Source organism: Aegilops tauschii, chromosome 6 (genome assembly GCF_002575655.3).
Source record: "Aegilops tauschii subsp. strangulata cultivar AL8/78 chromosome 6, Aet v6.0, whole genome shotgun sequence".
In the NCBI taxonomy this organism is placed as follows: domain Eukaryota; kingdom Viridiplantae; phylum Streptophyta; class Magnoliopsida; order Poales; family Poaceae; genus Aegilops; species Aegilops tauschii.
In genome coordinates this window covers 81,633,500-81,705,588 of record NC_053040.3, presented here as the reverse complement: position 1 = coordinate 81,705,588, position 72,089 = coordinate 81,633,500, and the positions used below count along the sequence as shown (strand labels likewise).

At 46.3% G+C, this 72,089-nt stretch overlaps 1 protein-coding gene across 6 annotated transcripts; it reads left to right on the top strand.

Annotated features, from left to right (window-relative positions):
* The first annotated feature begins 55,714 nt into the window (after positions 1 to 55,714).
* On the top strand, positions 55,715 to 62,380 carry LOC109766338 (heterodimeric geranylgeranyl pyrophosphate synthase large subunit 1, chloroplastic). Of its 6 annotated transcripts, none has more exons than XM_045229695.2 (8): positions 55,715 to 56,015; positions 57,885 to 57,985; positions 58,332 to 58,406; positions 58,563 to 58,618; positions 58,809 to 58,868; positions 59,123 to 60,206; positions 60,298 to 60,528; positions 61,890 to 62,380. In XM_045229695.2, the coding sequence occupies exons 5-6, from the start codon at positions 58,857 to 58,859 to the stop codon at positions 60,176 to 60,178; spliced, it is 1,068 nt and encodes a 355-aa protein (XP_045085630.1). In that variant the 5' UTR covers positions 55,715 to 56,015; positions 57,885 to 57,985; positions 58,332 to 58,406; positions 58,563 to 58,618; positions 58,809 to 58,856; the 3' UTR covers positions 60,179 to 60,206; positions 60,298 to 60,528; positions 61,890 to 62,380. The 6 variants fall into 6 exon arrangements, with proteins under 6 accessions (XP_045085630.1, XP_020180693.1, XP_073357164.1 ...); XM_020325101.4 differs by having other exon boundaries at positions 55,908 to 57,280; XM_020325104.4 differs by lacking the exon at positions 58,563 to 58,618 and having other exon boundaries at positions 55,907 to 56,015.
* Positions 62,381 to 72,089: the final 9,709 nt, after the last annotated feature.

The window sequence follows — 72,089 nt, the reverse complement described above, 5'->3', positions numbered from 1 at the left end:
GACATATACGTCAAACCTTTCCTATGCTAGCAACCAATATTGCTACTTAAAATTAATACCTCACTATGGTTCAGCTCCTCTGTAGTATTGGCTCGCCTCGTCGTTTTCGTTATGCACAGGTTTTGTTTGCCGAGGTGGCATCAGCTCCATGGTGGCCTCCTCCGAGCTACTGTGCTCATCGACGCCCAAGAAAAAACCAAAAAAGAATCTGGCTATTTATACATGACGACAACAACAAATAATTATGAGGGTATACAAGACCACAACAGTAATTACCGTAGCATGCCTCTTTCTTGGTAATTAGTTGTTGAGAAGCCAAGTCAATTATGCTGCTCCCATTGCCAGCTTAGAGATAAAACAGCAAATTGCTCAAATATACAATACACTGTCAATGAATGCAATACACATTGCACAACACATACACATGCCTTTGTTAAAGAATTATGCCTCAAATGCCATGTTGTAAACAGTAGCATAATTTAACTCCAAAACTAAAAATAGACCCTACCAAAATCATGCATAACCAGAATTACGATGGCATAACAACAACCATTGCAGAGATGGTGCTGACTAATCAGGGCATAACCAGGAACCATATAATTAACCATAAGCCATGTAAATAACAATAGTAAGAACTTTATACCGATAAACTGAAACCATGATTACAGGCAGTGAGGAAATCAAACAAACTTCACCTTATAATTATCCATGGCATAGGCATATACAGGAAAGTCAAAACCCTGCCTAGGCAGTGAGAGAACACAAATCGGGGATAAGACCAAAAAAGTATGTTGCGCCAAGACTCACAAATTTCATGGAACCATACTAACCAAGAGAGCCTTGTCGAGCCGTTTTGCTGCTGCTTGGCACTCCTTCGGTTTCTCTTCCGCTTGCTGTTCAAATGGTAGAGTTGAGAAGTAATGAGGAACGTTGAAAACAAAATGAAGTGTGACAGCAAGAACACGTGCAAGGTCTATATTTAAACCGAACTGAGAATTTTAGGAGCTCAAATTTTAACAATAACTTTGATTCCAAGACTCAGTTACAAAAATGTGGTTTTAAGGATAACTTTGATTCAAAGATACATGTTCCATGTACAAATATGAAATGGATGAGTTGGACACTACAGTTCATATCACAGCTACAGTGACAAGTCAACTTCAGAAGCACTATATTCTAAAGATAATATTTTAGACGGCAAGCGGTAGAAGAAGACTTCTCCAAGGAGCATATTCAACATCTTCAAAACGAAGATGTTTCAGATGGGCGTGAAGTGTGTTAACCAAAACAAATCACTGAATTTCTCCTAAAACTAAGCATCATCAATCAAACAATCTTCCAATCTACAACCCCAGAGCATAGAAACAAAAGCAACACATGAACAGCATTTCAATTTAACGGTACATTCATAGAAATTCTGAATGCCCCACAAGAACATATTTAGCATGAGCATGTAAATAGTGACAAGACTTGTGTTTTGCTGTACCTGATTGTCCTTGAGGTATAGGGTTATCTTAGTACCCCTTCCAAGGGGCTCTCCAGTAGTATCATGTCTCACAGTGAAGGAGCCACCATCCTAGGACTCCCACACATACTACTCATTAACAAGGTAAGCGGAGTAGAAACTGACACCAAACTAACCAATCATGGACACGTCGATGCCAGCAGCTACAGCCTCCATGAAATCCTTCTCGCCCAACCTTGCAATGGTACCAAGGTTGTTCACGAGGACTTGGTCAGGGTCTCAAACCTAATCTTATCCAACACCTGCACATCATAGCACCCAAATACCCAATTTAGTGAGATTCTCACAAATAACCAGTCAATAATGTGTTGGTGATTATGCAAGAACTTGGTTTTGAGACTAATAATGCATTACAGTAGAATCAGCCTATATTTTCATTTATTTTACATTACATATGCAAGAACCTAAACAACCACATGCATAGCACACTGCCTCTACCTAGCTAATGGGGCATTTATTTAGCAGAAAAGCAGGTCGTTTAACTAGCTAGCTAACAAATAGCAATCACTGGAATATTAGCATAGTAGCAGGTGAGTGAGGAGAGGGAGAGGGACATGCTACCTGCTAGGAGCAATGCGTCGTGGCGGCCAGGCTGGACTCGTCGAGCTCGGGACCCTTGATCGCTCGCCTTGGAAGAAGAGGAGCAGAGGGCTTGGTGGCTATGTGCGCCCATCCTCCTCAGTCCAGGGGTTGCGAAGTGCCCTCCTGCCGACGTCGCCGTCTCGTCCGCGCCATGGGCGATCTGAACCATATTACATATACCTTTAGTCTGAGAGCAGAGGCGGCTTTAAACATTAGCATGCCATGGGCAGGTGTAAACAACCATAGAGCAGAATTATGGCCATGAGAGCAGTAATAAGCCAAATCACTTGAAACAAACAAACTTAAAGGACCAATGGTAATAACAGAATCTATACATTGCTTGAACCAAAAAATGCCGCTGCATATTCATTCATTGAAGAAACTTGAATCATGTGCATACATAGAAATTGAACCAAAACTGGTGATGTGTTTTCATCACATAGTTGTCCAATGCAAACCAAGAGATACCGAAACAGTGGAAGAGCAATAATTAATAATGGACTAGATTAGTTAGTAGGCTAATTGAATTGAGTGCAACAACTAATTACCAAGAAAGAGGCATGCTACGGTAATTATTGTTGTTGTCGTCATGGAGGGGCCGTCTATCTCACCTTGCCGCGGAAGTGGTGGGGGTTCCGAAAGACGGCGGAGTGGTAGGCGATGTAGACCACAGGCTGCACCACCGTGGCCGTGTCCTGGCCGTCGGGGAGCAGTCTTCGCCCTGGCCCTGCCTGTGAGGCCGGGTCACGGCGCCTCGATAGAGCAGCGAGTAGGAGATCAGTTCAGGGCACGCCTAGAATATTGAAATTTAGAAAATTTGCATGCCTTTACCAAATTAGAGGACATTTTCACCTTGTACGTTAACTGTCACAAACGTCTATAGATCAATGCTGTTGCTACTTTGTGTTCCTTATATTTTGCAAAAAAAGGAACTCTTTTATCTTGTGCCATAAAACTCTTCCTTTTAACACTTCTATATGCTGGGTTGACGGCATCTCATCAATATAGCTAGGTCTCTAATTTTAGTTCTGAAGTAAACGGACCTAGTGGGTAAACAAGTGGACATACAGTAGGCTTATCCTTGCCAAAATGGACAAATAGAGTGTTTTGCAAAAAAAATAAAATTTGAAGCTCTAACAGTCGGGCTGTTGGTAATGAAAATGTCAAACCTTCATACAAATAGGCAGCAATGCACGTGCATACTGGCACTACTTGTGTCATACTGGCATTCTAAGATGACGACCATATGCCTTTTAGACTAAAAATCATAACGACAGTTTGACTTCTAATTAAAAATCCACTTTGTTTATAAAAAACTATGTACGTTATGCGTTTGTTTTACAATTCTAAGGCAGAGCAAAGACCAGACCTCATTCAGTGTTTCACTCTTCCCTGTTCTTCTGAATTATAGTTGTAGTTACAAGGATCATGACGCAAGCAAGCACTTTGACAAAATTTAACATGAAGGTTCTTTTACGAATCTAAGCAAATTGGATTGGACAACGCCGCACACTCACTACACTCACTCTCAGTTGCGTGATCTCAAGAGTTAATATTCTAGAGAAATCTTGGTTGTAGTAGATGACTGATTAGAAAACAACTATCCATAAATTAGTGCATGTTGTTTTGGTATGATTATGTATGTACATCCGCAGGTGCAAATGCAAACAACAAATGTGCATGCAAAAGTAATAATTCAGACGAACACACATATGCACAGAAATAAAAGATACCACCTCACCTTGAGAAAACCCATGAGTGAACGGACATTGTCGTGCGACAACATTACTGATCCTCACATACTTCATCCCTCATCGCCACCATTGTATAAAAGAAAAGCCTGGACACAACATCAACGCCTCGACCTACTTCATCCAGAACCCCTGAAGCACACCCCTGGTCTCTCCATACAAGAATAATCTGTATATACAAAATATAGCATACAAGCACACAAAATTGAAATCAAATATTGGTGCGGATCCACATGTAAATCATATGAAAATACACAGAAAATGCAGTGTATAAATGCATACACAAAAAAGAAAAGTACAGGAGGAAAGGGGTCGGATCTGCGTACCGGAGCTGCTGGCGTTGTAGATCGAGGCACCGCGCTGCGGATCCACCGTCGAACTCGCCGGAGACCAGCACCGCCGCGGATCCGACCGGAGGGCGACGGGATCCAGCACCCGCGTCTGGGTGATGAAGCTCCATGCGTGCGTCGACAGCAGTCGCACACGTCTCGCCGGAGCATGGTGCGGTGGTCGCGGCTAGATGGCGCTGTGGTTGCGGGCTCGGCGACGCGCGCCGCGATGCGGCGGGGGGAGGTCAGAGGGCGAGAGGTGAAGCCGGAGACTGGTGCGGTGGTTGCGGGCTCGGCGACGCGCGCCGCGATGCGGCGGGGGGAGGTGGGAGGGCGAGAGGTGGCGCCGGAGACTGGTGCGGTGGTCGCGGCAAGATGGCGTGGTGGTTGCGGGCTCGGCGACGCGCGCCGCGATGCGGTGGGTGTGGGGGGTGAGAGGGCGAGAGCTGGCGAGTGAGTGGACATGAGAGATGAGTGGAGGGGAGAGGGACTGATGCGGCGGGCGGAGTCGCACGGCCGCCAGCTACCCCGCGGCGATGCGGCGGCGGAGGGGAAAGTGGGAAGATGAAGTGAGTGGAGGAAGAGGAGCGAGTGGGTGGATAAGGTAGGCGGCGGGGGAGGCGGGCCGACGCGCGGGGGAGGTGGGCCGACGCCTAGCCCGTGATGCATTTGGTCTGGGCCTGGACGTGCTGTTTATGGCCCGTGTATTGTTATTATAGTTTTTTGTTTGAAATAGTTTACAAATGTTTTTTTGTTGGACATTTGTTCATAGCCTACAAAAATATTTTAAATAATTATCAAATGACTAATTACTTATATATGAACATTGAGATTTGTTGTTTATCTCGAGTTTCATGGGGTAGGACATTTATTTAAACAACATTTATTTAAATAGGTATCTTTTTTGCATAGGAAAAAATTGTGTTAGATTCACTTTTATTTTTATATATATTATATATACTAATATGATGCAGTATGAAATACCATTTATATTTCATCTTAAATATTTCATCATGGTATATTTGTTATTAGTGGACGTCTGAATTTTTTTTGTAATTATTTTTATACCTCACAAAATATCATATATATTTACAGTATACATACCTCAAAAATTAAACAAATTTGAATATATATATATATATATATATATATACTAAATATGGTGCATAAAAATAAATATTTATATTCTTATGACATATACTAAGGGTATCACAAAACAAATCATATAAAAAATAAATATACTTGGTTAATGTTGGTTTGTTTGTTTTAGTTTTTGTATGACAATTTTCCATAGCCTATACAAATAATTTAAAATAACTTAAGCAATTTCAGACGCTTAATTACTTATATATGAACATTATATTTTGTTGTTTTCCCCAAGTTGTTGTGTTAGTAAAATGATCTAAGCGTCATTTTTTCCTAATATAACCAAATACTATTTTTATTAGCACAGAAAACAGTTGTGTTAGTTTCACATTCAGTTTTATCATATATTATATATAATTTTATGATGCAGTAAAAAGTATTAATTATATTTCAGCATAGATATAAATTGATGGGTTCCGACATACTCACTGATGAAACGATGACAGACCACAGTGAAACACCACGAGAAGAGGTGCATATAGCTAACCTTCCTCTGTATGTATCTTATAGATGATAATACGGAAGGGATTTCTTTATTTTTCTTGTTTTTTTAGAATACAGGAGACATGGATATGGACTTTGGAGATGCACGGAAAAAATCCATTGAGGGTTCAGATGCGATGTCGCTGAAAGGGGACGAAGATTCACAACATAAAAATGTCAAAGAGGTTACATCTCATAACAAACCAAAAAAGGATGCTAATTTACATATTATCCCACAAGGTATTTTTTTATATTATTATCAATCTTATTTTTGTAATATTGTCTTTTGTATTGAACTAATTTTGCTCATTTTGATTGTTAAGTTGGCTCATATTTTTATGAATTCGACAAACTATGTTTGTACCGCTAGGGATATTACAGTCATCGAATCAATCAAGTCTGCCCCGAAGAATACCCAGTTCGTAGACATTGGAGATGCCTTGTTATCAACCGACGATATGTTCTTACATGACGGTGTAAGACCAATTGCACAAACTTTGTAATTAATAATACGAACAATATATAATATCATAAAATATAAATATAATCTAAATGCCCATTACAGGTGATAAATGCTTACATATATTGTATGCTTGCTCACGACCATCTACAAGACATGGCGGGTGAAAAGGTACACATTATTAGCACGTTTGTATCGGGCCAGATAAAAGAAGACGGGGAAAGAGACATAGACCCATCAAAATATCGTCGCATCGTGCGTCATGTTAATTGTTATCTACAACAAGATATGGTTAGTTTTTGTCTCGTAATCCATGCATATAATTATGGATTGTTTTTATTTAGTTCATATGTTTAATGATTTATTAATAACTATATCTAATTGTGACTGTGACTTGTATCTTATTTACACCAGTTATTCATTCTGATTAACATGCCGGGCTACCATTGGTATCTAGCAGTTGCCAACGCCAAAAAACGAGAAATCCAAGTATTGGACTCACTTGGTGAGAATGTCAAACGCAATGACCTTGCTACTACGGTAAATATCTATTTCTTTTCTCATCTTAGCATTTATTTTGTTTGACTTCATCCTTAACATTTCTCATATATAAAATAGTTGCTAGGGCTCGAGAAATGGCTGAAACTTGTAGAGCATAGTCCGGAGTTTATCAAAGGTCATAAGTGGCCTGATCTCAATGTTACAAAATGGACGGTTGTAGAGCAAATTCAGGAGGCAATACAAACCGATGGGTAAGCACTTGTTACAATGGTTTGTTTTTAGATTCATTTGTGTGATATTCTGAAGCATTATTTTATAATATTATAGCGTATCATGTGGATTGTTTATGCTAAATTATATGGAATACTGGACACCACATGGACTGTCAGACCAGTTTACGCAGGTATTTCAGTTTTATACATTATCTCATAATGTTTTATCAAAATATCTTATAAATTGTTTTCATATTTTTTTTAGGAGGATATGAAACATTTTCGACAAAAAATAGCAATTATTTTGCTCGATTCAGAGCTTAATAAGTTAAAAGGATGTCCCATGTACCATCAACCTCTCAACGAAGAAATTTTAGCTAATTCTGATCTTGAGATCCTGGATAATCCATCTGACGTGGTCGAAGAGAAACGTCCCGCCCCAATCACTATCATTCCCACGGACCAACGTGAAATACTTGCCGGCCTCTGCAAGTACATCATGTCGATCAATGATGCTGGATGTTTGGAGTAAGTATCATGTATCAATATTTAATGTGCGGATGTATATTATTGTTCTTCTTACCATCCAAATTACAGGAAGGTATGGGTCCGGAGCTCCACACCCGATCCAATGAGCTTAAGTCTTAAGAAACTTCAGTGCATACTTAACATGGAGCAGCCCATGGACAATGATTGCTTCAACACCGCCGTGCTTATGCTGGCATGTGACGAGGGAGTATTGTTCACAGACCCTCCTATACACTACATGGATCTACGATTTTGTGTAAGTTACCGTAACTCTTCATTCTAGGTGCCATTAGTATCAACATGTTGAAACAATATTTTTTTTCTTTTACTTAGTCCATGCTGCTAGAGTCAACACGAGGTCAGAAATTTTGTGAGAAGGAAACTATCCAGACGTTGGCAACATTATTTGATAGCTAGCCTGGGATGGAGACCGACATCTCATCTTGCAATAAGGTAAATAAAATATATTGACCATTGTTATCATGGTTTGTTTTTGTTTCTAATAGCTCCACTTGTAGATTTATCTTCCCTATGCATCCATCGGCCGATACATCCTGTACATCATCGACAAAGAGGCACGTCGTCTATATATTATGGATCCTATTCAATCATCACAATCGTCAAAGGATAAAAACTTGAGGCATTCACTGAAATTAAAAAGTTTTTCAAGGGATTTCAAAGAAGCACTCGAAATAAAGCTGCCTGGGTGGAATTTTGATATATCTAAATGGCATCGTTTATTTCCGGCCGGTGTTCCAACGAGTATAGACGGGTAATGAATTCATAACAAGAATATTTACTTTTGTTATCATTATATTATTTATAATATTAATTGAAAGTTTTCCAAGAATGTGTCTGGCTATTTTGTTTTTCATTTTATGCTCTGGTGGAACGGTAAAGAATTGGTCAAGCCGGTTTGCGCGGTGAGTATTGTGGGTTACATGTTTTAAGACCTTCTCCGTGAATTTTTCATACTAACTACATTTATTTTTTCTGCAGGATGGGTATGAATTGAGGAAACATTTTTTATTATACTTGCTAACACATCGCGGGAATGAAGCTAGAGGAAACTTTCCTGATATTGTGAAAGAATTTCTTAAGCGCATCATCTAGATATTAGTATTTTTGTAATAGATGTTAAGTTGTAACATCACTCAGCTTGTTACATTGCAATAATGGACTTCAGTTTGTGTTATATTGTTTGTATGTGTGGATTTTAACATGTAACTCTGGTAAACTATTTCAAGAGCCCGTGGCAACGCACGGGCACTCTACTAGTTCTTATTAGATTGCAGTGTTTGAATGTAATTTGGCTGATTTTTTTCTTTTCAAAATGGCTTAAATTTGGCTATACATATAAACAACGGTGAGAACACACAACTTGACAATGTAGTTTAATCATTTATGGCTGATGTCATCTGTTTGTTGAAAAGTCCATAATACCCTTGAGATATGGGCGTGTCTGATTGTTTAATCGTATGTTTTTCTTGTACTAATCTACTGCATATTAGTTCCAGAATATGAACACCATAATCCCTTGCGACCCTTGTATTTGCAGATCGTTCCTCCATTCCATATTAGTTGTCGCTGAAATTGATGTATCTAAATATATTTTAGTGTTAGATATATCCATTTGAGCTACAACTAATATGAGACGTACGGAGTATAATCCAACATACAATAAACACAGATATGTCGACGGCCATCTGTTTAGATGGTTCGAGTGATCACCCAAGCAAAGCGTGATTGTCATTCTTTAGGGACATGATGTGCATCTGTGCGACCATGCAAGTATTCCTTTCCCGGACTCGTTTTCGTGGATGGAAGATGTTGCTTTCAGCACATTAAACACAACAAAATGTCGTTCCCATCAATGACGATTCGTCATCTTTTCTTCAACGTTGCATACGAGCATAAGCAATACTTCATCTGTTCCATAATGTAGTGCGTGTAGAACTTTTTTAAAGGCCCAACTTTGTAAATTTTGATCAAGTTTGCGAAACAAAGTACTAGTAGGATGGCTAGTATGAGCAGTACGTTTTATAGGATCCAACTACCGATCCCTGCTTGTGAATTTCCCTGTTTCCTCTCGTGTTTTGTCTCCTCCACGTGAGACGGAGTCCACATCGACCGACTGTGATACGTGAAGCTTCCTTGCTAGCTAGCCAGCTAGGTTGCGAATCGGGGCACGAAATGACGGCACAAGTCGCAGTTACCAGTAGCATTGATCTTTGAACCGACGTTGACGGGGCAACTACCGCTGACCTGTTCTGGCTAGCTTCTTTGCACTAGCTCGAGAATAGGTCGGTTTGCCACTAAAAGTGGGACATGATCGTACCGGAGCCGTTTCCTTTCATGTATGGCCGGGTGTCGTGATGTGCATCGTCAAGGGAATGATGATGGATGGATTGATGGGTGAGCCAGAGTAGCTAGCCAGTGATGTGTGACGATGAAGCCGATGATCAACCCCTCACCTAATCGAGGGAGCGCAACCATGGTCTCATCGCCGTCAGCTGTCCCGTGCCTGGATGAACGACCTCGAGAGTTCGTTGTCAGCAGAAGCCCCCGTGCTCGGGCTTGAAGAAGGCTCAACCTCAAGCTCCAGATCGATCTGCCATTCTGGAGACTCAATGGCGAAGCTTGGCATTCCGAATGCATGCATCTGCTATTCCAGAAAATAATAATGAGATTCAGTTAGATCGTCCTCGCATTGAAAAGCAAAATGCTTGTCGGATGAACATGGACACCTGGCGGTTTAATTTGCAAGCTGTACGTACGGAGACTTTTTAGGAGATACACGTGCTGGTCCGAAGATGATCCCTCTGAGGAACATGTGAAAAGGCATTGAAGTACTACTTAATATGTAAATTAAGATGGTAACTGAACATGGCATGCTTGCATCCAGCCAGGATGGGAAGGAGGCCGTGTGCTGTGTTATGAAGCACCGATACGGCGATATGAGTACGGCGATACGGGAAACGGCAATTTCTAGAAACAACAATACGGCGATACGGCAAGTATATATAAATAATAATATATAAAATGACAAGTAATAAAGACAAAACATGATGGAATGTGTGAGATGAGATCACAATACTGCCCCATTGGTTGCCTGATTTCCTACATGCCTCTTTTCAAGTCCTAAATGATCATCTAGGTCCTCAACTCATCATGGTGTATGCAAAACAGAAAATACATTATATGATATTACACTTTGTCAATTTGAGATAAATAGACATGAAAAGTGAAAAACGTTAAACAAATTGGCTTGAGCTTGCCAAAGGAATATACACTTCCTTGTTCCAAACTAGCAAGCAGTAGGAAACAAGCAATACTAAAGCAAGCAGTAGTATGCACCTATGCTAAACAGTAACATCAGCAAGCAGTAGGAACTAGGAAGTAGCAGTATAGCAGTAATCTGCGAGAACTAACCAGCCAGCCAAGCATCGTCCACCCCGTTCGTAACAAGAACAGGGACCCCAGAGTCATTGACGAAGAAAAAAACATGAATGGATCACGACTGGCGACGGTGCCGGAGAAGATTCGAGTCAACCGAGGGCCGAGGCAGCAGCGAGGCAATTCCAGGCGGCGCCGGCGAGCCACTACAGGCGGCGAGCGACTCCAGTCTGTGGTGGCGGCCGGCGGGGAGGACTGTCCAGTGGCGGCGGTACACTCGTGCAAGCTCCTGTCGTACTCTACTGGGCTGATGCTAGGGTTAGCCATGGGCCTTCTACTTCTACTGGGCTGCCGTGTCCCTCCCGTATCGTAGAGGATGCACAGGACGTATCCACGTTTTCTCTTTTCTTTTTAAATCAGAAAATAAGATACTTCGCCGATACCCGTATCGCAGCCGTATCGTGCGTATCGCCGTATCGGCGACGTTCGGTATGCCGATACACAGGTTTCTGGCGTATCGGTGCTTCGTAGGTGCTGTGGGAGTTGAACTGGTTTGCACATTGGGGGTGTTGGACTTTGTGATGCACAAGACAAGGAGGACCAGGGAACCACCAGCTCATGCATGCATGCATGCATGCACTCCCATGCATTACGGACTAGTTTAATCTTGTCCTCTCCCCAGCCCTTTTTTTCGAATCTCTATCTAGTCCTTACTACGAGGAATATCATAACGGAGGTATAAAATTGGGTTATCTATTTTGGAACGGATGAAGTAGTAATTACATGTTGCATTCCATTACCGAATTACATGATAGACGCACGTTACCAACCAAGGACACAGACATGCCCAGACAAGGGCCTCTTTGGAGAGCAAACATTTGGAAACGTCAAAATAGATTAGAACATGTGATTTTTGAACGCAAGATTCTTTTCAGAGATTACTTTGTATTGCACGTGCCGGGGGAGAGAGAGAGAGAGAGTATTTGACTTCACAAAATGAAAAGTCGAAGGTATTTCATAGGAGGTAGATATTTTAGCATTCAGATCGTCCAAAATTCCCATGAAGGTCCCTTTGGTTTGGAGGATTCTTAAAACATGTGGATGGAACAAACAAAAGAGTTGCACAAAAAAGATATAAAAAATTATAGACTGATTTGTTCGGTTCACATGATGAATAAAAAATACAATCAATGGGTTAATCAAGCATAAATAAAAATAGTTATAATATGTTTTCTTGCCACTACATAAACAAAAAAGAGGATGTGTGAGCCCCTTGAGACCTCTTATTCTATGTTGAAATCGTCTAATCGCTGCTATAACGCTCACATGGGCTAGTCCATGAATCTCTCGCTAGCTTAGCTTGGCTCCCTGTTTTGCTCGTTCGCTTAGCTTGTTTTTGTTCGCTCAATTGCTAGCTAAAAAATGGATATCATATTTTTATTTGAAAAAGTTTTGTTAAATCAAAAGAAGTTCACTCACATTTTAAAATGTTTCGACTTAAAAAATCATGAATATAAAAATATTATATTCACAAATTTGGAAAAAGGTTCACATATTTAAAATTGTTGGTGAACCTTAAAAATATTGATGAATTATGAAAATAAAAAAATAAAAAGGTAAACAGGTAAAGAAAAACTACTAAACCGGTAAAATAAAATAAAAAACTTGGAAATACCTTACTAAATCTAGGAAAATCAGCAAGCCCATTACAACTATATAGGCGTGCATTATTGCCACCTTGTTAGTAATAATTAAACAAAAAAGGTTGAAAAACATCGAAATAAATCATGTAATACCTTCTTAAAATCGGGAAAACCAGTCAGCCTACTATGGCTATTTGGTGTGCATTATTCTCAATAAGCGACACACATCCCTTTACACACGGGGTGCGTAGCTTACCCCACGGCCACTGACGCATGAGACTTCAATTCTAGAAAGCTTAGTATTTGAAAAATACTCCCTTCGTTCTTAAATATAAGTTTTTTTTAGAGATTTAAATTTAAATATGACTACATACGAATGTATATAGACATAATTTAGAGTGTAGATTCAATCATTTTTGCTTTGTATGTAGTTTATATTGGAATCTCTTAAAAGACTTATATTTAGGAACGAAGCGAGTAGATTACATTGGTTTTCTTTTTCAATAAAAGTAAGATGATAAAGAATTCCTCCATTTTCATTTGCTCCATTTGCCAAGAGAAAAATTATCTTCCTATATTTCTCATCTGCTTTTTCCTATGAACCAAAAAGGGCCCCAAAAAAATCCTACAATTGAGAAGGGCCCTAAATTGTAGATTTCATGTAGTTTCTGCCAAACCGTACTCGCTTGTACGTAAATATATAATTAAATGTGAACACCAAATTTAAACCCGGTAATTAGAGTCGTTCCCGTGAGGCCACGAACTCACCATCTCACCCGATGGCGATCCCCATAAGCTGAAAAAGATCACAAGCATATCATATGTCATGTAATTACTTAACATGATTTGTTAAATTCCGCAAATCGGTCAATCAATCGTCTCGTTGTAAGCAGATGGTGGGGATGAGAGGTCCCAATCCCATGCTCATAGTTTAGCTAGATATTCATTCGATAGCCGATGGTCTAGACTATGGAAGAATTCTACTTCAGATGTTATTTCTCTTCTTCTTGTGACCATTCTATGAGAAATAAAGTCCTCTATCCGTAAAAAAACGAAGACAACCTCCGATATATCCCCATCAAAATTAGTTTATGGTTAAGGAACTAATGGCGTTGGCATGGAGCACACGTCCATGAGCACATGCCCCTTGGATCCTGGGCAACTTGTCGCGTATCCCAGTTTGTTGTTTAGCCAGGGACGAGACTCGCGTGCCGGCGACGTGCAAACTACTCTGTTTCCATGCCCTTTTTGAGGGTCCAGCACAACGGCTTTGTCTTGCTAGAGTTAAGCACAAGCATAGGATAAAGAAATGTGTTATCCAAATAGAAAACACGTTTGATGGCTCAGGACCCATGTGTCAGTGACCTGCCGCTGAGCCAGGCATTGGGTTCCTCCACCCTGTGCGCATACTTCACTGGAGGGGTAAAAGAAAAGTGAACATATTATATGGGACTATGGGAGTTTTGCACTGGAGGAGGTTTTTTTTTTTTGCACTGGTCTAATCAACTAGTCCTAGCAGAGGTTTAGGCCCACAGCGGGAGATTAGGTTTTGGTAATCTCGTGATTTCTGCCAGTCAGCTAGCAGCCTGCCACCGGTACATGTATTGCTTGTTTGGTTTGGTAAGCAGCCCAGCACCGGCGGCCGGGTCGCACACGCTTTTTCCTTTTCGCCTTGGCGACGGCGTACTTCCGTGTATCTTCCTGTTAGGACAAACACTAATGTCCATGTGCAGCAAATAAATGGGTAATAATTGGGGGCTCGGGTGGTTTAACACCATAACGATATATGGGCCACGCGAAAGAGAGCATCTCGTCACCTTGTTTGGCGCTTTGCTCCCAATCATTTTCAGGCTCAAAGCAGATTCGAATCGAATTAGCTTAGCTCCCGGTTAATTTATTTTTCAGTTCTAACAGATATTGGAAAAACATCTTCGTCGACTGGAATCCTTGGAAATTTTTGTAAGATTGGAGAGGACGTGACATTTTTGGCTGCCTTCACAGTAATTTCAGCAGGATGGTTGGCATGAACGGCATGACTTCGTAATCATATGTACTGTACTTTCTATCTCTTATTATTCAGAGTTAACCAACGTGTCTTGGTTAGGAAGATTTAAACGGTCGCGGGCACGCACGGCCGTTGCTTCCGAGTCACACTCACTTCTGCCCGTACATACGTACATAATTTTTTGCAGCGGTTGGACACACACGTACGGAGATACGTACACAGGCGGTTCCAAACCTCTGCCACTATTTCGGCGAGACGGCCGCGCCAAACAGCGACCTGCCATGCGAACCACAGTGCAGCGGATGTTGTAGTACGTACATGGAGCATGCGACTGAACGAACTGCTTCGCTGTTGGTCAAGCCGCGTCTGTGCGGTACTCTACATACTGTTGGAAATATGAGCAATTTACCGAGTGATTTTATTGATAAAATACTAGATAAAGCATGACTAATATAGCAGAGATAAAACAAGTCATGCAATTCGACAGGGAGAAGGTAAATAGCATCTGTATATATGAACTAGAACCGAATACATCTAGAACAGATACTAGAGCAAGAAGTTGTGACAGAACCTCTAACAGAAAGAGTATGAGAACGTACGGAACAGGAGCAGATGCACTGGTCTTGGGGTTGGTGTCCTCGCCAGCCATGTCGTCGAGGAGGTTGTCGACGTCGGGGAAGAAGTTGTCGTCGTGGAAGTAGTCGTCGGAGTCCGGGGCGTCCGTGACGAAGAAGTCAGTAGTCGCGCTGAGCGCTCCCCAAAAATCTTATCACCCTTCTCCCGTACAGGACTCAAAAGGTGCGGTTTCGGAGCCCTACTGTCCCGACATGCGGTGCACGCCGCAAGTCGGGATGAGGAAGATCATAGCAGCAGCGCAGTGCTCCGGAACTTTGTGGCGACAGGAAGAGGATCTTCTGGTGTGTCTCTCTGGAGAGGAGTGACCTCTCTTATATAGGCACAGGAGAAGGAGGCGAACAGGCTGCGACGGGAGGTGAAGCAACAGAGGGAGACGAAGCGAACAGACTTCAGCCGAAGAGGCGAGCCGTTCGGATTCAGTGTCCACAACAGAAAAACGTTTCAGCTCCCGCGTGACCTTTCGTATACCCGTCGTGCGTGGCAAAAATTTAGACATCGGCTCCTTCTTGTTCTCATGCTCATACAAGTGGGCAAAGAACCTCCCTTGTAAGGAGGTCCAACTCCCACTAAACTAGCAGTGTGGGACTAAACTTTAATAGTATCCCTTGCCTTGCACAAATGGGCTAAGTGGGCCTCTAGGATTTATTTAGGAATTTCTGAAATAATTATTGGGTTGGCCCATAAATAGATAAAATTTCAGCAATCCCCCACCAGATCCTAGAGGCACATAGAATTTGCCTTTAGTTCCAAAACACTGTTTTATATACCGGTACTGCAGTGAAGACTGTTAAGTTGAACTTCCACCTGTAACTCTGTGCTACACTAAGCAACTTGAACAGTGGACTAGGCCTTGAACTGCAAGTTTTCTGCGAATCTAGCTTCACATAAAGCCTTGGCCGATGCGTGGCTACCGTGGGTCTTCCCCGTGGGTGGAGCTTATGCGTCATACTCCGAGACCTTTCATGAGTTTACTAGAGAGAGCCCTACTCTCATAGATTGCGACGTTTGACAATCAGACTCATATAGGTGTGTTCTTCAAAAGATGTTCTGCAGGACGAGATCTCTGCTTCAATGAGCCACTTAGAACACATGAAGATATACATCAACCTGCCATGCAGATTAGGAGAGTATTGCATCTTCATGGAGTGGTATTATTGATAGTAAGGATACTCTCCTCTCAGTTGACCAACTGCTTGTCTTCCACATCTAATTCACGGGATCTCCGATCACAATGAATAGGTTAACACTGTGAACAACTCATATTGTGGGTCTCATACCCATCTCCCTCGATGCATTATCTATCCCATTACGTAATAGACCCTTAGTAAAAGGATCTGCCAGATTCTTAGACGTTTGGATATAATCCAATGCAATAACTCCGGAGTTTTTCATTTTCCTGACAGACTTTAACCTTCTCTGAACGTGTCTTGATGACTTCATGTTATCCTTTGAGCTACTCACTTTCGTGATCACAGTTTGATTGTCATAGTTCATAAGGATACCCGGTACAGGTTTCTCAACAACCGGCAAGTCGTTCAAGAGCCAACGAAGCCAATCTGCTTCGACCATAGCTGTATCTAGTGATGTGAGTTCTGCCTCCATTGTTGACCTCGTTAAGATGGTCTGCTTGCAAGACTTACAAGAGACAGCGCCACCTCCATGAGTGAATACATATCCGCTCATGGCCTTTATCTCATCAGCATCTAAGATCCAGTTTGAGTCACTATACCCTTCAAGCACCTTTGGGTGCCCAGTGTAGTGAATTCCATAATTCGCAGTGCCTTTCAAATAACACAAAACTCTCTCTAGAGCTTTCCAATGCACATCTCCTGGTTTTGCGACAAACCGACTCAGTTTGCTAACAGCAAAAGAGATGTCAGGTCTTGTACCACTGGCTAAGTACATAAGCGAGCCAATAATCTGAGAATAGTTCAATTGATCTCTAACAATTCTTCGATTCTTTCGAAGCAGCACGCTAGCATCATATGGTGTTGGAGAGGGCTTGCAGTCACTATAGCCAAAGCGACTCAAGATCTTTTCCACATAGTGAGATTGAAGCAATGTAATCCCACCATCATCATCTCTCAACAACTTGATGTTCAGAATGACATCAGCCACTCCTAAATCCTTCATCTCAAAACAGCGAGATAGGAAATCCTTGACCTCCTTAATAACATTCAGATTTGTTCCGAAAATCAGTATGTCATCAACATACAAGCAAAGGATAACTCCCTCGCCCCCACCATGGCGATAGTACACACATATGTCAGCTCGTTTACAACAAAGCCTGTAGCTGTTAAAATTCTTTCAAACTTCTCATGCCACTGTTTGGGTGCTTGCTTGAGTCCATACAAAGACTTCAGCAACTTGCACACTTTCCTTCCTGGCCATCTAGTACAAACCCATCTGGTTGTTCCATATAAAATTTCTCGTCCAACTCTCCATTTAGGAAAGCAGTCTTAACATCCATTTGATGAACGAGAAGACCATGTGAGGCAGCTAGTGAAAGTAGAACTCGAATAGTGGTTAGTCGAGCCACAGGTGAGTAAGTATCAAAGAAGTCTTCACCTTCCTTTTGGGTATAACCCTTAGCCACGAGCCGAGCCTTGTACTTTTCAATAGTACCATCAGGCCTAAGCTTCTTCTTGAATACCCATTTGCATCCTATAGGTTTGCGCCCATAAGGATGATCAGTTATCTTCCAAGTTCATTCGCCAAGATGGATTTCATCTCGCTACGAACCGCTTCCTTCCAGTAGTCAGCATCTTCAGATGCATAGACCTCTGAAATAGAACTGGGAGTATCATCTATGAGATACACAAGAAAATCATCACCAAAGGACTTTGCAGTCCTCTGTCTCTTGCTCCTAGTATGAACTTCATTGTTCTCCTCCACAAGACTTTCAAAGTGTTCCATCGAAATGGCAGGTTTGGTAATTGTAACTGGTTCCTGATTCGATGAACTAGGCATCTCCTGATTAGATGAGGTAGCCATATCCTTCATGGGAAAGATATCTTGAAAGGAAGTCGCATCATTCGACTTCATGATCGTACCGACATGCATGTCAGGTACCTCAGATTTTACAACCAAGAATCTATAACCAATGCTATGAAAAGCATATCCCAGGAAACCACAATCCACGGTCTTTGTTCCAAGCTTGCGCTTCTTTGGAATTGGTACATTGACTTTCGCCAAACAACCCGAGGTTCGTAGATAAGAGAGTTTTAATCTTTTCTTCTCCCATTCCTTGAATGGAGTTATCTCTTTATTCTTTGTGGAACTCGGTTTAGGACATGACATGCAGTCAATATCGCCTCTCCCCATCATGCCTTGGAAAGACCCGATGTGTCTAACATGGCGTTAACCAAATCTGTTATAGTACAGTTCTTTCTTTCGACCACCCCATTTGACTGGGGTGAATAGGGAGGCGTCCTCTCATGGATTATACCATGTTCTGCACAAAAAGCATCAACTTCATTGGAAAAATATTCTCCACCACAGTCGGACCTAAGCCTCTTGATTTTTTGATCAAGTTGGTTTTCCACTTCAGCTTTATAGATCTTGAAAAAGTTCAAAGCCTCATCCTTAGATTTCAGAAGATACACACGGCAGTATCTAGTGGAGTCGTCAATTAACGTCATAAAATATTTCTTTCCACCTTTTGTCAAAACACCATTCATTTCACATAGATCTGAATGTATGAGTTCAAGTGGTGCAAGATTTCTCGTTTCCGCAGTCACATGAGACTTACGAGGTTGCTTAGCTTGCACACACACTTGACACTTGGATCCCTTGACAGTGGTGAAACTAGGGATTAAGTTCAACTTCGCTAGTCGCGACATGCAACCAAAGTTAACATGACAAAGACGTGAATGCACACATTTGATTCACTATTGTTGCAAATATGATTAACAACTTTATTGCAAACGTCTAATAAGGATAAACGAAAAAGGCCTCCTGACTCATAGCCTTTACCAACAAAGGTTCCATACTTGGATATTACAAATTTATTCGACTCAAAGACAAGCTTGTAGCCATCTCTACACAGAAGAGATCCGCTAACAAGATTTTTATTGACGGAGGGGACATAATGCACGTTCTTCAGCCGCATGATCTTCCCTGAAGTAAACTTCAGATCGACCGTGCCGACACCACGAACAGAAGCACTTGAACCATTGCCCATCAGCACGTTGAAGTCCCTGCGGTCTGATAAGACGAAAACATGGAAATATCACCGCATACATGCACATTAGCACCCGTGTCAATCAACCAATCAGGAGAATGACATACTGAAAGAATAGTGGAAAATATACCATACCCAGCATCCTTCATGTCAGTGTCTCCAATGATAACATTAGTGGTCTTGCCTCCTTGTGACACCCCAAAATTTTGGCCTTGTTTTATTTATTAAAATATTGCGAGGAAATAAAACTTTTTCAAATTGTCAAGTTTTACCTTTTGTGATTTTGGATTTTTGCCTCTAGTGGGAGAAAACTTCAAAGGTATTGTTGGATTTGTTTACTCTCTTTTATAAAACGATTATTTATCAGTGGATTCAAATGTTGCAAGATTTATTTATTCAAAAAGCTTTCTTTCTTTAAAATGATTTCCTTTTGCATTTGGGGCCTATTTGCACTACAACCATTTGATAAATGCTCCTAAAAATTCCACCAAAATTTGGGGATGTCATGTGATGTTTCCACATCACTTTTATGCAAAGATACCTTCTGGCCATTGGAGACTTTGAGCTCTACACCAATTTTTCCAATCTGGTCCAGTAGGCACTTTTGCACTGCAACCCATTTAAATATTTCTTCAAAAATTCTTCCAAGTATTTGGAGATGACAGTGGATGCATACAATTCATCTTCAAGCAAAAACCCAATGATGTTCTTTGGAAGATTTGAGTGGATCAACCTCTTTTGCATTCTGGTCCAATTTGGTGATTTGTACTGCAACCATATTTTTCCTTGCTCTAATGACCCTGAGCTTTTTCCTACTTGTAGCCCTCCCTACCAAACTCTTAAGTCCAGGAGATTGGGCTCATTGGGGATTTTGAAGTGCATGTTCTAAACCCCTTTTCTTTCTGCCCAAAACTGGAGTTTTGCAAAATTTGCACTATCAACTTTCTGTTTTTGCCAAACTGATCTCACCACCATCTCCTGTATCTAAAGAGACACTGATCTGGAGACTTTGGCCACTCCAAGAGTTGCCTAAGTGCACTTGACATTCTGTCGAACACCTGGGGTGCACAGTCAGTTTTGGCAAGCTCTCTGGTTTGCATTGTGGACTTGAACCCCTGGCCTATCAACCTTGTCCACAGAGTGCCTAGCCACCCCTACCCTCAATCTGTGCTTTGCCAGCTCCACCCTCGCGCTCTAGACCACGCTGGCATTCCGTCGAGCACCTTCCGTGCGTGCTCTGGGCGCGCCCAGAGCGCACGTTTTGCACGCGCGCGCACTACGCCGACACGCCGCACTGCCGCACGCGACGCGACCCGACCCTGGCTCCCTCTGCATCGCTGAGCCGCGCACTAGTCGCCCCCTGCTCCACGATCACTCTGGCACCCTGCTGCGCCGCTGGCCGCGCCCTTGGCGGCACGCCGGCGTCGGCAGTGGATTCCGCCGCGGACGGCGCCGCCCAAACCACCAGCGCACGCCAGCTGCCCCTGTGAATAGCTCGTGCTTATCCCCTCGCTCGTCGGCACGCTTTCGTCGCCGCTGAGATGCCCTGCACCTACAGCAACGGCTGTCGCCGGCGATCCTATCCTCTGCCACCGCGGAGCCGCCTCGTCACGCTATATAAAGGGTCCCCGAGCCCCTCCGAGCACTCACGCGACTTCAGGCACTCCTCGTAGAGCTTCCCGCGTAGTGAATCGACCTGTGGTGGCCGTCTCCCTCAACTCCGGCCAGCTCGGCCGCCGCCAAGCCCCAGCGCGATTCGTCGCCGCCGGCCACCCTTTTGCCAATCCAGCGCCACCAAGATCTTCCCCGTAGTCTTGCGGAGCTGCCCAGCTGCCCAAACTCGATCGAAGGCCACCGGAGCAACAATGTCACTTCACCACCGTAGCTTTTCCCCGCCGCGGAGCTCGCCGCCGGCGATTCCTTCCACCTCCGACGACCCTTCAACCACCCAAAGGACCGCCTCGGTCTAGCCGTTCCATTCCCGCCCGCAGATGCCCTCGAGGGGCCGCCGTCCGTCGCCGGCGATCGCCGGAGCCCCGCTCCCGTCGGGCAGAAGAGAAGAGAAGGAGGGAAGGAACGGTCAAACCTGACCAGTGGGCCCTCTGGACCCACTGTCAGCGACCCGCGCGGCGCCCTATCTCTGTTTAAGTGGAGGCGCAAACCCCCGAGTGCGTTTCCTCTGCTGCGAAAGCGTATTTCTGCTGAAGCGTTTTCCTTTTTTCTGGTTTTATTTAAAAACAGAGTTGACCAAACTTTGACTGGCTATAACTTTTAAAATAAAACTCCAAATGAGTTGATTCTTTTTCCTACCTCTCTCAAATTTCATCTAGTTTATTTTAAGATTTATTTCAAAAATATTTGAGACAAGTTTTGGTACTATGTTTGAAATATTTGTATTTGTGTATTTTGCAAAATAGGATTTTTGGAGGAAAAGGAAAGCTTCCAATAAGTGCATCCTTTGCATACTCTTGAAGGCAAGCATTTCTGAACTCTGGCATAATATTTGTTGTGGTGTTTGGATACGATCACAGCACCTTTTGTCTTGGAGTATAAGTGACAGTTTATGTATCGATGTAGTCTCGTGCATGAGTGCACTTTGGAGTTGTTTGTGGCCAGCAATGGATACCCTGAGGATTTGGATCGCCCTCGTGAGCTTCTCTTGCACACCGGTAGGAAGCGGGAAAGTCGTGGTCTTGGGTAGACACGAGCTTGTCCCTAATCCCTCGTTGTGACGAGTATGCCCGGCATAGCATGGTGAGGCTCGAGGAGTGGTGATTTACTTCACTAGTGGTAATATTGTTGGTGGATACTTGGATCACCTGAGTCGGTTGTAGACCGAGTCTTGTTCAGTAGCTTCCTTTTGTCGGTACCACCACTTGTCCCTGCAGGGGACAGGGTATGGTTCAGTAGGTTGTCAACCCCTTTCCAAAGCACACACCGTACAGAGAGGCCGTGATGAAGGTCCCGTGGCCACGGATTAAAGCCTGTCATTCGGTCCGGGGGCATGGGTGTTTTCGGTTGTAGCCGAAGGGGATAGCTTCCCCAGTTTGCGCGCGGTATAAATTTTGTGATCCCATGCTACGTCGAGGTTGTAGCCTCCCCACTTAGAGTTTTGCTTGGCAGGTGTCGTGGGTGATTCCAGGCACTGGTGAGTTAAGCTGGTGTGTGCAGGTCAGGCGTGTTTTCAATCAAAAGACCGTAGACGAAATTAGTCCCGAGGGACCGAGTAATCCCGTTACTCGTGGAAAATGGTACTCCCTCTGCAGAGGATACATCCTGTTGGATAGTCATGTTCTTGAGTATAGGACCACAGTCTGGGTTAAATCTTGATAACGGTATTCGGATGGAGAACGATTTAACTAGAACTCTGTAACGGTATTCGGATGGAGAACGATTTAACTAGAACTCTGTAATGGTATTCGGATGGAGATACGACTTGACTGAATTATCGGTTTTCGGATGGAGAAACGACTGTACTAAATATTGTTTATGATTATGGCACCTTTGGATTATGATCTTTATTATTATGGACTAACCATTTATTTTATGTATATTATTGAGTATCCCTGGGACGGTTCTACCTCCTGGATATTCACTGTGATTATTCTTTTATAAGCCCTTTATGTGGTGTCGCTCAGACGCCCGACTGCGGCATTATTATTTCTGCATTTTCCGCTCGAGGAGTCTTTCACACACTCGTTTGGCACCTGTATTACTATTCCGCATTTTCCGCTCGAGGAGTCTTTCAGACACTCGTTTGGTACCAGTATTACTATTCTGCAGTTTCCGCTCGAGGCGTCATTCAGACCCTCGCTTGGCATCCAGTATTTTACTTTGAATCATTTTAACCACACGTGCGCGTTATGGTTTTTGGTATCTTTTCGTGACAGACGTGTGATCACATGATATTCTGGAGCATGTTTGACATTTATTATACCCGTGTTCTTAATGTTTGCGAGTACATTCAAACGTACTCACTGGCTTGTCCCTGGCTATTGTCTTGGCCAGATTGCCTTGCGTGGAGGTATGCATCGCGGTGACACCCTCGGAACCTACGCTGTTGACGTTTGCAGCCTCGCGAAGATAGGAGTTATCCTGGTCAGCTGTTCTTGTGGGAAATGGAGCCCCATAGACGCATATGTTTCCAACCGCTTCCGGCCTCAACCATTAGAAACCAAGTGTTGTACTCCCAGGCCTAAATGGTCTTGTACTACATATTTTTGTTCCTTGCTTGGAATTCTTGTATCAAGTTGGTACCTCATCAGCTAACAGTAATCCTGGGGCTGGTGAGCACACAGGCCGTTTTTCTGGGAATTTATATCCCAAAAATCCGGCCGTGACACGCCTTTCCCAGGATGACGCTTGTCATAGTGATTAGGGCAACTAGGAGCCCAATGATCAGGATCCCCACACATATGACAAACACCTTTCTTCTTGTCATTCTTCTTCTTGAAGTTCGTGTGTTGCACAACCTTGTTCTTCCCATCAAACTTTGCTTTACCATCAAATTTGCCCTTGTTCTTGAACTTGTGGGACTGGAAGTTCTTCTTCTGTACCAGATTGGCACTAGATCCTCCCTCAATACCTCGAGCACGTGTGTCCTTTGCTCTCGCCTTTTCTTCCACATCAAGAGTGCCAATGAGATCCGGGACGGAAAACTCCTGTCTCTTATGCTTCAGTAAGGTAGCAAAGTTCCTCCGCGAAGGAGGAAGCTTAGTGATGATACCTCCGGCAACAAAGTTGTCCGGTAGCATACAACTGAAGTGCTCAAGTTCCCTAGCAAATGACTGTATCTCATGAGCTTGCTCAACCACGGAGCGCTCTTCAGTCTTCCTGTAATCATAGAATTGCTCCATGATGTACAGCTCGGTGCCAGCATCCGAGACCCCAAACTTGGCCTTGAGTGCATCCCACATATCTTTTCCATTATCAATTGATGCATAAGCGTCAACTATGTTCTCACAAAGAACACTCAGAGAAGAGCCTTAAACAAAGTCTCCATTTTCTGAAAAGCTTGTGCCTGTTGAGCATCAAGCTCTCCTTCAGGTTTGCCAAGAGTGGCGTCATAGCAACTCATGGTTTGAAACCATAAGACTGCTCTCATGCGCCACCTCTTATAGTGGATACCCTCAAACATAGGAGGTCTCATGGAAGCAGCAAAACCACTCGGGGTAAATTGCCTATAATAAGGTTTTTGAATTGTTGGAAATATGAGCAATTTACCGAATGATTTTATTGACAAAAATACTAGATAAAGCATGACTAATATAGCAGAGATAAAACAAGTCATGCAATTCGACAGAGAGAAGGTAAATAGCATCTGTATATATGAACTAGAACCGAATACATCTAGAACAGATACTAGCAACCCACGGCGCGGCGCGGCGCGGTGCGTCGTGACGAGGCGTGGCGTGGCGAGGCAGGCGGCGGAGGAGGATCGCGCATGGATGTCCCTCTTGTTCTCATGCTCATACAAGTGGGGAAAGAACCTCCCTTATAAGGAGGTCCAACTCTCACTAAACTAGCAGTGTGGGACTAAACTTTAGTAGTATCCCTTGCCTTGCACAAATGGGCTAAGTGGGCCTCTAGGATTTATTTAGGAATTTCTGAAATAGTTATTGGGTTGGCCCATAAATAGATAAAATTCCAGCACATACATAGTGCCTATCTCGAAAGAAAAAAGGGTGTGTATTATAACGTCTGTTTCCTTTGTTTTTCTACGGTAAGATCGATTCAACGCCACGTGCCCCTGCAACTTCGTTGGATATATGCATGTTGCCCCATATGCACACGTGTACATCGGTTGGTAAGACGTGCCCATCGAGCCAACTGACTTATGTGCCTAACGAAATGTTTGAGGCGGCTTCAATCACATACGGGTCGGCAACTGTATAAGTATGTATGGGCGTGTTTGGTTGCTGTGCAATACAGTGCCCGCATTGCATACACTTCTTCACCCAACCTGGCTATACAAATGCAGCCTCAAATGCACCATCTGCATGTTGTTTGGTTGCCTGCATGAGCAGAACCATACTGCCTGGTGTTTGGTTGCCTGCATGTTAGTGGACAAACCCAAGGCATGGTGTTTGGTTATATGCAACGCCTGGTGTGTGGTAACCTCTTTGGCTAGTTGGTGAGGTTACCACCACACTTCAGCAGCACACATCATAAGCACAACAGAGTATAAACAGAGCATCAACTAGCATAATTCAGATATAAGCAGTACCACACTTCATAACAGTTCAACGCATAAACCATAAACATGTTCAAAGCAGACTCGATAGTGTTGGAAATATGCCCTAGAGGCAATAATAAAATGGTTATTATTATATTTCCTTGTTCATGATAATTGTCTATTGTTCATGCTATAATTGTGTTATCCGAAAATCGTAATACATGTGTGAATACATAGACCACAACATGTCCCTAGTGAGCCTCTAGTTGACTAGCTCGTTGATCAACAGATAGTCATGGTTTCCTGACTATGGACATTGGATGTCATTGATAACGGGATCACATCATTAGGAGAATGATGTGATGGACAAGACCCAATCCTAAGCATAGCACAAGATCGTGTAGTTCGTTTGCTAGAGCTTTTCCAAATGTCAAGTATCATTTTCTTAGACCATGAGATTGTGCAACTCCCGGATACCATAGGAGTGCTTTGGGTGTGCCAAATGTCACAACGTAACTGGGTGGCTATAAAGGTGCACTACGGGTATCTCCAAAAGTATCTGTTGGGTTGGCACGAATCGAGACTGGGATTTGTCACTCCGTATGACGGAGAGGTATCTCTGGGCCCACTCGGTAATGCATCATCATAATGAGCTCAATGTGACCAAGTGTTTGGTCACGGGATCATGCATTACGGTACGAGTAAAGTGACTTGCCGGTAACGAGATTGAACAAGGTATTGGGATACCGACGATCGAATCTCGGGCAAGTAACGTACCGATTAACAAAGGGAATTGTATACGGGATTGATTGAATCCTCGACATCGTGGTTCATCCGATGAGATCATCGTGGAACATGTGGCAGCCAACATGGGTATCCAGATCCCGCTGTTGGTTATTGACCGGAGAGTCGTCTCGGTCATGTCTGCATGTCTCCCGAACCCGTAGGGTCTACACACTTAAGGTTCGGTGACGCTAGGGTTGTAGAGATATTAGTATGCGGAAATCCGAAAGTTGTTCGGAGTCCCGGATGAGATCCCGGACGTCACGAGGAGTTCCAGAATGGTCCGGAGGTGAAGAATTGTATATAGGAAGTCCAGTTTCGGCCACCGGGAAAGTTTCGGGGGTCACCGCTATTGTACCGGGACCACCGGAAGGGTCCCGGGGGGTCCACCGGGTGGGGCCACCTATCCCGGAGGGCCCCATGGGCTGAAGTGGGAGGGAACCAGCCCCTGGTGGGCAGGTGCGCCCCCCTTGGGCCTCCCCCTGTGCCTAGGGTTGGAAACCCTAGGGGTGGGGGCGCCCCACTTGGCTTGGGGGGCAAGCCCCTGGCGCCTCCCTCTCCCTCCCGTGATACCTCTCCCTCTCGCTGAGCTTGGCGAAGCCCTGCCGAGATCCCCGCTACCTCCACCACCACGCCGTCGTGCTGCTGGATCTCCATCAACCTCTCCCTCCCCTTGCTGGATCAAGAAGGAGGAGACGCCTTCCCAACCGTACGTGTGTTGAACGCGGAGGTGCCGTCCGTTCGGCGCTCGGTCATCGGTGATTTGGATCACGACGAGTACGACTCCATCAACCCCGTTCACTTGAACGCTTCCGCTCGCGATCTACAAGGGTATGTATATGCACTCTCCTCTCTCTCGTTGCTAGATGACTCCATAGATTGATCTTGGTGATGCGTAGAATTTTTTTAATTTCTGCTACGATCCCCAACAGTGGTATCAGAGCTAGGTCTATGCGTAGTTTCTATGCACGAGTAGAACACAAACTTGTTGTGGGCGTAGATGTTGTCAATTTTCTTGCCACTACTAGTCTTATCTTGTTTCGGCGGCATCGTGGGATGAAGCGGCCCGGACCGACCTTACATGTACGCTTACGTGAGACAGGTTCCACCGACTGACATGCACTAATTGCATAAGGTGGCTAGCGGGTGTCTGTCCCTCCCACTTTAGTCGGATCGGATTCGATGAAAAGGGTCCTTATGAAGGGTAAATAGAAATTGGCATATCACGTTGTGGTTTTACGTAGGTAAGAAACGTTCTTGCTAGAAACCTATAGAAGCCACGTGAAAACATGCAACAACAATTAGAGGGCGTCTAACTTGTTTTTGCAGCATATGCCTTGTGATGTGATATGGCCAAAAGGATGTGATGTATGAGATTGATCATGTTCTTGTAATAGGAATCACGACTTGCATGTCGATGAGTATGACAACCGGCAGGAGCCATAGGAGTTGTCTTTATTTTTGTATGACCTGCGTGTCATTGAATAACGCCATGTAAATTACTTTACTTTATTGCTAAACACGTTAGCCATAGAAGTAGAAGTAATCGTTGGCGTGACAACTTCATGAAGACACGATGATGGAGATCATGATGATGGAGATCATGGTGTCATGCCGGTGACGAAGATGATCATGGCGCCCCGAAGATGGAGATCAAAGGAGCAATATGATACTGGCCATATCATGTCACTATTTGATTGCATGTGATGTTTATCATATTTTGCTTCTTATTTGCTTAGTACGACGGTAGTAAGTAAGATGATCCCTTATAATAATTTCAAGAAAGTGTTCCCCCTAACTGTGCGCCATTGCGAAAGTCCGTTGTTTCGAAGCACCACGTGATGATCAGGTGTGATAGATTCTAACGTTCACATACAACGGGTGTAAGACAGATTTACACATGCAAAACACTTAGGTTGACTTGACGAGCCTAGCATGTACAGACATGGCCTCGGAACACAAGAGACCGAAAGGTCGAACATGGGTCGTATAGAAGATACGATCAACATGAAGATGTTCACCGATGTTGACTAGTCCGTCTCACGTGATGATCAGACACGGCCTAGTTGACTCGGATCATGTTTCACATAGATGACTAGAGGGATGTCTATCTGAGTGGGAGTTCATTGAATAATTTGATTAGATGAACTTAATTATCATGAACTTAGTCTAAAATCTTTACAATATGTCTTGTAGATCAAATGGCCCACGCTAATGTTGCCCTCAACTTCAACGCGTTCCTAGAGAAAACCAAGCTGAAAGATGATGGCAGCAACTATACGGACTGGGTCCGGAACCTGAGGATCATCCTCATAGCTGCCAAGAAAGATTATGTCCTAGAAGCACCGCTAGGTGACGCACCCATCCCAGAGAACCAAGACGTTATGAACGCTTGGCAGCAGCGCGCTGATGATTACTCCCTCGTTCAGTGCGGCATGCTTTACAGCTTAGAACCGGGGCTCCAAAAGCGTTTTGAACAACACGGAGCATATGAGATGTTCGAAGAGCTGAAAATGGTTTTCCAAGCTCATGCCCGGGTCGAGAGATATGAAGTCTCCGACAAGTTCTTCAGTTGTAAGATGGAGGAAAATAGTTCTGTCAGTGAGCACATACTCAAAATGTCTGGGTTACACAACTGCTTGACTCAGCTGGGAGTTAATCTCCCGGATGACGCGGTCATTGACAGAATCCTTCAGTCGCTTCCACCGAGCTACAAGAGCTTTGTGATGAACTTCAATATACAGGGGATGGAAAAGACCATTCCTGAGGTATATTCAAAAAGACCATTCCTGAAATCAGCGGAGGTGGAGATGAAAAAGGAACATCAAGTGTTGATGGTGAATAAAACCACTAAGTTCAAGAAAGGCAAGGGTAAGAAGAACTTCAAGAAGGACGGCAAGGGAGTTGCCGCGCCCGGTAAGCCAGTTGCCGGGAAGAAGCCAAAGAATGGACCCAAGCCTGAGACTGAGTGCTTTTATTGTAAGGGAAGTGGTCACTGGAAGCGGAACTGCCCCAAGTACTTAGCGGACAAGAAGGCCGGCAACACCAAAGGTATATGTGATATACACGTTATTGATGTGTACCTTACCAGCACTCGTAGTAGCTCCTGGGTATTTGATACCGGTGCGGTTGCTCATATTTGTAACTCAAAGCAGGAGCTGCGGAATAAACGGAGACTAGCAAAGGACGAGGTGACGATGCGCGTCGGGAATGGTTCCAAGGTCGATGTGATCGCCGTCGGCACGCTGCCTCTACATTTACCTACGGGATTAGTTTTAAACCTCAATAATTGTTATTTAGTGCCAGCTTTGAGCATGAACATTGTATCAGGATCTCGTTTAATTCGAGATGGCTACTCATTTAAATCCGAGAATAATGGTTGTTCTATTTATATGAGAGATATGTTTTATGGTCATGCCCCGCTGGTTAATGGTTTATTCTTGATGAATCTCGAACGTAGTGTTACACATATTCATAGTGTGAATACCAAAAGATGTAAGGTTGATAATGATAGTCCCACATACTTGTGGCACTGCCGTCTTGGTCACATTGGTGTCGAACGCATGAAGAAGCTCCATGCAGATGGACTTTTGGAGTCTCTTGATTACGAATCATTTGACACGTGCGAACCATGCCTCATGGGTAAGATTACCAAGACTCCGTTCTTCGGAACAATGGAGCGAGCAACCAACTTATTGGAAATCATACATACTGATGTGTGCGGTCCAATGAGTGTTGAGGCTCGCGGTGGCTATCGTTATGTTCTCACTCTCACTGATGACTTGAGTAGATATGGGTATGTCTACCTAATGAAACACAAGTCTGAGACCTTTGAAAAGTTCAAGGAATTTCAGAGTGAGGTTGAGAATCAACGTGACAGAAAAATAAAGTTCTTACGATCAGATCGTGGAGGGGAATATTTGAGTCACGAATTTGGCACACACTTAAGGAAATGTGGAATAGTTTCACAACTCACGCCACCTGGAACACCTCAGCGAAATGGTGTGTCCGAACGTCGTAATCGCACTCTATTGGATATGGTGCGATCTATGATGTCTCTTACCGATCTAACGCTCTCATTTTGGGGCTATGCTTTAGAGACTGCCGCATTCACTTTAAATAGGGCTCCGTCGAAATCCGTTGAGACGACACCGTATGAATTATGGTTTGGGAAGAAACCTAAGCTGTCGTTTCTAAAAGTTTGGGGATGCGATGCTTATGTCAAGAAACTTCAACCTGAAAAGCTCGAACCCAAGTCGGAGAAATGCGTCTTCATAGGATACCCTAAGGAAACCATTGGGTATACCTTCTACCTCAGATCCGAAGGCAAGATCTTTGTTGCTAAGAACGGATCCTTTCTGGAGAAAGAGTTTCTCTCGAAAGAAGTAAGTGGGAGGAAGGTAGAGCTTGATGAAGTACTGCCTCTTGAAGCGGAAAGTAGCGCAGCTCAGGAAAATGTTCCTGTGGTGCAGGCACCGACTAGAGAGGAAGTTAATGATGATGATGATCAAGGTACTTCGGATCAAGCTCCTACTGAACTTCGTAGGTCCACAAGGACACGTTCCGCGCCAGAGTGGTACGGCAACCCTGTCTTGGAAATCATGTTGTTAGACAACGGTGAACCTTCGAACTATAAAGAAGCAATGGCGGGCCCGGATTCCGACAAATGGCTAGAAGCCATGAAATCCGAGATAGGATCCATGTATGAAAACGAAGTATGGACTTTGACTGACTTGCCCGATGATCGGCGAGCCATAGAAAATAAATGGATCTTTAAGAAGAAGACAGACGCGGATGGTAATGTGACCATCTATAAGGCTCGACTTGTCGCTAAGGGTTATCGACAAGTTCAAGGGGTTGACTACGATGAGACTTTCTCACCCGTAGCGAAGCTAAAGTCCGTCCGAATCATGTTAGCAATTGCCGCATTCTATGATTATGAGATATGGAAAATGGACGTCAAAACGGCATTCCTTAACGGCTTTCTTAAGGAAGAATTGTATATGATACAGCCGGAAGGTTTTGTCGACCCTAAGAATGCAAACAAGGTATGCAAGCTCCAGCGCTCCATCTATGGGCTGGTGCAAGCATCTCGGAGTTGGAACATTCGATTTGATGAGATGATCAAAGCGTTTGGGTTTACACGGACTTATGGAGAAGCCTGTGTTTACAAGAAAGTGAGTGGGAGCTCTGTAGCATTTCTCATATTATATGTGGATGACATACTGTTGATGGGAAATGATATAGAATTCTTGGGAAGCATAAAGGCCTACTTGAACAAGTGTTTTTCAATGATGGACCTTGAAGAAGCTGCTTATATATTAGGCATCAAGATCTATAGAGATAGATCAAGACGCCTCATTGGTCTTTCACAAAGTACGTACCTTGACAAGATATTGAAGAAGTTCAATATGGATCAGTCCAAGAAGGGGTTCTTGCCTGTATTGCAAGGTGTGCAATTGAGCACGGCTCAATGCCCGACCACGGCAGAAGATAGAGAAAAGATGAGTGTCGTCCCCTATGCCTCGGCCATAGGGTCTATTATGTATGCCATGCTGTGTACCAGACCTGATGTAAACCTTACCGTAAGTTTGGTAGGAAGGTACCAAAGTAATCCCGGCATGGAACACTGGACAGGGTCAAGAATATCCTGAAGTACCTGAAGAGGACTAAGGATATGTTTCTCGTTTATGGAGCTGACGAAGAGCTCGTCGTAAAGGGTTACGTCGATGCTAGTTTCGACACAGATCTGGATGACTCTAAGTCACAAACCGGATACGTGTATATTTTGAATGGTGGGGCAGTAAGCTGGTGCAGTTGCAAGCAAAGCGTTGTGGCGGGATCTACATGTGAAGCGGAATACATGACGGCCTCAGAGGCAGCACAAGAAGCAATCTGGGTGAAGGAGTTCATTACCGACCTAGGAGTTATTCCCAATGCGTCGGGCCCGATGACTCTCTTCTGTGACAACACTGGAGCTATTGCCCTTGCCAAGGAGCCCAGGTTTCACAGGAAGACCAGGCATATCAAGCGTCGCTTCAACTCCATTCGTGAAAATGTTCAAAATGGAGACATAGATATTTGTAAAGTACATACTGACCTGAATGTAGCAGATCCATTGACTAAACCTCTCCCTAGAGCAAAACATGATCAACACCAGAACTCTATGGGTGTTCGATTCATCACAATGTAACTAGATTATTGACTCTAGTGCAAGTGGGAGACTGTTGGAAATATGTCCTAGAGGCAATAATAAAATGGTTATTATTATATTTCCTTGTTCATGATAATTGTCTATTGTTCATGCTATAATTGTGTTATCCGGAAATCGTAATACATGTGTGAATACATAGACCACAACATGTCCCTAGTGAGCCTCTAGTTGACTAGCTCGTTGATCAACAGATAGTCATGGTTTCCTGACTATGGACACTGGATGTCATTGATAACGGGATCACATCATTAGGAGAATGATGTGATGGACAAGACCCAATCCTAAGCATAGCACAAGATCGTGTAGTTCGTTTGCTGGAGCTTTTCCAAATGTCAAGTATCATTTCCTTAGACCATGAGATTGTGCAACTCCCGGATACCATAGGAGTGCTTTGGGTGTGCCAAACGTCACAACGTAACTGGGTGGCTATAAAGGTGCACTACGGGTATCTCTGAAAGTGTCTGTTGGGTTGGCACGAATCGAGACTGGGATTTGTCACTCCGTATGACGGAGAGGTATCTCTGGGCCCACTCGGTAATGCATCATCATAATGAGCTCAATGTGACCAAGTGTTTGGTCACGGGATCATGCATTACGGTACGAGTAAAGTGACTTGCCGGTAACGAGATTGAACAAGGTATTGGGATACCGACGATCGAATCTCGGGCAAGTAACGTACCGATTGACAAAGGGAATTGTATACGAGATTGATTGAATCCTCGACATCGTGGTTCATCCGATGAGATCATCGTGGAACATGTGGGAGCCAACATGGGTATCCAGATCCCGCTGTTGGTTATTGACCGGAGAGTCGTCTCGGTCATGTCTGCATGTCTCCCGAACCCGTAGGGTCTACACACTTAAGGTTCGGTGACGCTAGGGTTGTAGAGATATTAGTATGCGGAAATCCAAAAGTTGTTCGGAGTCCCGGATGAGATCCCGGACGTCACGAGGAGTTCCGGAATGGTCCGGAGGTGAAGAATTGTATATAGGAAGTCCAGTTTCGGCCACCGGGAATGTTTTGGGGGTCACCGGTATTGTACCGGGACCACCGGAAGGGTCCCGGGGGGTCCACCGGGTGGGGCCACCTATCCCGGAGGGCCCCATGGGCTGAAGTGGGAGGGAACCAGCCCCTGGTGGGCAGGTGCGCCCCCCATGGGCCTCCCCCTGCGCCTAAGGTTGGAAACCCTAGGGGTGGGGGCGCCCCACTTGGCTTGGGGGGCAAGCCCCTGGCGCCTCCCTCTCCCTCCCGTGACACCTCTCCCTCTCGTTGAGCTTAGCGAAGCCCTGCCGAGTCCCCGCTACCTCCACCACCATGCTGTCGTGCTGCTGGATCTCCATCAACCTCTCCCTCCCCTTGCTGGATCAAGAAGGAGGAGACGTCTTCCCAACCGTACGTGTGTTGAACGCGGAGGTGCCGTCCGTTCGGCGCTCGGTCATCGGTGATTTGGATCACGACGAGTACGACTCCATCAACCCCGTTCACTTGAACGCTTCCGGTCGCGATCTACAAGGGTATGTAGATGCACTCTCCTCTCTCTCGTTGCTAGATGACTCCATAGATTGATCTTGGTGATGCGTAGAATTTTTTTAATTTCTGCTACGATCCCCAACAGATAGTACGCTGGAAAGAGGTGGCCCGGCCCTACTCCTTGGCGGCGAAGGCTTCGTCGTGCTTCCCGCACTTGTTGACGACCTCAATGCCATCGTCGTGGAAGATGATGACCTTGAGGGTGTCGGGAGTGAGGAGCTTGAACGTCACCATGTAGCCGATCTTGATCTGATGAACGGCTGCGTAGGTGGCCCAACCCTGATCCAGGGTCACCCTGCCGTTTTATCAGCTTGACCGTCACCTTCCAGGAGCAGCCGGTGTTGTTCCTGAGGTTGAACTCCGTCGGCACCGTGACGAAGTGCTTGGTGAAGTCCAGGGGCATGGGGATGCGCTCAAGCTTCGATGCAAGGATGACCTTTCAGAAGTGAGTAGGGCCATCCTCCTGATGGTAGTGGCTGTAGTTGCGGCGCTTGTTGCTGGGGGGCTCCTCCATGCCCTCGTCGTCGCCACCCTCAGGCATCTTCGGGTCTTCCTCGGCGGTGGGCGGTAGCACAACCTCGTTGGGCATTGGGTGAAGGGGTTGCTTGCCCTTGTTGTCAAGGGCCGGGAGCACCTCCGTGCCCATCTCATTGCTCTCCTCGATCTGCACACAATTCATGGAGTCAAACACAACACAGAGTTCATGGCTAATTGAAGAGCAGTTCATGGCTAATTGAAGAGCATGTAGTTCAAAAAGCATGACTGTCACTCTTCTCCTCCTCTCCATCCCCCCTATATTTACTCACCCTGCCCACCACTATCACCCCCTCTCTTCTCTCACTGTCAACCTTCCTCCTCCCCATCACCATGAGCTCTAGCTCCAGCTCCAACGCCAATCCCTTCCCTTGGGGTATTGGCTGGAGGGCCTTCTTCCTCGGGTGGTCGGCTGGTGACCGCACCAAGTTCGAGAATGCCATGGAGGTGTGCTCGAACTTCGGCTCCATGCCGGACATGTAGAACGAATCTAATGCAGTGCTCATGAAGGCCACTAAACAAGAGCTGAAGACGCTGATTCCTGACCCAGAGAAGGGCGCGATAGCAGTTGACATCATTCGCTGGGCCATGAATCAGGCCGTCTCCGACGACGCTAAATAGAGGAAGAAGTGGTGCAAGTACAAGACCTACTGGGCTCCTAATGACCACCGTGCCGCAGTGTACTGGGAGACGGCTATCGCGCCGCCAGCGATCATCGGTGGAGAGCCTAAGGAGGAGGAGGAAGAAGCGGTGGACATGCCAGCGAGGGCGCCGGAGCCAGGCCGTCGTACCTGGTAGATCAACCTCGACTCCGCGGAGGACGACGACGACGACCCGCCGGCCCGCACGGCGATGAAGAAGAAGATGAAGGCCAGCGGCTCGACCAGCCGCTCCGCACGCCGAGTGACGGCCGCCGCGGTCAGCCGGTGTCCGTTGTCCACCCCCTATCCCCCAATCCCCCTTCCGCATTCCGATCTTGCATGTATGACCTCGTATGAACTGCTATGAACTAGTATGAACTACCCCTATGCTTATCTACCTCTATTCCCCATCCCCCTCCGCCGTGGATCGAATCTAGCGTGCATGTCGAAGAGAGAGAAGTGCTTACCGCCATTTATGGAGTCAGGTGGTCTTCTTCCTCTGCTCCGATCCGCCGCCGCCGGTGATGGAGTCCGGTGGTCTTCTTCCTCTTCTTCAATCCGCCGCTGCCGGTGAGAGTTGGGAGAGTGGGGAGAGGGAGCGGTGAGGCTAATAACTGCCGGCGCTTTGGGAAGCAACGCGGCTTCTCGAGCGTGGCCGCGCGCGTGCAGCCGTCGCCGCCCACGTGCACTGCTCGGGCCTGGCCCTCGAGAAACTGCCGATTCGTGCGTTTCCAGTGAGTCAGGGCCAGGGGTGCTTTAAGAAACGTGCGATACAGGCCCAACAGTGAAAACGGGCAACCAAACAAGCTTCTTTCTTCCCGTGCAGGCGTGGTTGAGCCCGATGCGAGCAACCAAACACGCCCTATATGTACATACACAGCTGGTACAGAAAAAAGGAAGGAAGGAAGTGCAGGTGGGTGCTGTGGCGTCGCCGTCGGTGTCCGTCGCGTCTCCGTCGTCCCGTGGATGGGTCCCTCTCCGTCCGCCGGGCCGGCCGGCGGCGTGCTCCACCTCCACATGATCAATACCCTGGATTTTGTCATGTGTGCTAAGCTACGACTACGATACAAGTTCAAATGACGGGGTTTGACGACGCAACGTCGGCAACCGACGAGTGCACGGTAGCATTCTGGAAAGAACAAGTGTTTTGGGGGGACACAAGTGACATTCCTAGATCACATTTTTTGGATTGCAGCGTTCAAATGTAACTTGGCCGAGTTTTCTCCCGAAATGGCTTAAACGGAGGGTGTACATGTACATCTGTGCGACGATGATGTCGGTATTCCTTCCCGGAAATCGTTTTCATCGGCAGAAGATGATGTTTTCAGCAAATGAAACACACAAAAATGACGTTCCCATCCGAGAGCATTCGCCATCCTTTTTTTCAACGTCTCATATGACCAAAAACAATACCAGTACAACAATGGCTAGTGTGACCAGTACATTTTAGAGGATCCCACCACCGATCCCTGCTTCTGAATTTCCCCGTTTCTCCTCTCGTGTTTTGTCTCGTCCACGTGCGATGGAATCCACATCAACCGACTGTGATACGTGAAGCTTCCTGGCTAGCTACCAGCTAGGTTAACCATGAGCGAACCGGGGCACGAAATGACGGCACAAGTCGCAGTTACCAGTAGCATTGATCGTTGAACCGACGTGGACGGGGCAGCTACCGCGGACCTGTTCTGGCTAGCCAGCCCACTTTCTAGCTCGACTCGCGAATAGGTTTTCCACTAAAATTGGGACATGATCGTACCGGAGCCGTTGCCTTTTATGCATGGCCAGGCGTCGTGGTGTGCATTGTCAGGAAACGGATGATGGATTGATGGGTGAGCGATGACCGTGTCAGGGTAGCCGTAGCTTCCAACTACGGAGTAGTAGTGAAGAAGTGGTGGTGTACTACTAGCTACGTAATGACGAAGCTGATGATCAACCCCTCACCTAATCGGGAGCTAGCAACTAACAAGGTCTCATCGCCATCAGCTGATCCGTGCCCGGAAGAACCACCGCGACGTCCTCGAGAGCTCGTTCTCAGCAAAAGCTCTTGATTGTGGTGCTTGGAGAAGGATTAAGCTCAAGCTCAGGCCAGAGGCCACGTACCGTTTCTTCTTTGAGAGCGACCCATGTGTATTTCATAAGTCACATCGTCACCCCTGATCGATCTCGCATTTCGGAGACTAATGGCATAGCTTGGCATCTAGTCCCTCCCTTTCTAAATATAAATCTTTTTGAAGATTTCACTACAGACTACATACGGATATATATAGACATATTATAACATGTAGATTCACTCATTTTATTTTGTACATAGTCCGTAGTGAAATCTCTAAAAAAGACTTATATTTAGGAACGGAGGTAGTACGCAAGTACCACTCCGGAAAAAGATAACGAGATTCAATACGATCGTCGACACATCAAAATGCAAAATGATTGTCGGATGAACTTGCATTCATTTCTAGAAAATAGGAATATATTAATATTAAGTAGATAGTAATTACACCCAACCTATGCATCAACAAGATGCTTAAAAACATTCAGGACGCACAGAGCCAAAAACAAATTAAAAAAGAAAAAAGAAAAAATGATCCTGCCATGGTGATCAATCACCCGCAGTAGTAGCACTCTAAACACCACCAAAGACAGCACCCGGACTACAAAGAAGGTTCTCCAAAAGCAACATCATCAAAAAGAAACAATGCACAAGTGTTGCCGCTGCCCGATCATAGGTTTTGCCACTGCCAGGCACAGCCAATAAAAGGCTAGACCTTGGGTTTTGTAACGCCCGGATAATCAAGCTACAGTAATCCCACGCTAATGGTGCCACGTCACCATGGTTACTGTTGCTAATCTACCGTTAGGCCAAACCGTTTCAAAATTCAAATTCAAATTAATGTCAACAATAAAAGTTTTTCAAAATTTAAAACAAAAATGTTCGGGAGGTGCCATATTTTGCATAAGTAAATATGGTGTAATAAACACATTTTCATAAAATGCCTAGATAATTTAAAATGAATTAAAACAGAAGAGAAAGAAAATACAAAACCATAAAACGAACTAACAAAAAAATTAGAAAAGAAACCCCCCCCCCCAACTGGGCCAGCTGGCCCAGCTGTTAGCCAAGCCGGCCCAACTGGCCCAATCGGCCACCCCCAATTCCCTTATCCCCCACCCGGTGAGACCCTGAACCACCGCCGACACCCCCACACTCCCCCCCGACAAAATATCTCCCCCCCTCTCCCCCGATTGGATCGGGATCGAGAGGAGGAGGCCGCTGCTCGCCGCCCGAACACCGACGCCGCCTCGCCCTCGTCGGCCTGCCTCCTCCCCCCCCCCCCCCCCCGCCGGCCTGCTTCTCCTCTACGTCGTCGTCCCCGTCCCCCACCTCGACACCCACTGCCTCGAACCCTACACCCCCCGTGAGCGCCCTCTTCTCTTGCGCACGACCAGGCTGATGTGCGCCGTCCGCCGCTCGCCCATGTCCCGTGCACGCGCGCGCCCGCGCGCGCCTGCGCCGTCCCACGCGCGCACACCACCCGCATCCCGCGTCGCGGCCATTCTCGGCTCCTGCTGCCACATCGCGCTCCGCCTCGTCCACCCGCAGCTGCGACCGCTCCGGCTACTCGCCGCTCGTCCGCGCGTGTGCGCTGCACCGCTGCTCGCCGGCGCTGCTGCGGCCTCGCCGGCCCGCGCCGCCTCATCCCCTGCTCTCCCCGCTCCGGCGCCCGCCCGCTGCCTGCCCCGCTCCCACCGTGGCCTGGCCCGGCCACTCTGTGCTCTCGACCCCGCCTGTCCTCGTCGTCACGCCCGCCGTTCGCTCGCCGTCGCCGCCAACCGTGGCCCCGGCCGGTCGGCGCCCCGGGGCTCTGCCCGCCGCGCTAGGGTCAGCCCCGACGGGCGCCCACGCCCGTTACCACGCGCCCGCCCCGGTCGGCCTCCTGGGCCACTGCCGGGTGGGGCCCGATGCCCCTGGGCCACTGACGTAGGGGCCCCACACCCCTAAAACGAAAATAAAAAAGGAAATGAAAATGTAATTAATAAGATTATTAATTGGTAAATTAATTAAGTTAATTAATCCTATTTGAATTAATCTAGTTATTTAGTTAATTTAATTAAATAGTAATTAATTAGCTAAACCCTAATTAAACTAAGCAGTGTATGACATGAGGGACCCACACGTAGGTGACCCAGTCAACTGCACAGTTGACTGCTGACGTCAGCATGATGTCATGCTGACGTCATCTTTTACTATTCTGGATAATGTTGATTTAAAATGATTAAATAAATCCTAAAATGATTAAATCTTTAGAAAATCATATAAAATAATCCGTATCTCGGATGAAAATACTTTCTACATGAAAGTTGCTCAGAACGACGAGACGAATCCGGATACGCAGCCCGTTCGTCCGCCACACATCCCTAACATATCGAACTCGCAACTTTCCCCCTCCGTTTCATCTGTCCGAAAATGCGAAACATCGGGAATACTTTCCCGGATGTCCCCCCCCCCTTCGCCGGTACCACCTACTGCCGCGTTAGGGCACACCTAGCACCGCTCATTGTCATGTCACGCATCGTCATGCTTATGTTTGCATTGTATTTACTGTTTCTTCCCCCTCTTCTCTCCGGTAGACTACGAGACCGACGCTGCTGCTGCCCAGTTCGACTACGGAGTTGACGACCCCTCCTACTTGCCAGAGCAACCAGGCAAGCCCCCCCTTGATCACCAGATATCGCCTATTCTTCTCTATACTGCTTGCATTAGAGTAGTGTAGCATGTTACTGCTTTCCGTTAATCCTATCCTGATGCATAGCCTGTCCTTGCTACTACTGTTGTTACCTTTACCTGCAATCCTACATGCTTAGTATAGGATGCTAGTTTTCCATCAGTGGCCCTACATTCTTGTCCGTCTGCTGTGCTATACTATCGGGACGTGATCACTTGGGCGGTGATCACGGGTATATACTTATATAATCTATACATGACACCTGTGGTGACTAAAGTCGGGTCGGCTCGTAGGAGTACCCGCAAGTGGATCTTTGTGGCGGAGCGACAGGGCAGGTTGAGCCCACCTAGGCGAGAGGTGGGCCTGGCCCTGGACGGCGTCCGCGGTTACTTCAAAATAACGCGCTTGACGAGTTCTTGGTATTTGATCTAAGTCTGGCCATTTGGTCTATACGCACTAACCAACTACGCGGGAACAGTTATGGGCACTCGACGTCGTGGTATCAGCTGAAGCCTTCATGACGTCAGCGACCGAGCGGCGCGCGCCGGATTGGACTGGAACGCCACTAGGCTAGGTCTGCCTCCGGCCGCGTACGCAATGTGCAGGTGTGCAATGGGCGATGGGCCCAGACCCCTGCGCGCATAGGATTTAGACCGGCGTGCTGACCTCTCTGTTGTGCCTAGGTGGGGTTGCGACGTGTTTATCTTCCGCGGCCGGGCATGACCCAGAAAAGTGTGTCCGGCCAAATGGGATCGAGCGTGTTGGGTTATGTGGTGCACCCCTGCAGGGAAGTTTATCTATTCGAATAGCCGTGTCCCTCGGTAAAAGGACGACCCGGAGTTGTACCTTGACCTTATGACAACTAGAACCGGATACTTAATAAAATACACCCTTCCAAGTGCCAGATACAACCCGGTGATCGCTCTCTAACAGGGCGACGAGGAGGGGATCGCCGGGTAGGATTATGCTATGCGATGCTACTTGGAGGACTTCAATATACTCTCTTCTACATGCTGCAAGATGGAGATGGCCAGAAGCGTAGTCTTCGACAGGACTAGATATCCCCCTCTTATTCTGGCATTCTGCAGTTCAGTCCACTGATATGCCCCTTTACACATATACCCATGCATATGTAGTGTAGCTCCTTGCTTGCGAGTACTTTGGATGAGTACTCACGGTTGCTTTCCTTCCTCTTTTCCCCCTTTCCTTTCTACCTGGTTGTCGCAACCAGATGCTGGAGCCCAGGAGCCAGACGCCACCGTCGACGACGACTTCTACTACACTGGAGGTGCCTACTACTACGTGCAGCCCGCTGACGACGACCAGGAGTAGTTAGGAGGATCCCAGGCAGGAGGTCTGCGCCTCTTTCGATCTGTATCCCAGTTTGTGCTAGCCTTCTTAAGGCAAACTTGTTTAACTTATGTCTATACTCAGATATTGTTGCTTCCGCTGACTCGTCTATGATCGAGCACTTGTATTCGAGCCCTCGAGGCCCCTGGCTTGTATTATGATGCTTGTATGACTTATTTATGTTTTAGAGTTGTGTTGTGATATCTTCCCGTGAGGCCCTGATCTTGATCGTACACATTTGCGTGCATGATTAGTGTACGGTCAAATCGGGTTCGTCACAAGTTGGTATCAGAGCCAGGTTTCGATCCTGGGACCTGTGGGTTATGGGCCCACGTCGCCATTGGGTGGTACTAGGATCTTTTACTCCTCGACCTTTACTCTGGGACTCTGAACTCTCTTCTACTCGGGTTAAACGAATTTACTAACTCTAACACTAGGATCGCGTGACCGCATTCACCCCAAAGTTGGATAAGCCATAGTTATTTCTTAGAATAGTATTTTGAACAATTCACACACTGTCATTTGACTCCTTTGAAATATCTTTGCTTTCAGATGGAACCCACGAGGCAGGTCGTGTGCCACACGATGGCCATTGGTGCATCGGGATCACCTGCTGTGCTAGCTGAGATGATGACCTATCTGGGTTATCGCTGGCACCCTGAGTACACCGTCTACGAGGAGTACCAGGACTTTAACCAGGAGCAGTACCGTGCCATCGTCCACCTCTACTCGCGGGAGTATGACTCCACTACTGTGCTGCACACCCTTCATGGTGTTGGAGTGACCATCGATATGGCTGTCCACGATACTGCTTATGCTACTCTGACACGTCTTCGTGGAGAGTATCGGGAGTTGGACACCTCCCCTTTCAGGCACATTGCTATGGCATCTGATGTTGGTGCGGAGGGATACTATACTGCTGCCTACTCCACTGTCACTCGAGAGCCCTTCTACCATCAGAACCTGGTTCTGCATGCTGATGGGCTGGATCGAGCTAACCGAGCTCTTCGCCACGAGTTGTACACCACCCGTCAGCACCTTTACCGTGCTCTAACGCTGTTGCACCCCTTTGTCCGATCTAGGGAGCTGCCCCGTTCTGCGATCTACCCAGCCAGGACTGTGATGCCCCAGGGTGTCGGCTGGCCAGATGTGGGAGGCCACTCTCCCGCACTTGGACCTCTTCTACCACCTGAGCGTCAGGTTCTGCACCAGAGTATTCGCGGACCCCAGGTTGCTGACGTGGAGTTCCCGATGCGACACTACCAGCTTTCAGGCTACACCTACCTCCACAGTACCTCTTGGGACTGATGTAGGCTTGCTTGTTAGTGTTAGATGCATTCGCCGCGAGCCTGTGTGCCGCCTATGTTGTTTTAGTCTATGTACTGAACTCTGTGTACTGAACTCTATGCATGGCCCCTTTTGTAAGTTATGCCGACTACTATGTAGTAGCTATCGTGCTCCTTTCATTATGCATGTTTCATCATGAATGATTCTTGTCTTTGCAAATTTCTCAATGCTGAACTACCCCTGTTATATATTAGCAGGATGGTTAGACCAGGTGGTCGTGGTAGTGGTGGAAATGCCCCACCACCACCTGAGTACATGGCTGGTATGATCCAACAGTTCAAACTGAACCGCCAATTCATGGAAAATATGATGGCTCAGTTTCCTCGCCCCAATATGGACCAGCAGCCAACCCCAGTAACTCTGCAGGATTTCATGCGCCTCAATCCAACTGTGTACCGCAGCTCAACTCAGCCTCTGGATGCTGATGACTGGCTCCGTGACATCACCTATGAGATGGAGTCTGCCGATGTAGCCCCTGCCAGCTATGTCACCTTTGCTTCCTTCTTCCTGAAGGGACCCGTAGCTCAATGGTGGGACAGCCATAGACGTACTCTGCCAGCTGGAACAATCATCACCTGGCCAGACTTCCAAGCTGCTTTCCGTGCCCGCTTTATTCCTCAGGGAGTCATGGACTGGAAGAAGCGTGAGTTCCGCAACCTCACCCAAGGCAACAAAACTGCTGAAACTTATCAGCAGGAGTTTCTGGACTTGTCTCGCTATGCTGAAGAGGACATTGCAACTGATGCACGCAGATAGGAGAAGTTCCGTGATGGCCTTCAAGCTGACATCAAGCTCGCACTTCTAGTGCATGACTTTGCTGATTTCGCCACCTTGGTGAACAAGGCCATCAATGTCGAAACTGGTCTGCAGGAATATCAGAGCTCTCACAGGCGCAACCGTGACACAGGCTCATCTTCGGGCCCGCCCTCACAGAAGCGTAAGATATGGATCCCGAACAGCATGTACCGTCCAAATGCATCTGCCCCAAGGCAGACCTATGATGCACCTCGTTTGCCTCCACCACCATCTAGGCAGTCAAGACTTCCAGCTTCACCACCCCAAGCTCCTGTTCCCACTCCCAATAATGGTTTGTGCTTCAGGTGTGGTCAACCAGGACACCGTGCTAGAGAATGCAACCAGAACCAGAATCAACTGGCCCTTCTAGCAACTGGCCATGGAAGCAACCAGCCCCGTAGCAACAAAGCCAAGTCTTATGGTCGTGTTCATGCCAACCACGTTGATCTCAATGAAGCTCAAGACCAGCCTGCTACTGTGATGGGTACACTCCTCGTAAATTCAGTACCAGCATCCGTTTTATTTGATACAGGTGCATCGCATTCATTCATGTCAGAAGATTTTGCATACAAGCACGACGTTAAATGTGAGGAGATGAACACCTCAGTAGTGGTCAAAACCCCCGTGGGACAGTGTCAAACCTCCCTGGTTGGCATCGACGTCCCCGTGGAAATCGAAGGGCTGGAATTCTATGCCTCTCCCATTATCCTGAAGTCGTCTAACATCGACCTCATTTGGGGGATGGATTGGTTGAAAGCGCATACCGCTTCTATAGTTTGCGCCACTAAGACCGTCCATCTACTTCACCCTTCAGATGAAATAGTTGCTTACCAAGCTCATCTGGTGCAAAATGCCGAGGCCAGGCTCTATGCATTGAATGCATTGAACGCTGCACCACTCGAGGGCATTGAAAACATTCCCGTCGTGCGTGAATTCCTCGACGTCTTTCCTAAAGAACTTCCAGGGATTCCCCCTGCTAGAGCTGTCGAATTCATCATCGACTTGAAACCAGGCACCACTCCTATAGCCAAGCGACCCTACAAGATGCCGCCGCATGAACTCCTTGAGCTTAAGGAGGAAATCGACAAATCTCTCCGCAAAGGATTCATTCGCCCAAGTTGCTCTCCTTGGGGAGCACCTTCTCTCTTTGTCAAGAAGAAGGATGGGACAAACCGATTAGTTCAAGACTACCGTCCTATAAACCAAGCTACCATTCAGAATAAATACCCTCTTCCTCGGATCAATGATCTATATGATCAACTGGCGGGTTCATCAGTGTTCTCTAAGCTCGACTTGAGGTTGGGTTACCACCAGATCCGTGTTCGCGAAGAGGATATCCCAAAGACCGCCTTCGTGACTCGATATGGTTCATACGAGTACAACGTCATGTCTTTCGGTTTAACCAATGCTCCAGCCACCTTCTCTCGTCTGATGAACTATATATTCATGGATTACCTCGACAAGTTCGTCGTGGTTTATCTGGATGATATCCTGGTATTTTCCAAGAACGAAGAGGAACATGCTGAACATCTTCGGCTTGTGCTGGAAAAGCTACGAGAGCATCAACTATATGCCAAGTTCTTCAAATGTGAATTCTGGCTACCCGAAGTAACCTATCTTGGGCATGTCATCTCTAAGGATGGTATTGCCGTCAACCCTGAACGAGTCCAGGCTATCCTTGATTGGACTCCTCCCAAGAACGTTAAGTAAGTCAGAAGTTTTCTCGGTCTCGCCAGCTATTGTCGTCGATTCGTCGAGAACTTCTCCAAGATCGCCAGGCCTCTGACTAACCTGTTGCATAAGGGCGTCAAGTTCCAATGGACAGACAAATTTCAGGGAAGTTTCCAGGCACTCAAAGACAAGTTGACTTCTGCCCCAGTTCTAGCTCCACCTGATACTAAGAAGGACTTCGTCATTTACTGCGACGCTTCCCGTCAAGGATTAGGCTGTGTCCTAATGCAAGACCGCAAAGTGATTGCTTATGCCTCTCGGCAATTGCGCCCTCACGAAGAGAACTACCCAGTTCACGACCTCGAACTTGCTGCTGTCATTCATGCGCTGAAGCAGTGGCGACATTACCTTCTCGGTAATCGTTGCGAGCTCTTCACTGACCACCAAAGTCTGAAGTATCTGTTTACTCAGCCAGACCTGAACCTCCGTCAGCAGAGATGGATGGAGCTTGTTGCAGACTTTGACTTGGGTATTTCCTATACGCCAGGCAAGGCTAATGTAATGGCTGATGCCTTGAGCCGCAAGCCTTACTGCAACCACCTCCAGGTTCACAAAGTTCAGCCCTCGCTTGTTGAAGAATTCAGGAAGCTGAACCTCCATATTGTTCCTCCGGGTGCACTCGCTCCCCCTCCTAAGGAGTTTCGCACGATGAACCTCCATGTTGTTTCCCAGGGTTCCCTCAATACCCTGGCCGTCAAACCAGATCTCTTGGACTCCATCAAGAGAATACAGGGATATGACTCTGAAGCCCACAAGATTAAGCGCTACCTTGCAGAAGGAAAGCCCTCATTCTTCACTATTGCTGATGATGGTACTTTGTACTTCAAGGGCCGCCTAGTGGTGCCATGTGCAGAGAAAAACCCGGATATGACACAGGAAGTTATGAAAGAAGCTCATGATATGCCTCTATGTATCCATCCTGGTAGTACAAAGATGTACCAAGACATCCGTCAGAGATTCTGGTGGTCTAATATGAAGCAAGACATTGCTTGTTATGTTGTGTGACGTTTGCCGTCGTATCAAAGCAGAACATCAAAGGCCTGCTGGAACTCTGCAACCTATCTCTATTCCTGAATGGAAAGGGGACCATGTTGAGATGGACTTCGTCACTGGATTTCCCAAATCACAGAAAGGTAATGATGCTATTCTTGTCGTCATTGACCGGCTTTCCAAAGTTGCACATTTTCTGGCGGTCAAAGAAACGATCACTGCTAGTCAGCTGGCAACGCTCTATATGTCCAGGATTGTTTCACTCCACGGTATTCCATTGGTTATCAGCTCAGACCGTGGCAGCTTATTCACTTCAAGATTCTGGGCAAGTTTCCAAGAAGCTATGGGAACTCATCTGTCATTCAGTACTGCGTTTCATCCTCAGTCGCAAGGGCAAGTTGAACACGTCAACCAAGTTCTCGAAGACATGCTTCGAGCTTGTGTTATTTCCTTCGGCAAGAAATGGGAGGAATCTCTCCCGTATGCTGAGTTCTCTTATAATAATAGCTATCAAGCTAGTCTGGAGATGGCCCCCTTTGAAGTGTTATATGGACGAAAGTGCCGAACCCCTCTGAACTGGTCAGAAAATGGGGAACGTCCACTCTTCGGTCCGGATATTATCCAACATGCCGAAGAACAAGTCCGCATTATTCGTGAGAATCTCAAGACTGCTCAGTCACGTCAGAAGAGTCAGTATGACCGTCATCATAAAGACATGGTCTATCAACCTGGCGAAAAGGCTTATCTTCGAGTCACACCAATGAAGGGTGCTCACCGCTTTGGAATCAAGGGCAAACTAGCTCCTCGATATATTGGCCCATTCACTATTCTCGAAAGGCGTGAAAAAGTGGCATACCAACTGGAGCTTCCGCCGAACCTTTCTCAGGTTCACGATGTGTTCCATGTGTCACAGCTCCGCCGTTGCTTCAAGGACCCAATCCGAGCAATGGATCATGAAGTGCTCGAATTGCAGCAGGACCTCTCCTATAAGGAGCATCCGGTCCGCATTCTCGACCAAGCTGAACACCGCACACGTTAGAAGGCGATCAAGTTCCTCAAAGTCCAGTGGTCGCAGCATTCTGAAGATGAAGCCACTTGGGAACGCGAGGATCGCCTGCGTGATGAATACCCCGCACTGTTTCCTTCTACCTCCTAAATCTCGGGACGAGATTTCTTGTAGTGGAGGAGTTTTGTAACGCCCGGATAATCAAGCTACAGCAATCCCACGCTAATGGTGCCACGTCACCATGGTTACTGTTGCTAATCTACCGTTAGGCCAAACCGTTTCAAAATTCAAATTCAAATTAATGTCAACAATAAAAGTTTTTCAAAATTTAAAACAAAAATGTTCGGAAGGTGCCATATTTTGCATAAGTAAATATGGTGTAATAAACACATTTTTATAAAATGCCTAGATAATTTAAAATGAATTAAAACAGAAGAGAAAATAAATAAAGAAAAGAAAATACAAAACCATAAAACGAACTAACAATTTTTTTTTAGAAAAGACCCCCCCCCCCCACTGGGCCAGCTGGCCCAGCTGTTAGCCAAGCCGGCCCAACTGGCCCAACCGGCCACCCCCAATTCCCTTATCCCCCACCCGGTGAGACCCCGAACCACCACCGACACCCCCACACTTCCCCCCGCAAAATATCTCCCCCCCTCTCCCCCGATTGGATCGGGATCGAGAGGAGGAGGCCGCCGCTCGCCGCCCGAACACCGACGCCGCCCGACGCCGCCTCGCCCTCGCCGGCCTGCCTCCTCCCCTCCCCCTCCCCCGCCGGCCTGCTTCTCCTCTACACCGTCGTCCCCATCCCCCACCTCGACACCCGCTGCCTCGAACCCTACACCCCCCCCCCCCCCCCCCGTGAGCGCCCTCTTCTCTTACGCACGACCAGGCCGATGCGCGTCGTCCGCCGCTCGCCCATGTCCCGTGCACGCGCGCGCCTGCGCCGTCCCACGCGCGCACACCACCCGCGTCCCGCGTCGCGGCCATTCACGGCTCCTGCTGCCACATCGCGCTCCGCCTCGTCCACCCGCAGCTGCGACCGCTCCGGCTACTCGCCGCTCGCCCGCGCGTGTGCGCTGCACCGCTGCTCGTCGGCGCTGCTGCGGCCTCGCCGGCCTGCGCCGCCTCATCCCCTGCTCTCCCCGCTCCGGCGCCCGCCCACTGCCAGCCCCGCTCCCACCGTGGCCTGGCCCGGCCTCTCTGTGCTCTCGACCCCACCTGGCCTCGTCGTCACGCCCGCCGTTCGCTCGCCGTCGCCGCCAACAGCGGCCCCGGCCGGTCGGCGCCCCGATCTGGCGCCCTGGGGCTCTGCCCGCCGCGCTAGGGTCAGCCCCGACGGGCGCCCACGCCCGTTACCACGCGCCCGCCCCGGTCGGCCTCCTGGGCCACTGCCGGGTGGGGCCCGATGCCCCTGGGCCACTGACGTAGGGGCTCCACACCCCTAAAACGAAAATAAAAAAAGGAAATGAAAATGCAATTAATAAAATTATTAATTAGTTAATTAATTAATTTATGAATAAATTAAGTTAATTAATCCTATTTGAATTAATCTAATTAATTAGTTAATTTAATTAAATAGTAATTAATTAGCTAAACCCTAATTAAACTAAGTAGTGTATGACATGCGGGACCCACACGTAGTTGACCCAGTCAACTGCACAGTTGACTGCTGACGTCAGCATGATGTCATCTTTTACTATTCTGGATAATGTTGATTTAAAATGATTAAATAAATCCTAAAATGATTAAATCTTTAGAAAATCATATAAAATAATCCGTATCTCGGATGAAAATACTTTCTACATGAAAGTTGCTCAGAACGACGAGACGAATCCGGATACGCAACCCGTTCGTCCGCCACACATCCCTAACATATCGAACTCGCAACTTTCCCCCTCCGTTTCATTTGTCTGAAAATGCGAAACATCGGGAATACTTTCCCGGATGTTCCCCCCCTTCGCCGGTACCACCTACTGCCGCGTTAGGGCACACCTAGCACCGCTCATTGTCATGTCACGCATCGTCATGCTTATGTTTGCATTGTATTTACTGTTTCTTCCCCCTCTTCTCTCCGGTAGACTACGAGACCGACGCTGCTGCTGCCCAGTTCGACTACGGAGTTGACGACCCCTCCTACTTGCCAGAGCAACCAGGCAAGCCCCCCCTTGATCACCAGATATCGCCTATTCTTCTCTATACTGCTTGCATTAGAGTAGTGTAGCATGTTACTGCTTTCCGTTAATCCTATCCTGATGCATAGCCTGTCCTTGCTACTACTGTTGTTACCTTTACCTGCAATCCTACATGCTTAGTATAGGATGCTAGTTTTCCATCAGTGGCCCTACATTCTTGTCCGTCTGCTGTGCTATACTATCGGGACGTGATCACTTGGGCGGTGATCACGGGTATATATTACATGACACCTGTGGTGACTAAAGTCGGGTCGGCTCGTAGGAGTACCCGCAAGTGGATCTTTGTGGCGGAGCGACATGGCAAGTTGAGCCCACCTAGGCGAGAGGTGGGCCTGGCCCTAGACGGCGTCCGCGGTTACTTCAAAATAACATGCTTAACGAGTTCTTGGTATTTGATCTGAGTCTGGCCATTTGGTCTATACGCACTAACCAACTACGCGGGAACAGTTATGGGCACTCGACGTCGTGGTATCAGCCGAAGCCTTCGTGACGTCAGTGACCGAGCGGCGCACGCCGGATTGGACTGGAACGCCACTAGGCTAGGTCTGCCTCCGGCCGCGTATGCAACGTGCAGGTGTGCAATGGGCGATGGGCCCAGACCCCTGCGCGCATAGGATTTAGACCGGCGTGCTGACCTCTCTGTTGTGCCTAGGTGGGGCTGCGACGTGTTGATCTTCCGCGACCGGGCATGACCCAGAAAAGTGTGTCCGGCCAAATGGGATCGAGCGTGTTGGGTTATGTGGTGCACCCCTGCAGGGAAGTTTGTCTATTCGAATAGCCGTGTCCCTCGGTAAAAGGACGACCCGGAGTTGTACCTTGACCTTATGACAACTAGAACCGGATACTTAATAAAATACACCCTTCCAAGTGCCAGATACAACCCGGTGATCGCTCTCTAACAGGGCGACGAGGAGGGGATCGCCGGGTAGGATTATGCTATGCGATGCTACTTGGAGGACTTCAATCTACTCTCTTCTACATGCTGCAAGATGGAGATGGCCAGAAGCGTAGTCTTCGACAGGACTAGCTATCCCCCTCTTATTCTGGCATTCTGCAGTTCAGTCCACTGATATGCCCCTTTACACATATACCCATGCATATGTAGTGTAGCTCCTTGCTTGCGAGTACTTTGGATGAGTACTCACTATTGCTTTCCTTCCTCTTTTTCCCCTTTCCTTTCTACCTGGTTGTCGCAACCAGATGCTGGAGCCCAGGAGCCAGACGCCACCGTCGACGACGACTCCTACTACTCTGGAGGTGTCTACGACTACGTGCAGCCCGCTGACGACGACCAGGAGTAGTTAGGAGGATCCCAGGCAGGAGGTCTGCGCCTCTTTCGATCTTATCCCAGTTTGTGCTAGCCTTCTTAAGGCAAACTTGTTTAATTATGTCTGTACTCAGATATTGTTGCTTCCGCTGACTCGTCTATGATCGAGCACTTGTATTCGAGCCCTCGAGGCCCCTGACTTGTATTATGATGCTTGTATGACTTATTTATGTTTTAGAGTTGTGTTGTGATATCTTCCCGTGAGGCCGTGATCTTGATCGTACACATTTGCGTGCATGATTAGTGTACGGTCAAATCGGGTTCGTCACAGGTTTTCACCCTAAAAATCACAACTCGGTACTCCAAGGAGCACCACCAACAAAAAATGTTTTCCAATGCTGCCGCCCTCACTTGCGAAGGCTACTACTACAAGTCACGTACCATCAGACTCACAGGATGCCCGGTCTGGACGGGAACATATCCCGCAAGCCAAGTCTGAGCAACTGCGTGTGAAGCAAAGTCTTCATCGCCTCCAAGACCCGGCATCGCCGCTTGCAGGTCCTTCAATCACGCCATGGCATTCTCGGCATGTGTTGATCCCTTAAAAATCTTGGTGCAGACATGTCCCATGATGTCAACAAAAACATAGTTTCGCGATACACTGGTGAAGCTGGTTATGCTGATATTGCGGGTGCACACGACCGGCCCTAATCCAAACAAGGTGTCCAAAGAACGCCACATACGCCAATCTTTGGTTTCCTTCCAAGGAGAAGTCGGAAACTCGCCAATGGCCAGATCGAAGAGGACTGATCACAGGTAGGATGATGACTTAGCACGAAAACCACTAGGGCCACGTAGATCAGCTCCGCGGCATCCCCCAACCGTGCCGTCATACAGTCGTGGGCTGCGCCGTCGACACCTGGTTTAATTTGCAAGCTGTACGTACGGAGACTTTTGAGGAGATGCACGAGCTGATCCAGAATGAATGATCCTATGAGGAACATGTTAAAAGGCATTGAAGGTAATTTAAAAGGTAAATTAAGATGGGAACTGAACATGGCATGCTCGAATCCAGGCAGGATGGGAAGGAGACCGTGTGCTATGGTGGTCGAACTGGCTTCCCCAACGGGAGGCGTTGGACTTTCTGATGCACCAAGACATCAGGGTTGGGGGATGGGTGAGCGATGACCGTGTCAGGGTAGCCGTAGCTTCCAACTACGGAGTAGTAGTGAAGAAGTGGTGGTGTACTACTAGCTACGTAATGACGAAGCTGATGATCAACCCCTCACCTAATCGGGAGCTAGCAACTAACAAGGTCTCATCGCCATCAGCTGATCCGTGCCCGGAAGAACCACCGCCACGTCCTCGAGAGCTCGTTCTCAGCAAAAGCTCTTGATTGTGGTGCTTGGAGAAGGCTTAAGCTCAAGCTCAGGCCAGAGGCCACGCACCGTTTCTTCTTTGAGAGCGACCCATGCATGTGTATATCAAGTTACATCGTCACCCCTGATGGCCTGATCGATCTCGCATTCCGGAGACTAATGGCACAGCTTCTCATCTACCACGTACCATTTCGGAAAAATATAAGGAGATTCAATTCGATCGTCGACACATCATCAATAAAAAAACAAAATGTTTGTCGGGTGAACATGCATGGACACCTGGTTTAGTTTGCAAGCTGTGCGTACGAAGACTTTTGGGGAGATACTACACGGGCTGATCCGAAGATGAACGATCCTTTGATTTTGAGGAACATTTGAAAAGGTATTGAATGGCGATCGCCACCTGCCGCCAGGGCGACTTCCTCCGCCGCCGTCCTCCGGCGGCTCCCCTCCGCTGACGACCTCGGTCGTCGGTGGTGAGGGGGGTCGCCGGATCCACGTGTGTGGATTGTTTTAGGCCTTAGTTTCTTAGAATTTTGGGTTGTTCATCGTCATGGCTTCGGCGATTGCGATGGCGGCGCCGACTAATAAAACTTCAGATCCTTCCCCAACGAGACGATCCGCTTTTGGGGTGGATTTGGAAACCAGACTGTTCAAGCAAGGATGGTGCGGCAGCGGCGGCATCCTCGTGGTGGATCTGTGTCCTCGGGCTTCGCTGTTGCGACGGCGTTTGCTCCAGCGCCGGCGTGGAGCTTGGGAGGTAGTCCAGGAGCGGATGCAGATTGTGGTCTGCATCGACGGCATCTAGAAAATGGTGGATCTGGGTTCGTGGTTCGTGGCATGCAGGTATGGTTTCCTCCTCCAACGTCTTAGTTGGGCGGGGGTGCCAAATCTGGAGTTCGATGGCGTGTCCGAGGTGTTGCCCCGGTCTGATTCGTTCAACGGCAATGGCTTTGCCTTTATTGGCGAACCACCTTGAAGGTCCGCAAAGCTGCATATCGGCGATGGATCCGCGTCGAGCTCGGGTGTGGAGGTGATCCGTCATTTTCTCCTTTGGTGGCTGCTATGGTGGTGCCAGAGGCAGGTGACGGGCATTGGTGTCAAGCTCAGAGGATTCTTCAGTCTTGTTTGTAATTTTACTTCTTGGCTGATGTTCCTGTGTGCAAAGGCTAGCGTTCTGCTGTCTTTTCAGTTTTGTCAGGTCGGTATGTACGTGACTTGTATTATGGTCGTTATGATATAAATGAGACACGTATTATCATGTAAAAAAAAAAGAATGTACTTTAGAAGGTAAATTAAGATGAGAACTGAACATGGCATCCTGGAATCCAGGCAGGATGGGAAGGAGACCATGTGCTGTGGTGGTTGAACTGGTTTCCACATCGGAGGTGTTGGACTTTGTGATGCACCAAGACAAGGACCAGGGAACCACCAGCTCATGCGCATGCATGCATGCACTCCCATGCATTACTGACTAGCTCGAGATCTGTGCTAAACTAGTCTTGTCCTCTCCCTAGTCCCTTTTCTTTTTTTGCGAATCTCTCCCTAATCCTTAGTTACGTGCTGTATTTCGTTACATGATAGACGCACTTTTTATTTTGTGAAAACAATTTTTTTTTTTGCGATGGACGCACTAACCAAGCAAAGACACAGACATGCCCAGACAAGGGTCTCTTTGAGAGCAAGCATTTGAAAACGTCGATGGATTAAAACATTTGAAAACCTCAAAACATAGATTAAAACGTGTGACTTTAGAATGTGAGATTTCTTAAGTGATCACTTTGTATTGCACACGCGCGCGCGCCCACACACACGGAGAGTATTTGGTTTCTCAAATGAAAAGTTAAAAAAAAATTGATATCTTGTTATATACGAGTGAATTGCATAGGGTCGGTAGCACAACCTCATGATCAGAAGGGTTTTCATTGTATTGAGGATTTGTGGCCTCTCGATTGTAACACTGTGACAATGCAATAAAAACTCTCTTTGACCCTGCAAAAAAAAAAGGGAATGGTTTTCATAGGAGGCAAAAGAAAATAACATTCAAATTGTCCAAGATTCCCATGAAGGTCTATTTGGTTTGCAGGATTCTTAAAACATCGGAATGGAACAAACAAAAGAGTTGCACAAAAAAAAAGGATAAACAAAGATTTTAGACTGATTGGTTTGGTTCACATGGTGAATAAAAAAATTACAGTCAAGAGGCGAACCAAACATAAAAAAAATAGTTATAATTTGTTTTCTTGCAACTACATAAACAAAAAAATTGTGTTAGCCCCTTGGGAGCACTTATTTCACGCCGCAATCGTTAATTTGTTGCTATAGCGTTCACATGGGCCAGTCCATGAATCTCTTGCTTGCAGCAAAAAAAAAGCGATATCACATTTTTATTTGAAAATATTTTTTTAATCAAAAGAAAGTTTTTTTAAATTGCAAATTGAAAAATATTCTTGGAGTTCAAACAATTTTCACGAATTTGGAAAAAGTTTTGCATATTTAAAAGATGTTGGTGAATTTGAAAAATATTCATGGATAAAAAAAACTCTGTTTTTTAAGTGTTCATTTTTAAAGAAATATCAATAAATTGAAATGTGCAAATAAAAGGAGAAAAAAATAAACAGATCAAGAAAAAATGTTAAACCAGTAGAAAAACACAACAAATAAAGTAAATAAAAAACTAGGGAATACCTTAACAAAACTAGGGAAATTGGTCAGCCCATCACGACTATATAGGTGTCTGTTATTCTCAACCTGCGACACACACTCTTACATAGAGGTTCCATAGCTGACCCCACAGCCACACCTCCCGATCCATACAGTGGCTTCAAATCTAAAAAGCTTAGTACTATCTCTTTTTTTTTGCGAAAACTTGTATTACTCAAACTCAAATGTTACAATCACGACGTATGATGTCAATGACTTCCTCTGGACTGAATAGATAGATTATAACTTTAAAAAAAATAAGATGATAAAGAATTCCTCCATTTTCCTTTGCTCCATTTGCCAGGAGAAAAATTCTATTCATATATTTCTCCTCTACTATTTTCCGATGAACAAAAAAGGGGCCCCAAAAATAATCCTATAGTCGAGAAGGGCCCTTAGTTGGGTCAAACTGTACTCACTTGTAAGTATGTAAATAAATAATTAAAGGGTGTGACAATATCTCAGTCGACTGAGACTTAACAAAGTCTCAGGCAAGTAACAAAACATATAAAAATGAAGAAAAAAATCTACAAGAAATTTTTACACAGGTCTCGAAGTAAGATCTGATGAATTTAACATCGACTAAGATTTTGTTAAGTCTCAGTCAACTGAGATTTAGCAATCCTGGTAATTAAATGTGAAGACCAAATTTAAACCCGGCAATAAGAGTCGTGTGCAACGAACTCTATCCCCGTGAAAATCAGTTTATGGTTAGGGAAGTAATGGCGTTGGCATGGACCGCACGTCCATGAGCACAAGCATGACCCATGGATGATCCTGCACAACTTGTCGCGCATCCCAGTTTGTTTGTTTAGCCCGGGACGAGACTCGCGTGCCGGCGACGTGCAAACTACTCTGTTTCCATCACCTTTTTGAGGGTCCAGCACAACGGCTTCGTCTTGCCAGAGTTAAGCTTCGGTACGATGGCACAAGGCTAAAATAGTGTTACCCAAGCGTGCTTGATGGCTCAGGACCCATGTGCCAATGACCCGCCGCTGAGCGGCATGGGGTTCCTGCACCAACTTTGCACTTTGATATTTTGCCACTACTTACTTTGTAATTGATTTTTTGCCATCACTTATTTTGCACTTTGATCTTCTGCCCTCTGTCAGATGGGTCCCATGTAAAATGACAAACATACCCCTGCCGACGAGATAGACCAGAAACTGGAGGAGAGGAGCTCGTTCGCGACACATCCTCTCTCGTCCGCAGCTTTCACAGAGAGACGGCGGGGCGGCGGCCAACTCCCCGGAGCTCCCGGTGGTCCAAGGTGAGTCGTCTCTCTCCCGCCCCGGCCCCCGGCAGCCTAGGGTTAGGGTTACGAGTCGCCGCCGCCGCTCCTCGCGCTCTTGCTCCGCCACCGGCCACCGCGTGCCCGTGCGCCGCAGTCGTATCTGCTGCTCGTAGTCGTGCGAGGCCGCCGCCGCTGCTGCTCGTGCAGTGCGTGGCCACCGCTCCACGCACTTGTGCTCCGCCGCCGGCCACCGCGTGCCCGTGCGCCGCCGCCGCATCTGCTGCTCGTTGCCGTGCCAGGCCGCCGCCGCTGCTGCTCATGCCATGCATGGCCGCCGCTCCACCCACTTGTGCTCTGCCGCCGGCCACCGCTGCTGCTCGTGGTCGTGCGTGGACGCCGCCGCCGCCGCTCATGCCGTGTGTGGCATTAGGGCCGCCGGGGAGCAGCAGGGGTGGTTGGATGGTTCGAGGGACAGTGGTATCACAAGCCCACCAACAAGTCATTTCCGATGATACGCTTTTAGTGGGAGGAGACGTTCCCGTCGAAGATGAGGCGCATACGGCGACTTCGTAAATCTCAAAATGATATGCCGGCTCAGTCTCTCGAAGGTGCTCACAGGGGTAGGGTGTGCGTGTGCGTCATAGGGGTGAGTGTATGCGCGGTGTGCGTTCATAGGGGTGAGTGTATGCGCGGTGTGCGTTCATAGGGTGACTGTATACGCGTATGTATGAGCGCTTGCATCTGTATCTGTACTATGTTAAAAAAAAAGCTCGGCTAATGCCCAATTCCTGCGCCTTGTACGATGCTTGAATGGAAAGTCAGTTTATAGGCGTTGAGCACTAATCCCACTCGATCGACCACTAATACTCCGTACCGCTTCGTCATCATCGCAAAAATAGAAAATTACCCACGATCCACGCCGATCTCTCCCCTGTTTCCGCCGCCAACCGCTCCTGCCTTGCCTACCACCGCGCCACCGCCCCGCCGGCCCGTCTCTTCCCTGCTTCCGCCGCCGACCGCCGATCCACCACCGCCCGCTGATTTCCGCTCGGCCGAGGCCGCACGACGCCGCCGTGTGCCCCTCCACATCACGCCGTGGGGTTGCTGGGCGCGCCGCCGCCGATTCTACGCCGACGCCTCCGACGCCGACACCAACGACCGGCCACTGAATCCTCGAGTTGAGGCACGTTGTTCCTGGCTGCCGCCCCCGACGCCGACGCCATCTGCCGCCCCCGAATCTGTGCGTTCCGCTGCCGCTGCCGCTGCCGACGCCATCCGCCCCACGAATCCTTTCCCATGAGGTACCTTATTTTCTCTTCATTTACAAAATTCAGTGCACTCAAGGTCGATGCCAATGACCAAACCTTCTCCCGCGAGGTTTCTATTGCTAATGACCAGATCGATGCATGATGCATGTTTGCTAATTCTTCAGTGCACCTAAGATAGATAGATAGATGACCAAATGAAAAATGAGTTCAATTTCAATTCATACTGCAGCATCTAAGTACTACTCTTTGGCGACATTGCCACGGCTGCTCTGCTTTTCGTGCATTCAAAAGCACCAACCAGCAGGATGAATCTCGGCCGCCCTTTCACCTCATCAAACCAAAGTTTAAATTATATCAACACCGCACCATTTCCATGCACAGCATAGCTGCTACCTTTTTCCCCTCTGATTAACCAATGCTATGAAATGAATCGTCAAACAAAGCAATTGCCAATACAGAGGTCAGAGGGAAATACATACTAGTCTCGGCTAATAGATACTGATTGAGTTTTGACATCATCAGCTACTCCACTGCTTCATAGCCATCATTTTGTGATTATATCAAGCAGTGATATGCTCATATCTGCATATTTTTTACACACTGACTTTTGTATCCATTTACAAATTTTGATTTACAGATAGAGAATCGTAATCGGCTCGACATGAGGCGTGAGGCAGCCACAAGCCCACAACAATTTAAGTTGGGGAGATAGCAAGTACCAACAGCAGTACCACGAAGGTCCTCCCTCCTTCCTCTGCCCATAGTTAATTCATTCAGTTCAAGCTGGGTTTCAGGAAAGTATTTGTATGGAGAATGCAAGAGATGCAATCTTTAAATAAGAACAAAGGGCACAAAATCCTTCTCCAGATCAGTGAAACCCTCCTCTGATATCCCTGGCATGCATGTTCTTTTATTCCCTCGCTTCAGTTTCACATGCATAGGGCGCACCTGGGTCGCTCATGTGCGCCACCTCTGTATGATCAACCAATGATAGTCTCTGTTATGGTGCAGCTTTTGAATTCTGATCATGTTTAATTTCCTTACTTCAAACTGATGCAATGTGCTACACTGTCTTATTTTTCAGGTATACACCGAAGAGTGAAGAAAACCCTCCTTCAGTTTGTTTTACTGCTGGAATCATCTACCAACCAGGAATTTGGTGAGAATTTGTCCTATGCGATAAGGTTGACAAGACTGTTGATAAACATAGATTATACCGACAAATTAGTATTCCTATTTGTATCAGTATTCCCTCGCTTTATAAAAATCATTTACTATTAGTTATACAAATAATTTATATAGTGCATTTACACAGGAATCAAACAAGCATAGGAGCCAGAAAATAAGAATGTCATAGTACTTCATTTGGAGGTAGATCCTAGCATCGCATGACTTATTTTTAATTTCTTTTATGATTGATGAAGAACATCGGTTTGTTTCATATTCACAGAAGACACACATGCTGGTCAGCAATTCAGGCTTAGTTTGCAATGTGGCCAGTGATTACTTTGGAACAGTTCACTGTCCTTGATCTAATTTTTTCATTGTTTTACTTTGACAGAAAATTCTGAGTTATCAATCATCTTATGCCTTTCCACTCGGCCTGACAATGGCAGAGAAGGTATTCCAGAAGAAATACAGTAGTGGCCAACTACTACCTAGAGTCCTTTTCATTGCAAAAGCGAGTACTCCCATTCTTTGAGAAATTAGCTCAAATATGATAATGTGCCGATATTTAAGGGAAATTAGCTTCTATGTACTAACATAACATCTGTACCTTAAATAGTGCTAAAGGTTATATATTATGCTAAAATGCAGTCTCTTTGGCACAAATTTCTTTAATCTTCGCTGACATTTCATCGTTGTTATCTCCAGGCAAGATCATTCAATCAGATAAACATCAATGCAACCAGTTCCTCCAAATTCAGTCGCAAGCTCCATCTTCCTCCAAGAAGCACTTCACTTCATGCCAAGAAATCCACACCCAGCCTCGTACGGTGCGCTCTGACGAGCACCAGCACCGTGTTCAAGGACAAGGATCCCTTCAGCCTCGAGCGATACATGGCGTCCAAGGCAATGACCGTGAATGAAGCGCTCGACCGCGCTCTGCCGCTTGGGCACCCTGAGCGCCTCTTTGAGTCCATGCGCTACTCTCTCTTCGCGGGTGGCAAGCGGGTGCGCCCCATGCTTGCGCTCGCCGCGTGCGAGCTAGTGGGCGGTGATGAGGCCGCTGCCCTGCCGGTGGCCTGCGCCGTCGAGATGGTCCATACCATGTCGCTCATCCACGACGACCTCCCTTGCATGGACGATGACCACCTCCGGCGCGGCCGCCCCACAAACCACGTTGCCTTTGGCGTCAGCACCGCGCTGCTCGCGGGGGACGCGCTCCTGGCGCGTGCGTTCGAGCACGTCGCCCGGGAATGCACGGAGCATGGCGTGCCGGCCGACCGCGCACTCCGCGCTGTGGCAGAGCTCGCCAGCGCCGTGGGCACGGACGGGCTCGTGGCGGGGCAGGTTGTGGACCTTGCCAGCGAGGGTGCAGACGTCGACCTGGCCACGCTAGAGTACATCCACGTGCACAAGACGGCACGACTCCTAGAGGCCGCGGCGGTGTGCGGCGGCATCGTCTCCGGAGGAGCCGATGAAGAGATCGAGGGCATCCGGCGGTACGCACGTTACGTCGGCCTGCTATTCCAGGTAGTGGATGACGTGCTGGACGTGACACGCACATCCGAGCAGCTGGGGAAGACGGCAGGGAAGGACATTGCGACCGACAAGGCAACGTACCCGAAGCTGATGGGCATGGACGGGGCGCGTGCGTACGCGGCAGAGCTTGTGGCGAGCGCTGAGGCAGAGCTAGACCGCTTCGACGGTACTCGTACAGAGCCTCTGCGTCACCTCGCGCACTTCATTGCGTACCGGCAGCACTGATTGATCAGTGCAATCGGCCAATTAAAAGGTATGACAATAGTTCATTAGTCTCACCAGATTTTTCTGTTCGATTTGGATTCCATGGGATTGATATGCAATTTCCTCCTCTTGCTGAGTAGATTGACAGTGCTTGAGGAGGTCAGTGATAGTGACGTCCGATTGAGCCGCTTCATTACCCAGTCAGCGCGCCGCTTGCGGGGATGCAGCAGCATCAGCTCCCGGCCTATAGCTTCGACCGGCAGATCTATATGTGCGGGATGCGGCGGTGGCAGCTGAAAGGGAGGGCTCACCACAAGCTTCCGAACAGTCCATAGGCAAGATGACCATAGAGCTCCTGGATGGACACGCAGGTATGAAACTATTCAGTGATCCAATTCCAAAAATAATGGCACAAACCTGAAGAGGATTTGTTTCTATGTGTGTACTTGATATTCAGCCAAAAGAACATGTGCAAAATCTTTAAGAACAGATAGGAAAAAGTTGGTGGAGAGGGCAAGATTTACAAAACCTAGAAATCAAAAATGGAAAATAATACTCTGCAAGTGCAGATCGTGCAACCTGCATATCTGCAGGTTCCAGTTTATAGGGATTGTCAACCAAGACCAAAATTATAATAATCTTTATAACTGAATTTCGAAATGTATCTTGAGAATTTACAGCCCATAGAATTGGAAAGTTTCCAGTATGTAGGATCTATATGCTCAGATTGAGTTGTACGCACGTATACATTGAAAATGCAGTATGATCTCTCTCCCCCAGAAACAAATCAAGGTTAAATTAACTTGATCATAGTCTTTGGTTTGGAGTTGCAAAAGTGCCTTAGTTACCGATATTTGACGCAGGACACATGCCTTTTTCCACTGTAAAGCAGAAAACAAGTGCACATGAATAACTATCCTTCAGAATATAGGTGCAGAGTTTTCATATAGCTGTTTTTAGAACAACTATTAATGTAGCTTTGAGTAACACCGGAATAAAAATAGAGCCTGCAATAGGAGAACTCAAGCTCTTGTACAGATGGAAGGCGACCAACAACATGAATAACCAAGATTTCTCACAAACAACTGCAGCTATCCATAAAACAACGGAGGTGGTAATGAAACTTGGAGTTGGTGGATAGGGCATAAAGAAGTGATAGTCATCCTCCTTGCCTTACGATGGGCTGCTGCGCTATCCCTCCTTGCAAACTGAAATTCTACTTGTATTTTTCCTCTTATTGTTTATGGATAGACAACCCCGCAAATTTCCATACTTTATTTGAACTACTTATCACTTTGCGCAATTATTTGTACTAATGAATCAAATATATGTCAACAGAGTTGCAATCCTGCTTTAAACATGAAGGCATACCAGAAACAACATACATACATATATATGGCTCCATAAGAAACTGAAATGAAAGAACCTCACCTACCACGCTGAACTTGCCATAGTTCTGATGTTCACCATTTTTTCTAGTAGAACAAATATGATAATGCCAACATCAGCCTCTGAGTGGCCGAGGTACATAAAAATCATAATCCTTCCCAAGTGTTTTTCTTTATTCATTAGCTAAAGGTTAGGAATAGTTCAGTATAATTTTATCGATGCAAAAGCAGAGTGACACATATGTGGTGATCACATTTGTTACTTTCAATTGCACATCGTTCTCTCCCAGAAACAAATTCAACACAATTGTCTAATTGCAGTTTTATGTGCTCTGCATAATCAGTGAAACAACATGCAACTCAAGGTGCCGTATGAAGGTTGAAGGTTTGAGTAAGCGGACAAGATTCTGCACCATTTGTCGACGGCAGGGATACATGAGGATGACTTGCCCGGATCAAGGAGATGTTCCGAAGCAACCTTGAAAACCTGCTCGGTGCAAGAACTGTGGCGTCGAGGGTCACCGGCGAAACAACTGTCCCAAAGCTGCAGAACTAAAACCCCAAGAGGGCTGCTGAAATTGCAGCTAAGAGCCTAAGACAGGATCAGTGCATCTGATGAGAATAATGCATGCTGAAAGCTGAACTGTTTTGCTGTGCTGCTGTACTGACTAATTAGATCAAGTGATGAACTGTTAAGAACCAATTTATGTCTGTTTGATTAGGTGTGTTGTTGTGCAGAATTATTTTCTCATTATCATTTCGGACGATGCTAGATTAAAGACCACTGTATTTTCACATTATCATGGTGAATGTAGAGTCCTGCTGTTGCGTGTTCGATGCAGTTGTTGATCTCTTCATGAAGCTAATGCCGTTGGCGTGGACCAGATGCCCCATGGATCCTGCAGAACCCGTCGCGCATCCCAGTTTGTTTCGTAGCCCCGAGACTCGCGCGTGCCGGCGACGTGCAAACCACTCTGTTCCATGGCCTTTTCGAGGATCCAGCACAGTGGTTTCGCCTTGCGAGAGTTAGATGGGACCCGCATGTAAGCGTTGGTACGGTAGCACAAGCATAAAAAAAACGTGTTATTCTTCACGTTGGTGGCTCGGGACGCATGTGTCAGTGACTTGCCGCTGGCAAGGCATGCATTCCTCCACGTCCTGTGGCTATACTTCACTGCAATAAAGGAAAAATGAACATTTTTTTGAGTCGGGAAAAAATGAGCATTTTATATGTACCGGCCAACATGCATCTTCTTTAAAAAAATGTCCATAAGAGCATCTTCAACGCGGACCCCCAAACAGCCCTCAACAATTTTGTGATCATCAAGCATATAAGGCAACACATGATAGCGCATGTCTTTGTTAACCTTGAGTCTGCTTCCAGAATCATTTTTTTGAACTTCAGAGAGCATAAATTTGTAGTTCAGGATCCCTAAAAAATAATAGTTCACGAGTTCTAAAGAAAACCACCATCCTATAATAATGTGAGGAGGATAGAGCGCTCATCCACGGAAATTTTAGGTATTGGTCTTTCTTTGGTTGGTCCTATGCATGCATAGTCTAAATTTAGCATACTGCCCTACCGTTGATAGATAAATAGTGCATTCATCATTTGTATTCAATAGTGTTTACTTGAGGTTGCCATATGAGTGCGCTATCCGAAAGAATGCCCAATACAGAATTGTCTCAAATGCCCAGAGGACTGCAACATATGAATTTGATGGAAGTCATGTGCCCCCTACATGATTGGCTCTAAGCATGTCATCTTCTTCCATAATGGTAATCATTTATGGAAAATTGTGTCTTCCAAACATTTCATAGGTTGCAGTCCTCAGAGTTACAAGATCATCCATCCATCCAGATTGGGCATTTTTTTCGGGTAGCACTCACACATGGCAGATTTAAGTTTTTTGTGGTGACTGCGGCACTGACCATCACCCTAGCTTTCTTGTTAGACATGCCTTCTTGCAAATTTGTGTTGGCGCAAAACATGTGGCTATAGTCGTGCCCAATTAGCTCACATATGACACATACATACCTAAGGGAGACATAGTTGTAGGAGCATAAAAGCCAATTGGAACAAACCGATTAGTGACATGACTTTTTTGACAGTTCTATACTGTACAAATTATAGATTCCCTAGAAATTCTACGTCAAGCAATTACCGAGGAGACCCCATGTTAATCGGGGAAGAAAATCTCGCCACCATCCAGCGAGACAAATTATAAGGACAACGTGGGATTAAAACTTTGACATATTAAGATGTGGAATATATGGTATAGTATGTAGCTCAACCCTATCATATTGGGCTCAAATTATGTACTTCAGATCTGTTACATCCCCTATTACTTTCCTCCAATACAAGTCATCTTATTATTTTTCTATTTTTGGGCCATGTTGGACGCGCATGAGAAATAGAGTAGCAAAGATATGTAGGGAAATCTTCACCACATTCGCCATGTAGAGCATGCTCGATTGGGAGCGCAAAAATCCATGCCAATATTCAACAACTCCAAAACTTGTGAACTATTGGCCAAATTTTAGAGATTGGCAAAATAAATACCCAACAAACCGGTAGTTATTCTTTTGTTTTGCGTAAACATTTAGAATCCATCCTTTTGACACCAAACAAAGAGTGCTCGTTTTGATGTGGTAGCCAAGCACAAACTACATTTATGTAACATGGCTCTACCTTGCGCTAGGGGAGAAGCAAAGGAAATAAAGCCACGAGAAAAACATACATACCCATTTGAAACATAAAATATTATTGTTGAGTTCCTTGTCGAGATTTTTCTCATAAAAAATTCGCTAGTTCACAATTTTGCATATTTAGCTTCGTCTTGTTGTTGTGGCACTAACCGATGGCAACACGAGTAGAAAAACCCTTACATAAATAGTGTAACATCCCAAAATTTAGAATTTAGGAATGTCATTATTTAAATATGATTAATCAAAAATTTGCTTGTGATGCTTGTTCTTAGCTAAATTTGACTAAGATTTGAAAATGTTGGATTTATTGGATATTCAAATGAGATGGAATGAAAGGAGTTTCCCAAATATTCATTTTGGATTTCATTATTTGAAACAAATCCAACAAAGAAAATTAAATGAGAGAAGGTAAAATGACAACTTCAATATAAAATAGTTGGATATTTTTGAATGTTATTTGAAAATTTGTTTGGTGTTTAAAAATATTTTGGGAATTGTGTGTAATACTAAGTTAAGTTTTAGGGAACATTTATAAAGCCCAAAATAAAATTTGTAAACAATATTATATGTATTTTACGTACTATTTGAGCTGGAAATATTATCCTAAGATCCAAATGTTGGGGAACGTAGCAGAAATTTAAAATTTTCTACGTATCACCAAGATGCATCTATGGAGTCTACTAGCAACGAGGGGAAAGGAGTGCATCTACATACCCTTGTAGATCGCGAGCGGAAGCGTTCCAATGAACGTGGATGACGGAGTCGTACTTGCCGTGATCCAAATCACCGATGACCGAGTGCCGAACGGACGGCACCTCCGCGTTCAACACACGTACGGTGCAGCGACGTCTCCTCCTTCTTGATCCAGCAAGGGGGAAGGAGAGGTTGATGGAGATCCAGCAGCACGACGGCGTGGTGGTGGATGTAGCGGGTCTCCGGCAGGGCTTCGCCAAGCTTCTGCGAGAGAGAGAGAGAGGTGTTGCAGGGGAGGAGGGAGGCGCCCAGGGCTGTAGGTTGCTGCCCTCCCTCCCCCCCCCTTTATATAGGCCCCCTTGGGAGGGGGGGCCGGCCAAAACCCATCTAGGGTTGGGGGGGGCGGCGGCCAAGGGGTGGAAAGGGGTGCCTTGCCCCCCAAGGCAAGGGGGAAGTCCCCCCACCCTAGGGTTCCCAACCCTAGGCGCATGGGGGAGGCCCAAGGGGGGGGCGCCCAGCCCACTAGGGGCTGGTTCCCTTCCACTTTCAGCCCATGGGCCCTCCGGGATAGGTGGCCCCACCCGGTGGACCCCCGGGACCCTTCCGGTGGTCCCGGTACAATACCGGTAACCCCCGAAACTTTCCCGGTGGCCGAAACTTGACTTCCTATATATAATTCTTCACCTCCGGACCATTCCGGAACCTCTCGTGACGTCCGGGATCTCATACGGGACTCCGAACAACTTTCGGGTTTCCGCATACATATATCTCTACAACCCTAGCGTCACCGAACCTTAAGTGTGTAGACCCTACGGGTTCGGGAGACATGCAGACATGACCGAGACGCCTCTCCGGTCAATAACCAACAGCGGGATCTGGATACCCATGTTGGCTCCCACATGTTCCACGATGATCTCATCGGATGAACCACGGTGTCGAGGATTCAATCAATCCCGTATGCAATTCCCTTTGTCAAACGGTATGTTACTTGCCCGAGATTCGATCGTCGGTATCCCAATACCTTGTTCAATCTCGTTACCGGCAAGTCTCTTTACTCGTACCGCAATGCATGATCCCGTGACTAACGCCTTAGTCACATTGAGCTCATTATGATGATGCATTACCGAGTGGGCCCAGAGATACCTCTCCGTCACACGGAGTGACAAATCCCAGTCTTGATCCATGCCAACCCAACAGACACTTTCGGAGATACCCGTAGTGCACCTTTATAGTCACCCAGTTACGTTGTGACGTTTGGCACACCCAAAGCACTCCTACGGTATCCGGGAGTTGCACGATCTCATGGTCTAAGGAAAAGATACTTGACATTGGAAAAGCTCTAGCAAACGAAACTACACGATCTTTTATGCTATGCTTAGGATTGGGTCTTGTCCATCACATCATTCTCCTAATGATGTGATCCCGTTATCAACGACATCCAATGTCCATGGTCAGGAAACCGTAACCATCTATTGATCAACGAGCTAGTCAACTAGAGGCTTACTAGGGACATGGTGTTGTCTATGTATCCACACATGTATCTGAGTTTTCTATCAATACAATTCTAGCGTGGATAATAAACGATTATCATGAATAAGGAAATATAATAATAACCAATTTATTATTGCCTCTAGGGCATATTTCCAACAGTCTCCCACTTGCACTAGAGTCAATAATCTAGTTCACATCACCATGTGACCAACATCTAAAGAGTTTACTAGAGTCAACAATCTAGTTCACATCACTATGTGATTAACACTCAATGTGTTCTGGGTTGATCATGTTATGCTTGTGAGAGAGGTTATTAGTCAACGGGTCTGAACCTTTCAGAACCGTGTGCTTTATGAATATCTATGTCATCCTGTGGATGCTACCACGCGCTATTTGGAGCCATTTCAAATAATTGCTCTACTATACGAATCTGGTTTACTACTCAGAGTCATCCGGATTAGTGTCAAAGTTTGCATCGACGTAACCCTTTACGACGAACTCCTTTCCACCTCCATAATCGAGAAAATTCCTTAATCCACTAGGTACTAAGGATAAGTTCGACCGCTGTCATGAGATCCTTTCCTGGATCACCATTGTACCCTCTTGACCAACTCATGGCAAGGCACACTACAGCATAGCATACTATAGAGCCTACGTCTAAAGCATAGGGGACGACCTTCGTCCTTTCTCTATCTTCTGCTGTGGTCAGGTCTTGAGTCTTACTCAATACTCACACCTTGTAACACAGCCAAGAACTCCTTCTTTGCTGATCTATATTGAACTCTTTCAAAATCATGTCAAGGTGTGCTGTCTTTTGAAAGTATCATCAGGCGTCTTGATCTATCTCTATGGATCTTGATGCCCAATATATAAGTAGCTTTATCCAGGTCTTCCTTTGAAAAACTTCTTTCAAACAACCCTTTATGCTTTCCAGAAATTTTACATCATTTCTGATCAACAATATGTCATTCACATATACTTATCAGAAATGTTGTAGCGCTCCCACTCACTTTATTGTAAATACAAGTTTCTAACAAACTTTGTATAAACCCAAAAACTTTGATCACTCCATCAAAGCATATATTCTGACTCCGAGATGCTTGCTCTAATCCTTGGAAGGATCGCTGGAGCTAGCATACCTTTTAGCATCCTTAGGATCGACAAAACCTTTCTGATTGTATCACATACAACCTTTCCTTACGAAAACTGGTAAGGAAACTTGTTTTGACATCCATCTGCCAGATTTCATAAATGCAGCTAATGCTAACATGAATCCGACGGACCTAAGCATCGCTACAGATGAGAAAAACTCATCGTAGTCAACTCCTTGAACTTGTGAAAATACTCTTTGCCACAAGTCGAGCTTCATAGACGGTAACATTACCGTCCATGTCTGTCTTCTTCTTAAAGATCCATTTATCTCAATGGCTTGCCGATCATCGGGCAAGTTCACCAAAGTCCACGCTTTGTTCTGATACATGGATTCTATCTCGGATTTCATGGCCTCGAGCCATTCATCGGAATATGGGCCCACCATCGCTTCTCCATAGCTCGTAGGTTCATTGTTGTCTAGCAACATGACTTCCAAGACAGGATCACGCATTACTCTGAAGTAGTGTGCATCCTCGTCGTCCTACGAGGTTTGGTAGTGACTTGATCCGAAGTTTCATGATCACTATCATAAGCTTCCACTTCAATTGGTGTAGGTGCCACAGGAACAACTTCCTGTGCCCTGCTACACCTAGTTGAAGCGACGGATCAATAACCTTATCAAGTCTCCACCATCCTCCCACTCAATTCTTTCGAGAGAAACTTTTCCTCGAGAAAGGACTCGTTTCTAGAAGCAATTACTTTTGCTTCCAGATCTGAAATAGGAGGTATACCCAACTGTTTTGGGGTATTCTATGAAGATGCATTTATCCGCTTTGGGTTCGAGCTTATCAGCCTGAAACTTTTAAGCATCGCAGCCCCAAACTTTTAAGAAACGACAACTTAGGTTTCTCTAAACGGTGTCGTCTCAACGGAATTGCGTGGTCCCCCTTTTAAAGTGAATGCGGTTGTCTCTAATGCCTAACCCATAAACGATAGTGGTAATTCGATAAGAAACATCATGGTATGCACCATATCCAATAGGGTGCAGTTATGATGTTCGGACACACCATCACACTATGGTGTTCCAGGCGGTATTAATTGTGAAACACTTTCCACAATGTCTCAATTGTGTGCCAAACTCGTATCTCAGATACTCATCTCTATGATCATATCACAGACATTTTATCCTCTTGTCACGACGATCTTCAACTTCACTCTGAAATTACTTGAACCTTTCAATAATTCAGACTAGTGTTTCATCAAGTAAATACACTCAGCATCTACTCAAATCATCTGTGAAGTAAGAACATAACGATATCCACTGCATGCCTCAGCACTCATTGGACTGCGTACATCAAAATGTATTACTTCCAATAAGTTGCTCTCTTGTTCCATCTTACTGAAAACGAGGACTTTCAGTCATCTTGCCCATGTGGTATGATTTGCATGTCTCAAGTGATTCATAATCAAGTGAGTCCAAACGATCCATCTGCATGGAGTTTCTTCATGCATATATACCAATAGACATGGTTCGCATGTCTCAATCTTTTCAAAAACGAGTGAGTCCAAAGATCCATCTATATGGAGCTTCTTCATGCATTTTATACCATTATGACTCAAGTGGCAGTGCCACAAGTATGTGGTACTATCATTACTATCTTACATCTTTTGGCACGAACATGTGTATCACTGCGATCGAGATTCATTTTAGGTGCAAGACCATTGAAGGTATTATTCAAATAAACAGAGTAACCATTATTCTCCTTAAATGAATAACTATATTGCGATAAACATAATCCAATCATGCTCAACGCAAACACCAAACCTCGATGGCAGAGGGAGCATGCGATGCTTGATCACATCAACTTTGGAAACACTTCCAACACATATCGTCATCTCCCCTTTAGCTAGTCTCCGTTTATTCCGCAGCTTTTATTTCGAGTTACTAACACTTAGCAACCGAACCGGTATCTAATACCCTGGTGCTGCTAGGAGTACTAGTAAAGTACACATTCATATAATGTATATCCAGTATACTTCTGTCGACCTTGCCTGCCTTCTCATCTACCAAATATCTAGGGTAGTACTGCTTCAGTGACCGTTCCTCTCATTACAGAAGCACTTAGTCTCGGGTTTGGGTTCAACCTTGGGATTCTTCACTAGAGCAGCAAACGACTTGCTGTTTCATGAAGTATCCCTTTTGCCCTTGCCCTTCTTAAACTAGTGGTTTTACTAACCATCAACAATTGATGCTCCTTCTTGATTTCTACTCTCGCGGTGTCAAACATCGCGAATAGCTCAAGGATCATCATAACTATCCTTGATATGTTATAGTTCATCACGAAGCTCTACTAGCTTGGTGGCAGTGACTATGGAGAACTATCACTATCTCATCTGGGAGATTAACTCCCACTCGATTCAAGCGATTGTGGCACTCAGACAATCTGAGCACATGCTCAACGATTGAGCTTTTCTCCCTTAGTTTGCAGGCTTAAGAAACTTGCCAGAGGTCTCATACCTCTTGACGTGGGCACTAGTCTGAAATCCCAATTTCAGTCTTCGGAACATCTCACATGTTCTGCGACGTTTCAAAAAAAACGTCTTTGGTGCCACAATTCTAAACCGCACTGAACTATCACGTAGTCATCAAAACATGTATGTCAGATGTTTCGTAACATCTACAGACGACGCTGAGGTTCAGCACACCGAGCGGTGCATTAAGGACATAAGCCTTCTGTGCAGCAATGAGGACAATCCTCAGTTTACGGACCCAGTCCGCATAATTGCTACTACCAACTTTCAACTAAATTTTCTCTAGGAACATATCTTAACCAGTAGAACTAAAGCGCAAGCTATGACATAATTTGCAAATACCTTTTTGACTATGTTCATGATAATGAAGTTCATCTGATTATGAACTCCCACTCAGATAGACATCCCTCTAGTCATCTAAGTGAAACATGATCCGAGTTTAACTAGGCCGTGTCCGATCATCACGTGAGACGGACTAGTCAAGATCGGTGAACATCTCCATGTTGATCGTATCTTCTATACGACTCATGCTCGACCTTTCGGTCCTCCGTGTTCCGAGGCCATGTCTGTACATGCTGGGCTCGTCAAGTCAACCTAAGTGTATTGCGTGTGTTCCGAGGCCATGTCTGTACATGCTAGGCTCGTCAACACCCGTTGTATTCGAACGTTAGAATCTATCACACCCGATCATCACGTGGTGCTTCGAAACAACGAACCTTCGCAACGGTGCACAGTTAGGGTGAACACTTTCTTGAAATTATTATAAGGGATCATCTTACTTACTACCGTCGTTCTAAGCAAATAAGATGCAAAAACATGATAAACATCACATGCAATCAAATAGTGACATGATATGGCCAATATCATTATGCTCCTTTGATCTCCATCTTCGGGGCACCATGATCATCTTCGTCACCGGCATGACACCATGATCTCCATCATCATGATCTCCATCATTGTGTCTTCATGAAGTCGTCACACCAACGATTACTTCTACTTACATGGCTAACGCGTTTAGCAACAAAGTAAAGTAATTTACATGGCGTTATTCAATGACACGCAGGTCATACAAAATAATAAAGACAACTCCTATGGCTCCTGCCGGTTGTCATACTCATCGACATGCAAGTCGTGATTCCTATTACAAGAATATGATCAATCTCATACATCACATATATCATTCATCACATCTTCTGGCCATATCACATCACATAGCACTTGCTGCAAAAACAAGTTAGACGTCCTCTAATTGTTGTTGCAAGTTTTTACGTGGTTTGTAGGTTTCTAGCAAGAACATTTCTTACCTACGTATGACCACAACGTGATTTGCCAATTTCTATTTACCCTTCATAAGGACCCTTTTCATCGAATCCGTTCCGACTAAAGTAGGAGAGACAGACACCCGCTAGCCACCTTATGCATCTAGTGCATGTCAGTCGGTGGAACCTGTCTCACGTAAGCGTACGTGTAAGGTCGGTCCGGGCCGCTTCATCCTACAATGCCGCCGAAACAAGAAACGACTAGTAGCGGCAAGAAGAATTGGCAAACTCAACGCCCACAACTGCTTTGTGTTCTACTCGTGCATAGTAACTACGCATAGACCTAGCTCATGATGCCACTGTTGGGGAACGTAGCAGAAATTTAAAATTTTCTACGTATCACCAAGATGCATCTATGGAGTCTACTAGCAACGAGGGGAAAGGAGTGCATCTACATACCCTTGTAGATCGCGAGCGGAAGCATTCCAATGAACGTGGATGACGGAGTCGTACTTGCCGTGATCCAAATCACCGATGACCGAGTGCCGAACGGACGGCACCTCCGCGTTCAACACACGTACGGTGCAGCGACGTCTCCTCCTTCTTGATCCAGCAAGGGGGAAGGAGAGGTTGATGGAGATCCAGCAGCACGACGGCGTGGTGGTGGATGTAGCGGGTCTCCGGCAGGGCTTCGCCAAGCTTCTGCGAGAGAGAGAGAGGTGTTGCAGGGGAGGAGGGAGGCGCCCAGGGCTGTAGGTTGCTGCCCTC